At 41.6% G+C, this 58792-nt stretch overlaps 3 protein-coding genes and 1 long non-coding RNA gene across 9 annotated transcripts; 1 reads left to right on the top strand and 3 right to left on the bottom strand.

Moving 5' to 3' along the window:
• Positions 1-7519: 7519 nt before the first annotated feature.
• On the top strand, positions 7520-30032 carry rorb (RAR-related orphan receptor B). The gene is made up of 10 exons (XM_053420867.1): positions 7520-7786; positions 22444-22529; positions 22657-22798; positions 23020-23451; positions 23952-24073; positions 24341-24473; positions 24596-24703; positions 24906-25016; positions 25103-25215; positions 25408-30032. Exons 1-10 carry the CDS (start codon positions 7780-7782, stop codon positions 25570-25572), a joined length of 1419 nt encoding a protein of 472 aa, XP_053276842.1. The 5' UTR covers positions 7520-7779; the 3' UTR covers positions 25573-30032.
• trpm6 (transient receptor potential cation channel, subfamily M, member 6) lies at positions 29401-47937 on the bottom strand. Of its 6 annotated transcripts, none has more exons than XM_053420860.1 (40): positions 47679-47937; positions 46120-46199; positions 45849-45887; positions 45212-45401; positions 44831-45044; positions 44379-44503; positions 43662-43833; positions 43404-43578; positions 42706-42829; positions 42547-42619; positions 42336-42436; positions 42099-42236; positions 41401-41454; positions 40533-40667; positions 40268-40393; positions 39221-39492; positions 38721-38949; positions 38334-38486; positions 38071-38226; positions 37803-37931; positions 37380-37631; positions 37118-37292; positions 36796-36910; positions 36465-36661; positions 36113-36245; positions 35176-35611; positions 34355-34988; positions 33945-34042; positions 33685-33787; positions 33362-33408; positions 33182-33246; positions 33058-33083; positions 32901-32951; positions 32677-32742; positions 32251-32549; positions 32056-32138; positions 31778-31983; positions 31629-31680; positions 31383-31495; positions 29401-30652 (listed from the first exon to the last, which is right to left on the bottom strand). In XM_053420860.1, the coding sequence occupies exons 1-40, from the start codon at positions 47679-47681 to the stop codon at positions 30558-30560; spliced, it is 5934 nt and encodes a 1977-aa protein (XP_053276835.1). In that variant the 5' UTR covers positions 47682-47937; the 3' UTR covers positions 29401-30557. The 6 variants fall into 6 exon arrangements, with proteins under 6 accessions (XP_053276835.1, XP_053276836.1, XP_053276837.1 ...); XM_053420861.1 differs by lacking the exon at positions 47679-47937 and adding an exon at positions 46307-46587; XM_053420862.1 differs by lacking the exons at positions 45212-45401; positions 45849-45887; positions 46120-46199; positions 47679-47937 and adding an exon at positions 45470-45797.
• A 1295-nt stretch (positions 47938-49232) lies between these two features.
• On the bottom strand, positions 49233-51308 carry LOC128438420 (uncharacterized). The gene is made up of 2 exons (XR_008338331.1): positions 51111-51308; positions 49233-50169 (listed from the first exon to the last, which is right to left on the bottom strand). It is a non-coding gene; the product is annotated as an uncharacterized LOC128438420 (long non-coding RNA).
• A 1671-nt stretch (positions 51309-52979) lies between these two features.
• On the bottom strand, positions 52980-58014 carry carnmt1 (carnosine N-methyltransferase 1). Its single transcript, XM_053420782.1, has 8 exons — positions 57878-58014; positions 57224-57419; positions 56708-56874; positions 56334-56474; positions 56030-56208; positions 55676-55789; positions 53274-53377; positions 52980-53177 (listed from the first exon to the last, which is right to left on the bottom strand). Exons 1-8 carry the CDS (start codon positions 58012-58014, stop codon positions 52983-52985), a joined length of 1233 nt encoding a protein of 410 aa, XP_053276757.1. The 3' UTR covers positions 52980-52982.
• Positions 58015-58792: the final 778 nt, after the last annotated feature.

The raw sequence follows: 58792 nt of genomic DNA, 5'->3' as shown, positions 1-58792 counted from the left end.
GAGCAAACCATAAGAAATCTATTGAAGGATGGTAATAATACTGTGCTAATCTTTGCCTGTTGTATTTGCTTTCTGCAGTGTGCGTTATTATGTAAAAAATGCATTGGTGCTGGAATCAGTGCGGATTGTGAACTTGTTTTTTTAAGTTTTAGTGTCTCCAATGATCCGTGATACTGTAAATACACATCCTATTATTTGAGTGGCAGCAGCCATCATGTTGAGGGTCGTACACTTCCAAACTCAGCAAAACCACTCCGAAGTAACTTAGTGTTTACCATCTCAACCATAAACTTCAATGGACAAGTAATCATCTGTTTCCTTCCAATTTTTTCTTTCTCTCTTCCCCATTACTCTTCCTCCCATGTATGGGAGAATGAATAGGCCCAGACAGAAGAGGACAAAGACTTAACATGTTTTTCTCTCTTTTCTTCTATGCATTGAGAGGATGAGCTGGACTGTACTAATAGTCTTTGTGTGTGTGAATGGGACAGAGGGCTTTTTGTGTGTGTGTTCCAGACAGCAGCGCATAAGGCAGGACTTAAGTAGATGTTCGTCAAAGCGTACGTAATGCCAGGGAAATATCAACTAATCCCTACACTCTTCTACCCTTATACCCCTCCCTCAACATCCATTCTTCTCCTCCTCCTCCTCCTACTCATCATCACCATCATCATGCTACCCTGTTGTTACATTAAAACCATTAAAGTCATATTTTTCCCTTCATTTCTAAATCTGATTTCATTGTAGGGAACAGGGGTATCGAAATTGAAATTCAGACAAGCAACCACGCACATCTCCTGCACACTCTCTCTCTTTCTCTCTCTCTCTCTCTCTCTCTCTCTCTCTCTCTCTCTCTCTCTCTCTCTCTCTCTCTCTCACACACACATAAACACACATATGCACTTGTACACTCAATGGGGATTGTTGTTGTTTCTTAATCCTGGTGGATTAACAGACTAACAGACTCATTTTACCTCAGCCCAAACAAAGAGAGATGTCAAATCATCCACCCAACGCTAAAGGTGATGATCGTATTAACATGATGAAGCTGTGTGTAGGCTATATGTGTGTGTGTGTGGCCAAATGTGTGTCTATCTTTGAAGGGGGGGGGGGGGGGGGGGGGGTGTCTGGTGATGGGGTATTATCTGGCATCCCATCAAGGAGAAAAAAGCTAAACTCTGTAACACCTGTTGGGAACATTTGCAATTTTACTCACTCTCTCTTCCCCATTAAAACACACAAAAATCACTTTGTGTACATACATCAAGCCATAGAATCAAAGCATGCACCAGCACTTTGCATAGGATGTCATTAGCCGATGTGCTAACTCCAATATTCTCACAGAGCTGTGAGTGTAAACTGCTTAAAGACGTAATCTTATATGCTCTGTAGGAAACGCGGTGTTCTGTCAAACAGTGGTGCTGCAGAGTGTCCACTAATCCACATGCTAGACTCCAGATTAACGAGAGGGGATGGGGATGTGGGCGAGGGAGGGGTTAAAAACATGCCGCCCAGAACCACCCCCACCCTCCCACCATCATCACACACACATACACACACACATGATTGCTCCCCCTCCCTTCAGATTATAGTGCTTAGTGTTGCCCCTGTGCGACAGACAGTAAGAGGATCTCTGGGTGGCGTCCCCAGGGCTCCGTTATTGGTCTTCTAGAAAAGACCCCCTAGCCTGGACACCTATAGATATGGCAGGGGTCAGAGGTCAAGGGTTAGTGGTAGGAAGGGTATGAGATGAGGTGTTTATAAAAGATACATCTGTTTGTTTTGACGCGAGGGATTTAAGTTCATCAACTCACCCAGGCCAGTGATGAAGGCAGAAACACAGCTTAGAATCGATAAAGCTTGGCATTGCAGGAAAGAGGCTTTAAAATCTGATTATGATTTGAAACTATACAAATCAATAGTGCATGATTAGACATAAAATTATTTATAACTATTCTAAAAAAGGATAGATATGCATGCACACACACACTCACATAGGAATTATTTCCCGCCCTGTCTTTTTTAAATTGCCATGGATATTCACACAGGAAAATGAATGAAGCTGCATAATATGCAAAGATACGCTGTATCCTGCGTTGCTTGATATCATTACAGGCCACTTCAGAAAATCAACATAACTACCCTGAACATGAAAGCCTTTCTCAGTCCAAGTTTGAAATTCCCTCCCCATTTGAAAATCAGCATTTATTAAGCTCTCCCACAGAAATTAACGACGACTAAATTATTTTAAGAGAGCCTCAGGCTACAGTAGCATTTTTGATATGGCTTGCATATATATATATATATATATATAGAGAGAGAGAGAGAGAGAGAGAGAGAGAGAGAGAGAGAGAGAGAGAGAGAGAGAGAGAAGGGGGAAATGGCAGAATGAAGTAAAACTAGATTTAATGTCTTAATGGCTTTGTGTGAAAAAAAAACTGATAATAGAGAAATCCAATTAAAATCTGATGATTGGCACTGTGAGGTAGAGACATGAAACTGTTTGTCTGAACCACTACCTCTATATAAAGCTTTGATTAGATGATGCTAGTAATAGTAGCAGCCAGACTAATAGGTTGTATATTTTTAACTCCGATATACCACAGGCTCTGAGCACTTAACACAGATGTGTGTAACTCTGTAGTTTGAAAAAAGGCCCCGACAAAGTGGCTGAATACAAACAATGGATTGATTTATTATGGGAAGACATAAATATAATTTTCCAGAATTAGCATAATGCTTAAAATGTATAAAACCATATTCAGGGTGTGTGTGTGTGTGTGTGTGTGTGTGCATGTGATGGGTGAGCATATCCTCTAATGCCACTCAAGGTGACTCGGCCTCCCTCCTTCAGGGCTTTCCTTTCAATTCTATTTGGGATTGAAATTATGATGAAGTAATTTTTCTACAGAAATTGCCTGTGTCACTTGTGGTATCTCTTGGCAAATTTCTCAAGTGTATTTTCAATCTCTCCCTCTCTCTTCTCTCTCATCTCCCCACCCCTCGCCTGTGCCTCTTTGGCTCTCTCTCTCTTCTTTCTCTGAGCTCTCATTTGACATGTCAATGTGTCAATGTCACATTACACGGAGGCAATGTGCGTGAACCAATTTGGAACATAATAAAAAAACAAGCAACCTCTTTGTTATGCAGCAGCAAAACTTCCTGTTCTTGAGATACACGGTCAGGCTATATATATTATTTTTTTATTTAAAAAAATTGATAAAAAGGAGCATACGCAGAGACACACTCACATAGTCGCTGAGACATGAGCTACCCCCCCCCCCCCCACACACACACACACGCACTTCATGTAGTTTCACAGTGAAAAATCACCTGCTTGTTTCAGGGGAAAATAAGAGGCAGTGTGGAACATGTCGTCAAATTGGAGAGAGGGATTCCTCCGGGACCTGTGGCCTAATTTCTTATTTTCAAGAGGAAACTTATCTAATTATATGTAAGTTAACTTCCTAGTGGTCGATTCAAGGGCAGCACTGACTGGTATGAACGAACAGCCTTAAAAGAAACAAGGCTATCACATCTAGTTATCTTACGACTTTCTGTTGTCTCCCTTTACGTTTACCAAACAATCATATCTCTGCACCGGTATCTTATACTCTTAATTCTTTGATCCAATGTCAAGGAAAAGTCATGTAGAGCTTAATGTTCAATTTAATTGTAAAAACTTATAAAACTGAAGTTTTTCCTTGATACATCAGCATCAGCAATTGCAATGCACATATTGACAGTTTCTGTTTCCTCCTATTTCAAAGCAACCTCCCTGCTGTGCAACAAGAAGCAAGTTAAAAAATATGCATATGCAGTGAATCACTGTTGTAATGATAACGTTGAATGAAATGGTCCCATTAACAGAGACAGAGAGTATATAACAAGACTAGAGACACTTTCAGACATGAACTCTGTTAAATTGGGTCTTGACATTTTTGGGAGTTTGCCTTTCACATATGAAGAAACTACCAGGAGATTGTCCAGGCCTGACAATTTTTGTTTACAGCACATCGACGTCGGCCCAAAAGTGTAACCGGTGGGGCTTTTCCAAGTTGACATCTCGAAAGTTAAAAGTTGAGATGCCTCTCAGAACGTTTTGTCTTTGCACTGTAAAACAACAAACTGACTTATACCAGAGGACCTTAGGAGCCATACTGTTTCATACAAGACATTTACAGTATGCTTGTGCAAGACCTACATGGCATGCTGTAAAAACGTACGTGCTTTATTGTCCAAGAAGAAAAGCACATTCAGCAAACAACAATGTGAAGAAAACCTCGGAGATATAGGAGTGGAAGAATGTTCACAAAATAAACTAATAGTACCCCCTTGGATTATATGTCCAAACTTATATACTGTATGTGGTGAGCACTGAAAGAATAATTAGCATTCAAATTATCGAGTTAATGCCAGAAAAACGGTTTTACCAGTTTTTCTGGTCAAGGTCAGAAAAACTAAGTTCAAGGTCACTGACCTTTATTGTGGTCAAATGTCAGTGACCTTGACCTTTGACCACAACATTTTAATGAGTTAATATTTGATACCAAGTGAAGTTTGTGCTAAATTTGATGAAGTTCCTTCGGGCCGTTCCTGGGATCTGGTTCTCAGTAGAATGGGGTGAACGGTTGTTATAAGACCCAACAGCTCCTGCCACTCGCTAGTGTGACAAATGTAACAAATGTGGAAAAATGTATTGAAAGATTATATCAACATGGATGGAGAGGAAAGTGCCTTGATGGAGAATTTTAGATTTGTATGCTTTTAACTAGAGAATCCTTGCCACAGTCCTATACTGAAATTGAACTCTGCTCTCTGTATTTTGTAGATGCACAGAGATCATTTTGTGTATCTTTTGAGAAGGACGATTTCGGGCTTTATGCTGACAGGGTATGAATTTCTGTAATTCCATGGATATCCTTCCAGTAGAAGCTGATTAGGTTGAGTAATGACTGACTGTGACAGACTGACATTGCCATTTCTGGTATGGAATTAAAAACGGATGGAAGGGAAAGACAAACTGTGATAAAAAAGGATGTGTTTAAATCAGATAAAAACTAGATTATAAAATAGCAGATTCACAGACAATCAGCCAAGCAATTAGTGTAGAGTAGACGGACAGCAGGTGATCAGGCAGCCAACAGAAACAGACAGTGAAACATAAAGACAGAAGGACCTGAGATCCCATCTCGGCACAGAGTGCGGTTTTCTCCCTCTCCAAGTTCAGCCCTAAGGCATGGCCCGGTCTGCTTCTCCTGCTCCCTTCCTCCCTCTTAACCACCATATGGACGGAGCAGCCTACACTCCAGTGTATCTCATCAAACACAACCTCCATGTTCTGCGTTTGTTCATCCTTGTTCAACAGACGACGCACATATAGTTGCTCATGTTTAAAGTCGTTTCCCTGCTATCTCTTTGGCTTTGGACGAACACTGAATAGTTGGCAGAGAGAGGTAATCCTTCTTAATGGAGTCCCCAGCTCTCCGATGGATTGAAGTCCACGCAGCTCACAGATCACATAAGGACACATTTTATTGCTTTGACAAAAAGGGATGAAACCTTTATTGTATTTTGAAGCGCTAACTACCCCCCCGCTCTTTCATTTCGACCCCCTCCCTGTCTGCCTTCTACTGTCTCTTCTTTTCTATATCTCTTTCTTCTGTCTGCCTGTCTTCAGGAGTGTTTCATCCTGACCAGTCTGGGATTTTATCACGCTTGCTTTGGTCATTACATCACAATTATGGAGCTGTTGGTACAGGAGCAATGAGAGATGGAAATAAAAGGGGAAGAGTGGAAAAAAGCGACAGATGAAATGTAGGTCAGTGGAGATGTGCTCGGGGCAGTTTCTCTCTCCATTTCTCTCTGTCGCTCTCTCCCTGGGCCAACAGCTAAAGAGGCTAAAAGAGACTGGGGGTGAAAGTGCCTCTTCATCCACACCTGCCCCTCTCCTACCTCGTGCAGGCCGACAGAAGCTCTGACGGTGTGTTATCTCTTCTCTAATGACACAGGCTGAATGCGTCGGGATGCTAACCCCGCGTGACAGGAATGGCTCTTCTCGGTGCTGAGATGACCGACACCGACTTCTGCACGTTCATGTCAAGATTGGGTTTTACATGGATTTCACTGAACCAGGCACCAAAGGTCAGGGGTTGTTCTGGGGTCAAACACGAACTGGTGGGGTTTCCTTCAGACTCAGTCAGTGTAGGTTTACCACTTTGATGGTTACTGTGGTTGTAAATCTCTTGGTGTAGAGCAGAGATAAGAACAAGAACACCATATAAAGTCTGCAGGATCAGTCGTCCCTGTTTGGTCCTAAAAAATGAGGATAAATAAGGAGAGCACGTTGTTGCCTCGTCGAGTTCAGACATGTACGGTAAATAACTTATCTATATGTCATATGAGGTGAAGGGATTTATGGCACTGACACAGTAAATGTGAGAAGTGCACTGCAGCCCACACTGGGTCAGTCATTGTTCAGTACAGTGGTCTAACATTCGTCTTTCCTTTTCCAGGTCAGTATTCCAGTGTTTCTCAGAGGAAGGAGAGGACCCCACCCTGAAAGTCATCCTGAGGACACCTGAGACAAGTCATGTCACCTGAGCTGCTCTGAAATAAACATAAAGCCCTCATCCAAAACATGGTGCTCAATAATCACTTTACACCTGCAATTTACTGTATGTATATTATAATATATATCAAGATAACGATTCTAGGAGGATCGGGTTATTTATTAGTTGGGTTATATTGTTATATAATGTATGTGTCAATTTAAAGTATATGATAAGCCATTTTATCAGGGGGTTTTTCATCATTTCTGTCAATTATTATTTCAAACATAACCATTTTCTCTGTGCTTGCTTAAAAGTAACCTTATCTAATATAATCCAGTAACGGCTCATACCTGATGTAAAGCTTGTTTCTCATTGGCACAATTGTACTTCTGATCACTGTAAATTCATCGTTTTGTCCACTTTCTTAAACAAATCTCACATGATTCAATGCAAAGTAAACTGAAGTGGAACCGAGAGGAATAAATCATCTCTTCCAAAGGCTTAATGTGAGATTTCATTCGCCACATTGGACCAGTTTAAAGATTTCGTTTTCCGTGCATGAAAATAATCTTTAGCGCACATGGTTTGACTAAATGTGTAATATGACATTGAAACTTTCCTGTGGGTGTGTGCGAAGCGCAGCGGTGGAGAGCGCTCAGGTTGTCTGTGCAGCGTGTGCAGTGTGTGCAGTGTGTGTGTGTGTGCGTGCAGTGTGTGTGTGTGTATGTGCGTGTGTGTGTGTGTGCAGGCTCCGGGCTGTGGAGGCTGAGCAGGAGAGAGTGGGAGGAGCGGGGAGTGCTCCAGTCCAATCCGGGCCGACGGGTAAAGCCTCTCCTCTGCGCTCTTCCCTCCCTCAGCCCGCAGAAAACAGTGAAACCCTCCCATAGAGGTGAGAGCGCAGATGTCATGAGAGAAGCGACCACACGACCAGAGCGCAGCGACCGACGCACCGAGCCACCTCAACCCGCCTCCCCGCGCCCCGGTCTGGGATGCTTTTAGCGCAAGAGACGCCTCCACTCAGGGCAGCCTAGTGGACCTCGACGCTGATCGTCTTCACTCTTTTCGTTCGTTGTTGTCATTTTTGAAACACGAGGACAGCCCCCCCCCACGACCACCACCACCACGCAACTCCCTCCCCACATATCTCCGAGCATTTATGTTTCTTTCTTCATGAGTGCTGCTTTGAGGAGCGAGCCTCAGCACCAGCTCCATCACGGCCAACACTATGAGAGGTAAGACCGTCTCACCGCTCCATGCCGAGCCGCACTTTCCCCAGGCTTCATCCCGCTTAACACAACACACACACACATGCACACAACACACTCACACACACACATAACACGGCAACCTTTATCCCAGATTTGGCCTTGAAAGTTTATTCTGGGAGTTTTCGCCGCATATCTGTTTTGTCCCTTTTCCTCCGCAGAGAAACTTGAAGTGTATGTGGTTGGATTTCTCTCCATCCTCAGCAGCCAGCTCTCTCCTAAAACGCATACAAAGTTCATCTGGATCTCTGTGCATGTGTGTGTGTGTGTGTGTCCTGAGCCTGAGTGTGTGTTCGTGTATAAATAGGCCTAACAAACGTTGCAAATTCGTGCGTAAAGCCGTCGGAGGCTTTGGCTGAAAATTAAAAGTGGCGCAAGATATTTGATTAAAGCTTTTAATCAGTTGAGCCCCAGTCCTCTCCACCTGCGGAAACCAGGGATCAGATCAGATGATGTGAAGTGGGGAAAAACTTGTTTTGTCTCTTTATAGGTATAAACTTTCTTGACTGTTTCAGGGATACTAAACACGCGCTCCACTAACCCATATTTCTATAACGCGCTGCATGCGCACCCCGCTGGGGATGTGCAGACACACAAACATACTCACACACAAACACACACAGGTTTATACATGTCGTTCAACTCTCAATAAGACTTTTGCTTTCTCTCCTTTGATTTCCTTGAAAATCAGAAAAGCATTTTTTTAAATATCAATCAGTACTATTTGCAGTTTATCAGTTAATAGCAGTCAATCATTATACTTCATTATTTTACCCGTTATTACTATTATAGCTCAGTGTCTGTAGGTTTCTTTTTATTATGACTTCAATTCTCTCAAAAACGTGCGCTGACGCAAAGTTGCAACACGAGTTCGACTGGATGGTCTTGAAGTCTAATGTAAAGACTGCGTCGACTCGTCTTAAACTGACACGTTTCCATATATCACTTAAACTGAGTAAACCACGTCCCGATGTCAAGCAGGAATGAGACAGGAAGTGTTGGAGGGTTTCCATTCACATGCACAAAGTCTAAACTTCAGGGAAATACGAAAACGCTCAGCATGATAACGTGGGAAAAAGTCAAACCTTGTTGACAAAAACGGAGCTTAAATATGTTTAAAAATAATAAACACACTTTGACTTACTATCTACATTGGCCCCGAGGCATTATTGTAATCAGATGTATAGTTTTGTATTTAATTTATAGTTTTCCTGTTAAAATGTATATCTTCATGATTATGAACTTAAATTTAATGTAGTTTTCATCTATCTATCTATCTATCTATCTGTAATGTTTTTATGTTTGAACGTTAAATTAAGCTTTTTCCTACCTCAGGCCATCAAACCTTGGGCAAGAAAAACATGAGAAGGCCAAACCCCCCCAACCTTCTCTCTCTATCTCTCTTACTCTCTCTCTCTCATCCCATGGCAAACTCCTCTGTCATGCACCTTGTATTTTATCCACATTTTAATGGGCCTCGCGACCACTCTCGTGCATGGGAGGCTTTGGGGGGGGGTATACCGAAAGTTCCTGCTTTCATTTTATTGCCGTGGTCGGCAGAAGAGGCCCCTGAAGCGTCTCTCTCACCTCTCTTTCTCCATGTCTCTCTCTCTCTTTCTCCCTCTCTCACTCTCTCTCTCCATCTTCCTCTCTCCCTCTGCACGCCCCAAAGGGTTTTGTCAGATAGAATTAAATCAGTGTGGGCCGTGCGGCCCCCACTCTCAACCTGTGTGTGTGTGTGTGTGTGTGTGTAAAAACTCAGCTGCCCTTACACAGAAATGTGCTCACAACCACAAGGTTATAAAAAATAGAGGCCCCTCATGAGCCGTGGTAATTATCACATAACAATAGCCACGACTCCTGAAGCCCTCACCGAAGATGATGTCATCCCAGCGCCAGGCCAGGAATCGCCAGAGAAATATAAAATAATATCATCAGGGCCTTTTCTTCCTGACAGAAAACGGAGCATTGAAGAGTTTTTTTTCTAACGTGACTCAATGTTGTGTAGGACGCTGTAAACAGGATAATCATTTCTGTATTTTCAATGGCAACATGATGATGCTGTGTGTGAGTGGTGCTCCTCTTCAACCCAACAAAGAAGTTGAGTAATAAAATAGCATGGGTAACAGTGATGTCATATATTGTTGAAAATTTTTGGTGATGGCAAAGTTTAGAACTATATAATAAAAACTGAAAAATTGACAAAAAATAGCTTCACAAATACAAAACAAATTGTCATTGTTGTCCACTTTGAATTTATAGTTTTAATTACTGCAATCAAAAGTTATATTTTGGTAAAATTAATATGGGTTTGTAAAGCTCATCAGATCCAATCATCATCATCAACATCCTCCTACCAAAAGTAAAGTCTGAGCGGAGTTAAGACAAACACACTCTTATACACACTTAGAACCAAGTGAATATTTACATAAACTCACAAAACCTCATCAGCATAAACTGACATGTATTCTACATATCAATTTCCTCCTTTCACTCTATGATCTTTACATTAGTTCCCATCATCCTGTGTCCGATTGTGTTTTGTATCGCAGAAAAAAACCCACAAGAGCCTCTAAACCGCATCTATGCTCCTGGGTCAGCAAGGTCAGCGAGTTCATCTATGGAGGGAGCTAAAGGGGAGGAGGGGTTTACAGCGCCATCTGATCCCACTGTTAGCGATATGTGTCAATCACATTCTCCCACACTCCTTCGCCATGGGAAAAGATAGGATGACAGAAACTCGGGAAGTGTGAGAGAGCAATAAACAAGAAAGGTGATGATGAGTGGTGTGAAGAGAAGAGGACAGGAACCACTAAAAGGCTCAAATCCACAGCGACATACTTATTCACATTTCTAACATGATTTGTATTAGCTCGCAAAAGGCATTGATGTGCTCACACACAAACACAGACAGCACCGAAAACAATATGCACACGCGCAGCTGCAATACTATGCATGACGGCCTCATCATGTCCAACATTGATTTGGCCGATTCTAAAGCATCCCGCGATCAATTTTTTGTGGAAGCCAACGGAAGCAGTCTGTTTAGATAATTCGAAAACTGGAATGATGTTAAAGAATCGTTTTAATCCACAATTCACTATGTGTATTACTTAATTTATTTGTTTGTTCTGCTGCTGTAAAGTTTATTCCTATTATAGGTTATAAAAAAAAAGTTTAAATGGATCATTGTGTTTATAAGATATTGGTAACACTTAACTTTAGGTTTCTTTATTTAGCTTTAATCAGAAAAAAGTCAATAAAGGGGTTATAACACTAAAATGTAGTTGTTGGCAGATCTAAGTGTTTATCACTGTATTTGTAAACAACTATGATTGCTCCTGTGGGCACCATTGTTGTATACACGGATAATAAACACAGTTGCAGTAATATAAAATATGTCTTTAAATAAAAATAGGAAAAATACATGATCAAATACTACCTAATCTCTGCCTTCAACTGCATTACAATGTATTGTAAACCTTTCAATACATGTTTATATAATGCTAATAAAATAAACTAATGGAGGGTTATTACTCACTGCACACAATATTGGGCACCTGGCCTGAGTGAATCTGAGGTTTGCACTGTTATCAGGTCATGTGTGGTCTGTTGCAGAGCTCTGCGTTGTTGATTGTGTTGTTTATTGTGTGCTTGTGCTGACTAATGGCCCAGTGTTATGTAAGAAGAGAGGAGAGATTACCCCAAGCCCATGCAGGCCACATTGTTAATCCCTCAACATAGCCCTACTGACTGACTGAGGTACCACCTGAGTGCTGTTGCAACACGGACACATGCTCTCTCTCTTACACACACTCACACTTATGTTCAGGACTCCATTCCCACTGGCTGCCCCTGCCTTCGGATACCCCCACTCAACTACTCCTCACTTAGTGTGTCTGCCCTCCACAAAAAATATCCCACACAGTGTGTGTGGCCTGAATGGATCTGCTGTGGTCCCACTGAGCCACTATCATAGCCTGTGTTTGTTTAGCATGTGCTCAACGCGCACTCCATGTTGGTTTTATCCCTCTGCCGCTGTCTGGGAGAGGCGAACAGTTTTACCCCCACTCTCTCTCTCGCTCTTCCCTTTCTTAATCTTTATACACACAAAGCGTGGGCTACACGGCACGCTCCGGTTTGTGTCTCCACTTTAACTTAGCCGGGAGGGATTTCAGCTCGAACCACTCCTAAACTCTAATTCTGCCTTGAAGTCATGGAGTCTTCTGACAGCTTCTTCGGTTTTGTCAGTTTTACTCATCCATGAAGGCAGCATATCTCAATGGAGACACAATGATATTCAATATTCACATTTTCCTCCGATTTACATTGAAGTAAAAACCGGGGGAAGAGGGTGACTGCGCTTGTTAAACGCAGGAACCAAGTAATGTATGAACAGAGAGACCAGAGCTACCAGTGGAGGGCTATACTTTCATGAAGAATCTGCTCATATCAAGAGCAGGAATTCATTTTGCTTTCTCATAATCAATCTTGTTTTGTGGACAGCCTGCAGCATGTTCACCTGCACAGTCCCGTTTTATTCAATGTCCTGTAGAACTGAGAGTCCCTGAAGGGAATACATGGTCCAATAAAGTTAAATCTGGAGATAAACAATAAAAGTGAATGATAGAGTGAGATAAGAAAAGAGAGCAAGCACGGGAGAGTCTTAGGAGTTATATAATAGTGCGTTTGTGTGTGTGTTTGTGCGTATGTGTTTGCTTCAGCAAGATAGAGTGAGAGGGATAACAGAGTGGAGGGTGGGGAAAACTCTGAAGTTTTAGTTGCAGAAACATTGACACACACACACACACACACATACTCACTAATACATACACACATACACACACACACGCTCACTGACACACGCACGTGCACACACACACAAACTCCCCTGTCCTCACTTTACTCTTCGTCAGCACCTGTAATAGTCGTATCCAAAGTCCACGCTTGCAAACCACCCATTTGGACTCTGGCTAACACTAAAAGCTGATTGACTCAAAGCCTCTGCTACACACATAAACATATTTATATAGATGAAAAGCTTCTTTATTGTTTAATAATGCTGATGTCTCTGAGACAGGAATTATGACATAAAAGTAGCATGTTTTTGTTGATGTCACGACTTTACCTCTCCATAGTTGCGAGATAGATTTATTATGGATATCATGTGTGTGCATCAGCTATCTGAAATCTTAGAGGATGTCGCTAAATGCCTCCACTCTGTGAAGGTGTTCAGTGCTGGCAGGTGCACAGCACGCACTAGCAACATTAAGCCTATAATATGACTTAGCCTACTGCGGCATCTTTTCTTAATGACAAAGATTAGTCTGTTTTAGTGCTTGTAATCTCATTGAAGAGACTCTTATTAGGTCTATCTTTCTTTCTTCCCCCATCGCTCTCTCCCTTTCTCTCCCTCACTTTGTCCAAATCTTGAGTTACCTCCTTTAACCTGTGTATGTTTGTGTGTGTGTGTGTATGCATGTGCATGTGCATGTGCGTGTGTCAGTGAGCGTCTGTGCGTCCTAAGCCTTGTCTGTTGACGAGAGTTCTCCTGTCATTCACAAAGAGAATGCAATTATGAAACGAAAACTGATGCCGCTTTTGTTCTCTCTACTCAAATTGAATGTTCATAACACATTCTGTTGAATCATGCCACAGGAGAGAGAGAGAGAGAGAGAGAGAGAGAGAGAGACAGAGAGAGAGAGAGCGAGAGAGAGAGAGAGAGAGAGCAGGTGAAGAGCAGAGCAACCGGGTCGAGCTGAGCTGTGTGATAGTCTTTGTGATCAATTTGCCTCTGTGAGAGATGCCCCTGGGGCCACTTTGGGGAGAACCTTGTTAGGCTGAGTTAAATTGTTGCCTGGGGCGAGCTATTAGTGGCCATCCCTGGGAGAGGACACACACACACACACATACATACACTCGCTCTACACTTACTTAAAACGACCACGTACGTTCAATCCTTTTGAGAACACATAGAATCAAATGGAAACTCATTCATTTATATGCTCGTGTTTCACTCAGAGAGACACATAAACACGCAGCCGGTGGAGCAAGAATCTTTACTTAAGTAGCAGTAACACTGTGTTGTCCTGCGCTTGAGAGGTGTTGAATAAATACATCTATTTACTTACTTACCAGTAATACCACAGTGTAAAATAACTGCATTACAAGTATGAGTTGTATCACTGTAAAGGCTAGTTTTGAAAATTAAGGGAATTCAACAAAGTACTGAAAAAACTGGCGGGAATGTAATAAGTAGTTATTATATAATAAAAAAATGTACTGAAAATATTAAAAGTAAAAGTAGTTAAAATGCAGAATGGTCTTTTTTAGAGACACAGTATATTGCATAGAGTATATTATATTATTGTTCTTTTGTAGGAGCTAATCCCAAATTCTTCTGTCACTGGGTAGTTAAATCTCTTGCACCTATTCATGGTCATATGCTTAGAAAGAAATCTGTTAATCTGCAAAGTAACTCTCTAAACTTAAGTACAAAACATATGTAAATGTGCAGTATTTGTTGTTTTGCCCTTCTACTCACATCTGAACTTATCCGCGATATAATTTAATTTGATAGCAAAGTGACAAATTGTATATATCGATATAATAGTATGATCGCACAAGACTGATGAGAGGTATGACACATGTAATCGTTTTAAATGTTCAACCTCAGATTTGTTTGTCTTGAGAGTATTTGCCATTTTCCATCTGTTCATAGAGTTTAAGACCGCAGTAAACTGATTGACATTTTAATTTTGAATAATCAATATCAACTGATGGGGGGAAATGTATAAAGATTTTGTAGCAATATTGTCCAGACATAGACGCGTACATTTACATACATATAACATTTCATCAGGTTTAAAGAGGAAGTGAGTCTGTGTGAACAACATTCAGAGTTTCCATCCTTCTCTCAGTTATTCAATTCAGTCAGTTATTCACACTAAGTGCCGCTCTCGTCATTATTGCTTTAAGGTCCATTCAGCCTCACTAATGTTGATGCTCCTGTTTGCCGATTTTATAAAGGATGTGACTCGAGCCAAACTGAGGGGAAATTTGTCTACACCTTATGTAAGAACCCAAAGCAATTTTCTGTCTGTGTTTCTGTGGATGTCCCTCTCTTTGCATTTCTCCCTCCATACTGGCTGGGGTAGCCACCTTGTCCTCTCCCTTCCCCCCTCAAACACACACACACACACACACTGTCATCTGCAATTAGGCTCAAGAGAAACACCATAGAAGGAGGAGCGAGAGGTTAAGGGAGGATGAGGACATGGCCAACGCCAACAAAACGTTATTTCCTCACCTCACAGAATGAAATGGCAGGATCTCAGTCAGTATGTGTGTTTGGGGGGGAGGGGGGGTTCCCCTCACCCGAAAAAAAACAGAACACCACGACCCACTCAGTGTTTTAACAACTCGGTGTGCACACATGCATGTCTGCTAACGTGACAGTGAAGGCGTGTGAGGAGAAGAAAATAAACACATAAGAGGTTAAAGCACTGTGTTTGTGTGAGTTCATCTGTGTGTGTGTGTGTGTGTGTGTGTGTGTGTGTGTGTGTGTGAGAGTGCGCATGTTTGCTCCAGCGAGTGCGCCTCAGTGTGTGCACATTCTCATGGCCGCTTTCAGGACGGTAATGACCAGATGCAGACCTCTCACACTTGGACTCGTTCCTTCCCCTCTGATGCACTCGCTCAGTCCTTAAGGAAAGGTCAAAGGCCATGTGGTTCCTACAGGTCACCCAGGGGGCTGGAGTGTGAGCGTACGCCTGTGAGTGTGTGTACAGTGACCATGAGAGGCAGATCTGAGGAGGCAGATGGGCAGACTGTGTGTCTGTTGAGGCAGGGGTTGGCTTTACCCTGTGGATTTTTTCCCACGCCTCCTCCTCTTATCCATCTGAGGACACATGCTGCACTGGGTGGGAGACCGTGTGAGTGTGTGTTGGGTGGGGGGCAAGCACAAAATCATACAGTAAAGTCTGTTTTTTTCAAAAGCAGTTTGCTGTAATTTATGCATTCAAGCATGCTGAATGTGTGTCTGTGTCTGTCTGAACCAACGTGTCTGTGTGTGTGTGTGTGTGTGTGTGTGTGTGTGTGTGTGTGTGTGTGTGTGCATGTGAATCGATGCACTGGATGACAGCCAGTGGCCCCCTTCTGTTCCCTCTCTGTGGCATCCAATCGCGCCCGAGCACAATATTCTCTGAGCAAACCGCAGCTGATCCCAGACCTGCTATCTGAGCAATTACCCAGAGTGCTTTGGAGCCGCATGGCAAGCTGGACAAACTCATGCCCTCTGACATACACCGTGGGGGAGGGCGAGCGCGACTGTTTTTCTGACTGTTTGTACGTATGTGTGTGTGTGTGTGTGTGTGTTGGCAAAGCATGGAAGCGGGGTCGATGACGTTACTCTGATGGGAAAAGCAGAGGTTGGGGGTAGGCACATGTATGCTCATGCAGCAACAGTGTGACTGTATATTACACAGTGGACAAAGACGTGCTTAGCAGCGAGGGATGGAGGTGGGGGAGGGGAGACGGGCCCGCTGCATGGCGTTACGATTATGACTGTAGCACAGACAGAACCCGTGCACAACGGTGTCACCTTGCGTTAATGAGGATGCTTTGTGTTGAGTCGGGGAGGATCATCACGGGCAGAAGTTCACTGCTGCTCTTCAAGGCTGCAACTAAAGATTTCCCCCCAATTTACTGATAAACCGTCGCTCGGTTGAATTTCAGAAAACAGTAGCAAATGTCCATCACATTTTCCGTGTCATGAAAGACAGTTGGATTGAGATTGGACACATGTAGATAGGATTTTCTTCTGCTTAAATGAAACACAGACAAATATCCATTCGATATACTTGAAAGGAATATTTGTATTTTCATATTTGTTACCTGAAAATACTTGTTTTCGTATCGTTATCCATATCTGCACTAAATTCTAGCTTTTCATCGATATTACCACTCAGATTTCTTCATGAAGATCTCTGCATTAATTCTTGCCAAATTCACAAAACGTTGAAAAACACTTTATCTCCCAATGTTAAAGAAAGTAAAGAAAAAAAATCCTGCATCCAACCCAGAACAGATCTGCATTAAAATATGATAAGTTCTTCCATGATTCATACCGCATCCTTCCACTAATGTACGTCGTAATACAGACCCAGTAGTTTCTGCATAATCCAGTTAATGCAGATGAAAACATAACTTCCTTGGTGGAGGTTCTAACATGAAGCAGAGAAAAGCAGGGTAGCAGAGAGAGAGAGGCTCATATCAAAGAATGAATGGCAGGTTTGATTTAAAATAGTTGCCATTTCATTTTCTGCTGATCCTGCTAATCAATTTATTCACTTAAGCACTGGTGCAGTTTAAATGATGAATTGGAGCAATTGAGCGGGCTGCAGTGAACTGCACGCTTTAAACATTGTGAAAATGAAGAGCAAATGAATATAAAAAAGCACAGATGGATTAATATCTTACCTCAATTTTTTTGTACCGATCACAAATGTGCCGAACAGTTCAAATCAGAGCCCTGGTCAGATTTGAGAACAGATTTAATATTGTCCTTTTGCCTGTATGCCATGGCTGAAGAATCTTAATACTCCACACTTCATCATTTTACTAAGAATAAATTTGAGGCATCGAATACCGTTGAACAGACAGAGAAACAGGAAAAAAGGAAAGAGAGAGATGATGAATTTCTAGCTGGACTCAATCTGCGATTGTCAAAGTTACATCGTTACCATCTTAAAACCTAAGCCTGTCAGGGCTCCCAAAACAATGGCATTTATGATAAATACTGTACGCTTTAGCTTTTTAGAATGTATTTTATTTTAAGGAGAGCAGATAGTCCAATATATTTTTTTAGCTGTTTCAAGCAGTAAAAAGAGACAGGCAAGAGAGAAGTATGACAGCACGCAGCACATCGCCCGTTTGAAACCATATGCAGTGGCAGGGTTTCATTGATTTTAATGGGACAGTATGATGTGAAAACATGACAGGAGACACAGGGGAGGTAACCCAAGCAGCTCTGCTATACGCTATTCCCAGCTGTGTGTTCATCCACTCAGCGATCATGCCACCAAAAGTTTTCCCAGTGTTTTTCATCATCGGCAGAGGAGAAGAAAACGCTTGTTCCTCTCTAAGCTCTGTGAGACGCGAAAGACGGAAAAACGCTGAGAGATGGAAATAGATCATGAAATACAGAAACTGGAATGATTTCCCAGTCACACAGCCACTTACAGCGAGCAGGAGCATTCAGAGGGAAAAGAAAAAGTCAAACAGACTGAAGTGGATCGGATGGCGAACAGTGATAGCATAATTCACAGTATATAGACATCTAAGAGCTGCGTTCGAGTTCAGCTTTAACAAGGAGGGGTGGGGGGTATAGTGCTGATCTCCTTCATTTCCCCACAAGATATCTAGTTAGATGGGAAGAAGCTATGCATATTCTTAATGAAGTGGAGATACCACCCACATTCATCCCCAACAAATCAACCCCTGGGACTACAGTAGGAGTTGTGTTTGCATTTTCGCAGTTTCACATTTGGGCAAAAGTTACTGTTCCAAAAGCTTTGATTCCACAGCACTGATCTCTAGTGTATAACAGTGTTATTGTTACTGCATGTCACTGTGCATGTGTGTGTGTGTGTCTGTGTGTGTATGTTGCCTTGGATATGTTTCTGTTGAAGACTCACCCCCCGCAGGCTGAATGAATGAAACATGCATGTCCAGTCTGCCCTTTTTGAAACACACAAACACAAAAACACACACAGACACACACACAGTCGTGTCTTCATGACTTCAGGGAACATTACAGCAACTTGTGTTTATTTCCTGGAATCTTACTCTAACCATAACAATAGTTACAACTTGCATAACCATGACCTTTACCTTAAACTAACCTTCAAACATGATTTAGGGTCCCCACAGCATGTGTGTTACCTGGACCTGGAAATAAATACATATGTAAACTACACATGTATAGCAGCACCTAGTGGCCTTGATTTGCTGTTACATTATCAGTATAAAATAAGAGAGCTGCCTTTTTAAATAGCCATGTAATGTCATAGTCATGTGTGAGCCTGTGTGTGAGCTACTTATGAGCTCCAGATGAAGTATCGCTACTCTATCTACTATGTGCAGCTCTGGGCTTTTTTCTCCTGCAGAGCAATGTAGATAATTAGGACTCTATTTAGAGAGAGAGGGCCAGCCCAGGAAATACACAGGAGATCCTCACTTCATTAAAAATCAATTATCATAACACACGTGCCAGCGCAATACAACCCTCATGGCCACAATCAGCCACACACACATGCACGTGTGCAAGCTCGCAGTAGTGTAGCCCACAATACAACGACTGCCTTTGCCTTGCTCTTTGTAAAAGCCACCTTCAGTTAGTTCTCTAGATTGTGCGGGCCTGATCCTCCTCTTAGCTTAGGAATCGCCAGCGCTGCAGTCCCGCTCTTACATAATAACCTCAGTATAACGTGTGCACGCCAGCTGGCTGAGGCGGCTGTCACTCACTCAGCTCGGACTGGATCAACTCGGGTTGGGAAGAAGTCCCACCCATCTCTGTAAAAGAGCTAAAAGCAAATAAATAATAATAAAAAAAACAAAAAAAACAGACACACACAAGTGACTTTTTAGCACCGAGGTTTTTTTGGGGAAATAGAAGCCTGTCAGAATAAGGAGAGGGGAATAGCTGCATTAAACTTCATTCTCGGATGCACTACTCTATTTCAGGAATTCTTCTACTAGAACTTTGAAGCTAAAAGTAAAAACCTGAAATCAAACAACTACAATGCTTTATTGTACATCCTAACTGTGAAAACAATAGGAGAACAGTCTCTTCTAAACATCCAACAGATAACACTTTATTCTGCTCCATGTATAATCCACCACTGCAGCTACAGTGTAACAAGGCGGCAAGCGTCTATTGTCGACAGGATGTGGAAGTGGGAGTCCTTTGGTAAACAATTCACAAAGCCTCCGCTGCTGAGAGGGCGACAGGACGAACAGTTGAGTTGGCTGCACACACTGATGACATCACTTCCTTTCAGAGTGTGACAGCTTAGCACATCATCGCAGTGACAGCCAGACGAGTGCAGTGAGTGGGTGGTCACCCTGGCAACAGCAATGCTGTCATGACCATCTCCCTATATCCTACCTGACAGTCCCCGCTGGCAGTGAGCACAACAACACTCTCGACAATGCACACACCCACACTCGAACGCACGGAGACATGTACACATACTTTATATTTCTCGAATGTCTTTCTTACAAGTGAAATGCTCGCTCAAACCATCTCAGATACAACCACTGAAACAATGCAATGCCCACACGCACACACACATGCTCCTTTGGGCATAATTATGTGATACATAGAGGAGTACAATCCCATGGGGAAGAAACAGGAAACACACACTCCTCTGAGGTAGGAAAATGCAAAGAGGGTGTTCTAACAATCGGCAGAGATAATAACTATGTATATCCACCTGGCAGCAGCAGCCGCTGAGGGCCAAGCACATTCCGTTAGCCAGAACCCACAGATACTTTCATAATCAAAAACTGAATAAGAGTTTGAATTATAGTTTGTTTAAACTTTCACAAAAGCGAAACATAAGAGAGTTGTGTAGAACTAAGAATGAAGGTGATATCGAGTAATGGCGTATGGCAGATGGACTGTTGTCCCGACGTCTGTTTGCTGCTTTTATGAGGCCTGATGATAGCACCCCATGTCCCGGGCTCAACTGACCTGTTTTACGGTCTATAAATAGTGAGTTATAGGCCATGTTCGTTGACAGCTCTGTGTATGTGTAGTCTGTACGTGGTCCCAGACCAGTGCTCTGCTCTGACCCAGTTTGGAGCCGGTTGGCCGGGAATTGGGGAAACTGGGTCACGTCTTGAGCCGCACCAGAACTCTCAACATGAGCTATGCTACCACAGGCACAAAGTCAAACCGTGTGTGGTTTCGTCCACATCATTCATTCACCGACCGTCTACAACGTGAGCCTGGGACAAGACACACAGATGCATTGTTGTGTTTGAGGTACTGTACGACATGTCAGTTAGAAAATGACAAGAGATCAATAAGGACACTAGAGGCCAACCACAACAACACAGGTGTGAAGAACAGTGAACGATGTTGACATTTTTATGCCTCCTAATGACCACTAGGGGGGCAGGTGAGCAAGTGAGTGAATGACCGAATAAGCAAAGAACTCTCACTTACTCCATATTCCCACTTCTCTTCACTTGTGCTGTTCTAACTAATTTGCATGAATCAGCTGACACTGACCCACCAGCTGGGGATCTCTGTTGTTTTTATTCATTCAGAGTGGAACAGTCAAACTCCCTGAGCTGCTGCTGTAGTTTATAGACGGTGTATGTAGACCGCAGTGACTGTCTCCACCTGCTTAGTCACTTGGACAGACAGAACTGTTTCCATTGAGCTGCATTGGGGATGATCCAATTATATATACTGCACAGTCATTCCTACACAGACATACACACACCGTCATACTTACATGTAAATCTACACACCTAGAACGATAGAGATAGACAGACAGACAGACAAACAGGCTCAACTAAGCACAACGTCTGCAAATATAAACTGTCGAACTGTAAAAGCTGTACGTTGCTCTGCTTGTTGACTCTGTCCATTCTGGGGAAAGTTTATCAATTTTGCACAATTTCCTACAAGTGGGACTTTTCAAGGAGATTACATGTGAATGGCTATTTCAGCCTTGGCTAAGCCAGTGCTGAGCAGAGGAGGGAACCATGCTCGTCGGGTAATAATTTAGGATTAGATGGGCTGTCTAATCTCTTTATAGACAGTGTGCCATCTCAGCAGACATACCTGCCTACCTCCACATCCATCTCATATCTCTAAACAGGAACTGCGGCTTTCACTTTCCATATGTTATGGATTATCACTCCAAAGACACTGCTTGCAGATTCCTCTGTGCGTTACACTGAAATACTCTCAGTAGTTCATATTCTGTGCCTTCGGTTGATCTGTACATGGAGCTACCTATACACAGTGAGTAGAAATTAAAACCAATAAAAGGGAGTACAGTTAGAACTTGTAGTTGATTAAACTCTAAAACTCAGTGTGTGCGTGTCTGTGTGTGTGTGTATATGTGTGTGTGTATGTCTGTGCATGTGTAACATGTGGAAGAACAAGTGAAGTCCTTCAGTGATATATCCATTTTTCTCATTATGGGTAACCTTTCTAACCTGCAGGGGTCTCTCCTTTTTTTTTTTTTTTTTTTCTTCTGCAGGGGTCTCTCCTTTAAGTGTAACACCCACACACAAACACACATAATTATTCTTTTCCTTAATGTGTGAATGTCTTTTGCCTGCGGGTGTGTGTGCACGTATGGAGTCCATGATGTCACAGTCATTAAAAAAACATCTACAAAAACATACAAAATGTCACTGTGCCCTGGTCAAGCTGCACACAGATACAAACACTGTCTGACCTGTCGTGGGTCCTACAGACCCGGTTATATGCTGTTCTTTAACTTGAAATTAGATCTCCGACTGAGACCTAAAACTCTTTGAGTTGACTGAATCAGGTTAGCTTTGTAACGCCTGTCCTCTCTCTCTTTCCCTTACAGCCCAGATCGAAGTTATACCCTGCAAAATCTGTGGAGACAAGTCATCAGGTATCCACTATGGAGTAATTACATGTGAAGGATGTAAGGTGAGTTCACGCGTCGTTTCATCAGAGCCTGTTTTGTTTTGCTTTGACTCAGAAATGTGCATGCTCAGGCACATTCTGCGTTCTAGGGCAACGTCTGAATTCATGCATTTTGTCTTGGTGTAACCAGGGTTTCTTCAGAAGGAGTCAGCAGAACAATGCAGCGTACTCCTGTCCCCGCCAGAGGAACTGCCTCATCGACAGAACAAACCGCAACCGCTGCCAACACTGCCGCCTGCAGAAATGTCTCGCCCTAGGAATGTCAAGAGATGGTGAGGCCCAATGTGTTTCTATCTATAAAAACAGAAGCAATTCTCACTGAATATCACTTCAATATGCTGTTTTTACACTAAAGCTTTCTTAAGTATGTGTTCTCCAAAGATAAAGGTTTAAATCCTTTGTTTCTTACAGACTCATGCTACCTAGTGGAGCTGAAACGTTGTGGCAGCTTTTTAAAATTCTTGTCTCTATGTTGTATTTTCTCTCCATATAGCGGTAAAGTTTGGCCGCATGTCCAAGAAGCAACGTGACAGCCTGTATGCAGAGGTCCAGAAGCACCAGGCGCGGCTGCAGGAACAGCGGCAGCAGCAGACAGGCGAAGCAGAAGCTCTGGCGCGTGTTTACTCATCCAGCCTAACCAACGGACTCTCCACCCTTAACCATGAGATCGGGGGCACCTACGCCAATGGTCACGTCATTGAGCTGCCCAAAGGCGGCCATGGTAATGGAGGCGGAGTCCCAGGAGGCTACTATGGGATGGATTCCACCCAGCCGTCTCCAGACCAGTCGGGTTTGGACATGTCGGGCATGAAGCACATTAAGCAGGAGCCCGTGTACGACTTGACGCCAGTGCCCAACCTGCTATGCTACGGAGGCTACCAGGACAGTCAGTTGGGGCCCAACAACGTCAGCATGGGAGAGCTGGGTAAAGACTGCATGCTATTTTGTGAGACAGACACAGTCGCATGGTTCATCATTATAAATCTGCATAAATTATCCAGATAGAAAATGAACAGTTACCCACAAAGTAGTCCTGGTAGAGGCCGTGAGTCAGAGTGCTAATCTGAGTGCAGAACAGCAGATCAGACAGGCTTACACAGCGATCTGACAACGTGTCATATTACTGTATGTACAGCTCTGGCAGTTGCACATGTTAAGAATAGGTTCAAATTAAGCACTTAACACAAATCCGAGGGAATGTTAAATTAACTGCTAAATGGGCAGAATGGGGAAAAAAATTCAGAAAATCTCTTCCTCTATATTTTCAACACGCAGATCACAGCACCTACTGGAATATGTGCAGATAACATGCTCGCCTACTCACACACATACCATATTCTACTGTATAAAAAGTATGAATTATTAAATAAAGGAATGGACACAGTGTTTGGAATGGAATAAATGAATATAAATCCTCTCTTCCAGACCGTATCGCTCAGAATATCATCAAGTCCCACTTGGAGACATGTCAGTACACAGCAGAGGAGCTGCAGCAGCTAGCCTGGCAGACACACTCCTACGAAGAGGTCAAGATGTACCAGAGCAAGGTGAGGCTTTATCTCTGCTCGTCTTATGTTTTTACTGATATACTTATTTTAATTACCGTTACTTCTTTGCACTAGAGCTAAAAGGTACCTCATGGCTCCTTATTCATTAATTTCAGCATGGAAATTAAACACAACTGTATTTTTTCAAGCTACTGGGGTCATAGCAATCACAAATGAGAAATGAAAGTGTGAAATAGGCATGATTTCTTTAAAAAGATAGAGTATATATAGCATGTATAACTCTAAACTCTGTTTGTTTGGTTCTAGCCCCAGGACGTGCTGTGGCAGCAGTGTGCCATTCAGATCACCCATGCAATCCAGTACGTGGTGGAGTTTGCCAAGCGCATCTCAGGGTTCATGGAACTGTGCCAGAATGACCAGATCCTCCTGCTCAAGTCAGGTTAGACAACTGGACTGACAATGACGGGCCAGGCACATCTCTTTCTCATGAAGAAAAAGTTTTGTGCTTCCTTTCCTTTTGGTCAGTGAGGTTCAAACATCTCTCTCCTCTGTTTCTTCCAGGTTGTTTGGAGGTGGTCTTGGTGCGGATGTGCAGGGCGTTCAACCCTCTCAACAACACTGTGCTGTTCGAAGGGAAGTACGGAGGCATGCAGATGTTCAAAGCTCTAGGTAAGGGATCACCACCTTTACATCACATCTTGGTATAAATGATGGAAAAGGCCAGACAACATTGAAAGAAAAAATGACTGGGTACAAAAAATTCAATTAAGAAAATTCTTCCACACTGTAGGGTATTTTTACTCATCAGCACATACAGTATATAACCATGCTAACAAATCTCTTTTGTCTTTCTCCTGTGTTTCCCTCCAAGGTTGTGACGACTTGGTGAGCGCGGTGTTTGACTTTGCCAAGAGCTTGTGCTCACTGCAGCTGACGGAGGAGGAGATAGCTCTGTTCTCAGCAGCTGTACTAATTTCAACAGGTCAGTTAATGTTTCCTGATGATATAATAATTATAAAAGACGCAGTGTGCATGGACTTAAGATAACCAACCCTTTTTTCTACTTAGATCGGCCATGGCTGATGGAACCGAGGAAGGTCCAGAAGCTCCAGGAGAAGATCTACTTTGCTCTGCAGCACATTATGCAGAAGAACCACATGGACGAAGACGCTCTGGCTAAGGTAGGCCACGCCTCTTTGGTGAGATTAATCTTTACAGACTTAAATCTCCAAACCTCTGGCTTCAAGAAGAAGTGAAGCAATTAAAAAAAAAGAAAAAAGAAGTTCAACTCTCGACCTCTAATCTTGTAATTTTCTGAAGTTTTTCAGTCTTAATGTCCTGATCCTTGACTTTCTCTCTCTCGTGTCTGGCAGCTGATCAGCCGAATCCCAACGTTGTCGGCCCTGTGCACTCTCCACACCGAGGAGCTCCAGGCCTTCCAGCAGCTCCACCCGGAAACAGTCAACGTCCTCTTCCCTCCACTCTACAAAGAACTCTTCAATCCCGACCCCAACTCTGCCATGGCCATGCCCAAGTGACTGCCTGTGGCTCAAATGCAACAAACGGAGCCAGCGCCGGACCAAGAAAATAAGACCACAGCCACATCTGACGACACGGCAGTGTCTGCTATGTCATCATCGTGTCAGCCGTATATTCCTGAGCTTTGCCAACCCCATGTCAGGCCGGGGGGTGAGGAGTCATCTGCCAGAAACTTACAGTTACCGCCAACAACAATAGGAATGTCCAGCACTTATCCCATCCTGTTCACCGATACAGGCTGAAGAATGTATATATAAATGAAACACGCCCCAAGCCACAGACCTGAGCGGGGCTTCCTCCTGTCTACTGAACTGACTGACCTGAAATGTACAGACTTAAAAAGATCTTGGAACAATTTTAAGCTGTCAATCTTTAAGAAAAAAAAATGGGTAAGTTAATTTGATTTAACTTAGAAAAAAACTCTCTTTTGTTTATTGATTTTTTTTCACATGACAACATTGTGAAGTTGAAGAAGCTGGATGGGGAAGGGAACGGTCGATTTAGAGAAGCTATTGTAGATATTATTCTAGTGCAGAGCGGATTCCAGTATTACTTCTTGTTCTGTTAAGTTAGTCCTAATTTAAATATACAGTAGCCGACTGTGGCTGACTATACCTTGTCTATGTGTTTTATTTTATTTGATAGTTTCTTGTGTACAGAATTTGTAAAGTTGAGACCTGTAAAAGAATATTGGTTAAAAACTGGGAGCCAATTTTGGGTTTGTTGATATGCAGAAGCCTTGTCTGGATTTTGTTCAAATGTAAAGAAGGTACTACATCCTTCTGACGAGAACCTATAGAAATGTAAAAAGAGCATATGAAGGATTTAAAAAGAAAATAATGGCTACTACTTTTCATGGTGGACATATATACGTAAATATTCTATTTTGCAAGAAAAAAGAATCTGGCAGATTTGCCGTCCTATCAATCATCTTTTCCTCGCTGCAATAATTATGTCCAATAAAAGATGGACTGCTTTCGAACAATCAACCAGAGCAACCAATCAGAAACAAGGACCTCACACAACTCTTACCAAGGTCTCCTCCCCCCGCCCCTTATTTCTTATGTATCAGGGCCTTGATAAAACATTTCAGATAGAAGTGGACAGAAACTCCAACAAAAATGTTTCAATTATATAATAAAAGACAAACTTGATTTTAACTCACAACTTTCCAATATTCAACGTGTGTATGAGCGCTTTAATGACCTCATCCCTCAAAACACTATTTGCACAATCCAGTCCATGGATGTCAGTCACTCCGGGCTGTAAATATATGAAGGACCCTTCTCTTTCTAAAGAGCAATAACTTTCACACTGCCTTTCTGATCTTACTGCTCTTCTTTCCTCCTCTTCCTCCTCTCAGCGGTTTAGAACAGGGTAGCAGTTTTAACTAGAATGCACTATATTTGACTCTTCATCATTAAGTATGTTGAACAATCATCTCTGTGGATGGATTTGACTCCACCACAGGAGTGGCACGATATGATCTGGGGTTCACGATACAAAGCACTGACTGAAAAAAATGCCAATTAGCCTCCAATGATCTTAAGTGGCATTTAAAGCTGCAATATTGCATTAAGGATTCATACAGGAGGAGCTGTGATAGACAATCACTTTCTGCTTTTTTTTGTTGCAAACTCCATAATTATTAGCACCAACAGACAGACTAATCGTTTTTGTCGCTTTTTCTACATTTAAGTTATGTTGATTGGCATTTGGCTGCTGTGTAAAATAACACTGGTTTTTACTGGGTTATTAATCCATCTGATCATCTCATCATCATTATCCTTTGTTGTGAAGGAACCATTTCACATTTTATAAGTTTGTGCAGTTCTCCATTCCGCCACTAGATGTGATCATATTGCATTTGTGACAGTGAAGAAGCTGCCTTTTAAAATAAACTATTTACAAAAATTTATAAAAACTATACAATATTAGCACAAATTTATTCTGCTGGTGTTACATTTACAGATTTCTACCAAAACAACCCCAATTTAGTTTTTCTTCTGTGGAACAACAAACATCTAGAGCTATTAAAGCACTACAAGTGTAGATCTTTGTTCAGTTGTATGATGTTTGCAAATGTTCATTGCACAGTGGCCAAAGCTCTAAATTTCTACTGGCACAGACACAGCCACTCCAGTTATGCATTCATTAAAAAAGTGTCTTCTCCATGTGGAGGGCAAAACGATGTTGACGGCATGGGAAACGAGCATCAATATTAAACACGAGGGATCAGCTCGCATGCATCTGTTCCCGGCCGTGTCAGTGATCCCTTCATAGGTTCCTTCACTCAACCCCTAACACAAACCCCAGATCAGAGGCCAGTGTCTCTTTAAGACAATCACTTGCTCATTAAGGCTCGATGCACTACACAGCATCTCTCAGGGAGCAGCTCTTTTTCTGACTTTGCATTAAAAGAGGGTTTAATATTTTTGCAAATTAAATACAAATTTAATTATACAAGAATAACTTTTTAGAAGAAACTTGGCATACTGTGTGCCGCCGACGTATGCCTGCGATGGAATCTGCCCAGACAAGGCTTTGATCAGTGTGTGTCTGTGTGTATGTGTGTATAGAGCATGAATTCACTGTCCGAATCTCTTAAGAGCCCAGACTATATGACAAGCACTGTTGCGTAGCACAAGAAAAAAAAACTATATAAATATATAAATACACTGTATGTCAGTGTGCTCTTGTCACCACGGTACACTCATGTTTACTGCTTATTTTGCTGCTTTCGGGACAGTGAGGGACGTCCAATAGTAAGCTGTGAATCAAGCGCCATCACGACACCCCTGGGACAGTGAATTCCAACTCTGAATATGAAGTTCTTGTGTGTGATGTGTTTATTTTCCCTTGTTAGACTGTGAATCAGAGGGGTGGGATGGGGTTGTGAGAAGGGATGTGCTGGCAAGAACGAGTGGCAACGCAACACTGTAAGTAAGATACTGTAGCAATAAGAACTGGAGGCATTTACTACTGTCATGTTTGCATTGTAAGATTATTTTTTATTTTATTACTATTTACTATTATTATTGTTCTTATTATGACTACTATTCTTCTATTACTATTAGCCTATTGTTGTTCTGTTCTATTTGCATGACGTTTCAGTACAATGAAACATTTGGGGCTTATTTGTGTTTTCTCTTCTCATGATATTGTGGGTTTGGTGGGAGGGGATGTTGGCAGGGTGGGCGATGGGTTTCAGGGCAAATTCTACAACAGTTCAAAGGAACCTTTTTTCACTAGCTGAAAGAATTTTTAAATAAAATGCTCTTATTTATGCACAAACAATTTAAAAACGTGTTGTTGGATTTGAAATGTTTTATTTCTCAACCTGTGAATGTGAGAGTTGGTTTAACCAGTCAATGAACAGCCCCTTTTTTTTTGAACTGGCCTTATTAAACCGGATCAGAGACCCTTAACCTGCAGCGGGAGGGGACAATGTGGGGAGGGTAACCTATTCTGAATGTTATGGAGTAGCCTGTTCAGTGTGAGGGGCTGAACACATCATGCGCCTTTACCACTCCATCGACACAGACTGACATCAGAGCGCAAAGTAAAACGAGACGTCATTTTATGTGACGGCCCAGGCAAATTGCGCAAGACATTTTTAATACACTTGGTTTTAAATGCATTTCTTACACTTAAGTCAAATACACTTCACCCTAACCACCTACTCCCTCTTCTGAGAAAACCGGTGTGAATGTGTGCGTGTGTGTGTGTGTGTGAGAGACAAAGAAACAGAGAGAGAGTGAGATGATGTTTGCTCTAACAATGCTTTGTAAACTTTCTTGATGCATTACACATGCGTGCAATTGGAGTAGTGTTGAAAACTGTTAATTTATTGTTTAGAATGTCTTTGCATCCCAGCAAGAGCAAATAAAACAAAATGTAGCAATCTGTGACCGGAACCTGAAAGGTGCTTGGGCTACAGAACCTCTTTTACACAGGACTAACGAAACAAAACAAAAACAATAAACACAAAAAATGACTTTCTTTTTGTTTTCAAAGTGCCATAGCTAGTGAGGAGACAAGGGATTGGCAGACTGGGGCGTAGATGCTTTACTGTGCGAGTTTACTTAAGAAACCAATCAAAAAAAAGGGGAACTCCATGGAAAATGTGTATTTGATTACACTGATAAAACGTTTTTTACATTTTATGCTTTTTTCATTTGTTGAGAGGGGGACTCTGCTTGACTCTGAACTCTGACTTTTACTACATCTCCATGAGCTCTGCTGTAGAGTTTTCATTTTCACAGAGACTGAAAGAACACCCACATATGATGGATCTAGCAGTAAGAGGTTCAGAGCTATGCAGGGCCCTTTGCTGAGTCCTCCTTTGAGATGTATATACAATGTGAAGGTCTGAAGTGATTTTTGTTAAATTCTATATTTTATCGCTTTTGTAGACATTTTGTTGTGGGAAGAAAAAAATAAAAGAATTTTATGGGTGCATTTCTGCCTCTTTTTCTGTGTCACACATTCACTTCTTTTAATTATAATATTTTTCAATTGTGCCATACATGGAACTATTTTAGCCTGGTGCGGAAGGGGTACATGTATAATAATTACACCCATAACTTTCACTGTCTTTATATTATATTATTTACAGAGCAAGGTACAAACAAATAAAAAATTAGCCTTTTCTCAAATCTTATAAAATAAATCTCTATTTCCATAGACGATTCATTGCAAAGCATAAACATCAATTTTTATAAGAATACAACACAACATTTACATTTACTTTATGTATTGAAGAATATATTAGCATCCTTAGTGCAAATAACAAATTATTGTCCAATCACAGACTGCTAATGAGATCTCACTCTTCAATCACACTGTTTCCACTGGAAAGGAATAACATGTGATGCACTACATCATCGCAGTGTTTTCTGAGACCATACGTGACCATATATGTTTTGATATCTGTGTTGATAAAAGTTTCTGTTTTTTCCCCCCCTACTTCCTGGGTCAAAGGTTACATACTGCTTTCATCGTCCTCTTGTTCTTCTTTCCCCAACGTTGACTCTGCCTCGTTGCTTTTCTCGCAGCTGTCCAGACGCTTCCTTAAATCTGAACAACAGAAACATCAGTTAGCGACATGTCGCTCCAATAACATAGTCATTACCACAAGAAAGAGAATACTGACAGGCCTGGGAGGAAGTCCATGCATCGAGCATGAATAATTTGGTTTGATTTGTTGGAGAAATCTTGGAGAGGACACAAGAAGAGGAAGAGGAAACACAACGCACCTTTGAAATATCAAAACAACTGTGTCTGAATGTTTGTGCTTGTGTGTTTGTTTGCTGGGCTTGTTTGTTTTTGAGCACAGTTTCTTTCCGAGCAGTTATCCTCTAGATGCCGGTATCATGTCTACCAAGAGACGTTAATTAATAGCTAATCAAAGCTAATGTCTCAGCAGCACATTGCCAGCACAAAGAAATGATTAATATGTAATCAAAGGCCGTGCAGCACAACGCACAAAGCAGGGCCCACCCCCATGCCTCAAACACAACCGTTGTTATGGAAATAAATGAACATTCGTGGCTTAATGAGCTGGCGTTGGTATACGCTGCCTTCATTTCAAGTTGTTGGGGATTCATCTCAGAGCCAACGTTGGCCTCCTGAGTGACGACACCAAGGTGACACGAGAATAAATCCATATACACAAGAGCACAAGAGGAAAAAAATGAGAAAAGAACATCCTATGCTAACACCAATCAACATATCACAAACTCATTTAGACACATATGAAGTACTTGGTAGTCGCGTTTACTACGGACTGATTGTGTAAATTTCTAACCTTTTAGGCCCAGTCGGTGACAACTGATGCTGCAAGAATGTTTCTGCAGGAAAGCTTTTATGGCCGCATCTCCAAGGTTATCAGGTCCAAAAAGCATCTCACCCCTATTACCACTGCAGCAAGGTCAGAGAGACAGCACAGGAAAGAAAACATTTTCACCTCAATCTATATCTGAGATCATTTCAATCTGAGAAACAAATTCTCATCAATAAATCGTGATGCATTTCTAAGAAATGGTCACAGTACCTTTGGTTGTCTGACATAATGACAGTGGGATCAGTAAGCTCGTCTCCTACTCCTGTGAAGAAAATAAATTAATAAAAAAACAGCCCAAAACACAACCAACAGCTCACATGTTAGTAAATATAGTGTTCAACATGCCACAAAGGATCTACCTTGTATATCAAGCACCAGCAGCTCTCTGCTTGAGTATTCGTACGTCCAGTGTGAGAATGCCAGCAGCATTTCTTCCAGGGAACAGCAGGGGGTGATCTCTTCTCCTGTGTTATTGTTGTACTTCCTGAAGTCACCGGACATGTTTCTCTCAATGGTCAGCCACTGGCCATTCGAATGCCAGAGGACCAGTGATACATCAAGAAATCTAGAGTATAGAAAAGACAATTACTACTTGCACAGACACACACAGATTCATAAGCAAGGAAAACACACAAACCTCGGTGAGTAGTGCATATCATCGGGTTTGACCTGGTTGAACACTTGCATCATCTTCTGGGCTGCTCTTTGCTGCTGGATGTCCTGTAGGGATGTCAAAGAGAAAGCTATATGATGCTTAAGTTACAGGGAGCTCAAAAATCTTGAATAGTTATTCCTTGCCTAAACGTACTTTACAGAATTTAGCAGCACTTACTCTTAAACAAAGCTGCAGAGCTGTGCTGCCATGGAAATACTTCTGCCAGGCACGAACCACCTCTGGCCTGAAGGCTTTGACCACATATACCAGACCAGGTCTGAGCACGTCCCTTTCTGCCCAGGTACACAAAACCCTGCAGCCCTTCCGGAGTCCCCCATCCAGAGAGCCCTCCTCACTGAAGAGGGGCTGCAGCAACGCAGACAGTCCTCGGGAGGACCAAGAGGAGACCATGCTGGAATCAGGGTCAGAATCAGAGGGCACTTCCTCCAGAGAGTAGACGCTCACCTCTTCACCTCCTGTAAGCAATGTGATAACGATTTTAAAAAGTCCATGGAAATATTAAAAAAAACAAGAGAGAAATGTTTTCAAAGTAAAATAAAGATAATTAAACTAAAAATAAGGCGAATGTGACACAAAATTTACCTAAAATGGAAACAGTAGTGAAGGGGATGGTGTGAGCCAGTCTCATCAGATTGTTTCTTTCCATTGCTGTGAAAAAACAACACAGTCATTAAGAGTCAATAATACAAGTACAGAAATAAAAGTATAATTCTAATGAAATCAGAAAAACAAGTAATTCCAGGTAAGCAAAGATACATTCAAGTAATATTGTTAAAAGCCTAAACCAAGATTTTCATCCATTATACCTGAATAGTGTGGGAACAAATTATCAGTGGACTGGAATGATGAACTTTTGACTGCAACAAACAAAATGATGAAAATACATCAGCAGTTAGTCTCACAATAAACAAATTAACAATGTATATTATTTATCAATACATGTATTCAAAAGTTGCCAAATACCTTCAGGGGCAATGCCGCTCGGTAAACTGCAACAGAATCATAAATATGAAAGTTTTATCTCATTATTCTACAGTATTTAGAAATTCACAGATATAATGGCATGACAAAAGAAAGGCAGACTTACGAAGACATGTGGCTCATGGATCTGGCCCAGCTGTTCCATGCTGAATGAGTGGGGCTCCTCACATCCTGAGGGTCGGTGCACAGACAGATCAATCTCAATGGCATGTTCTGCTTAGGATATACATTTTTATTTCCTCCATATTTCTAGTGTGGCTGCAAATTTAGTAAACAATAGATGTACCTGATGGGGAAACACTTGTTTCTGCAACAAATCCATGGGTTCAAAATCTGGAACAAAATATCACCGATGGTTAAGTATTTAAAACAAAATATACACAGCATATATTATAGGGCAGATGTTTTTGCCACTTTATGTATGCTGGGTTGGTTGCATAATAAATCCAGAAAGGCCTTAGTAAGACAGAAAACTACTCCATGTAAGTATTTCTGCGATACTTTACACACACATTCAGTGGGATGAGACATGTTCACTGTTAATGGCTTAAACGCTCTATTTACTCATACAGTACAGTTTAGGTTTTAAGTCTAACTGTAGTTCCTTACTGAGCTGACTGAGGCTGGTTGAAGCCGACCAACATGTAGGTTCTCCTCTCATCCACCGTCGCCTTCTCCAGCAGGCCTCTGGCAAGTGGTGATGCACAGTCACCTGTTTTCCATTAGAAAAAGAGAGAGAGAGAGGACCAGGTGGAGGCACCGGATATAAAGCACAGTCGGCAGGCTTTCAGATTCTTCAGTCTTACTGAACCTTCAAATTTCAATAGTTAATAAAAAGGTCAACAGTAACTCAAATTGGGTCACATTACAGTATCTGGGCTGTTCTCTTGTATCTTCACTGTCTTCCTGTTCTGGGTTTTGCCTCTGCTGTCCAATATCTGAGTGAAGTCAGAGGACTTGGACCATTCTACAGAAACACAGACAAACGTCAGTTGATGTAAAGTTCAGATGCTCTGTAATGCAAAAGTAAATTCAATACACAAAAATTGACTCTTTATAAAATAGCATTAGGTTTGTTCTCTATTATAATGAGAGAACTAGATGCAGAGAAACTGATGCTACACATCTGAATAATCCATGTCCTTTTATATTATTTAGAAATTGACAATTTGAACATTGACTGGCCAAAAAAGATTTTAAGCCAATATCATTGTTTTAAACCATCAACTTGCAATGAAAGATTATTTTCTACTCCCTGCATTACAAACTCCATCAATACCTCTGCTTCTGCTGCAATGTACCGATGTGTCATCCCTTAGGCTCCTCCCAGCATACAAACTTTCTTTGTTCATTGCTTCATTGAGAGAGGGAAATGATCCCCTCACTGGACTCAGCGGTGTAGCAGAGAGAGTCACATTCTCCATGCTGGATGACAGTGACCTGCAGTTGGAGTTTTTCACATGTCTTCCCCAGAAGTTGGAGGATCTGGAATGACAACTCAGTTGACAATTGTCCTGAGAAAAGGCTGGATTGACCAAACCCTCAGAAATGTCTCGAGGGTCAGACAGAAGTACGGCATTGCTAGAGGCTCGGGATAGTGTCATGTTAAACAGCTGTTCCTGTGTCTTTTCCCTCTTCTGCTCTTCTTCTTCCTCATCTTCTTCTTCCTCTTCCTCCTCTTCCATGGAAGTCTCCTCTTGATTGGGATACAGGTATGGGTCACATGTCCATAATTTATGATATGGCGACTCCAAGCCTCTGGAAGAAAGAGAAGACCCACAGCGGGATTGTCCAGAGGTCTCACAAGGTGTCTGATCCCTGAGACCACCAAGATGAACTCCATAAATGTGAGAGAAGGCAGCTTGGGACAGCAAGCTCTCGCTGGGAAGGCCAACAATATCAGACTGTGAATCCTGGGGGGAAAATATATGTTAAATAAACTCTAGTTATTCTGTTGAGGTTTTATTGTTGTACTGCACAGAAGACAGTGTCTGGTAGCAAAATTAGCTCTCAACAAAGGTGACGGACAGGCAACATAATTTCTTTGACTTCACAGCTATTATTACAAAAGGAGGATATTGAAAAGAAAGCAGTAAGTACCTCCTTTTCTCCTCCCTCTCCGTCCTCAGCGTGCTCTCGTTTCCCCCCCCTGCTCACCCTGGCTTCGACATTGCACTCTTGTGATGTCCGTCTACTCTCCCCGAGAGTAAAGCCTTTCAACAAAGGAGGGGTACTTTCACATGACTTGGCCATCGGCCGTCGCATGTTAAGTACATCATAGTCTGCTCCGCTTCTGTGCCGGAGGGTGCAGCTGTGTGGAAGGATGTGCTGGGAAGCTGTAATGGATCCACACTGAGCCAGGCGTGCCTCCTCCTGATGAAGGCTGTCTGAAGCAGAGAGCAGGGTAAGGGTGTCCATGGCCAGGGCTGAAAGATCATGGAGTTGACCCAGCTGACTGTCCAACTCTGAGAGGCTGTCCTGAATGAAGTTCACCTTCTCCGAGACCTCTCCTATTATCAGGCACATCTCCCCTGCTCTAGTGGAACAAAACAAATAAATATAACGCCTAAGAATGTTTTTTTTTATTCTATATGTTTTCCATATACCAAATCCAACAGTTGAGCTCATAGTCAACAAAGTCAACTATGAGCTCATATTTTACAATGTGACTCATTTTAATCACAATAACAGGATGGTTTACAAGATGATGGATTTTTATATATAATACTGCATGGCGCAAATTAAATAAGAGATTGTGTCATAAAAAATTAATAAAAAATTAAGTGAGGATTGAGGCAATGTAGATCAAATTTTATATACAGACAGAAAAAAACTCTAGAAGCCTACAATACTGACATCATCCTTTGAAAGGACCCAATTGAACCAACTTAAGTATGTAAATAACAAGCAATTGTGATTTTGCAAGGTTAGGGAACAAGCCCCATCACTCCCTTAAAAAACCCAGATTGAGAAGCATCCTTTTAACTCACATGAAAAACGTCTGGTTTTCACACATCAATTCAAATATGAGACCTACCTCTCAGCTGTTGCTTTGATCCGATTAACTTGACTGCTGTTGAGACCTTCACTCTTCTCATGGAAGTAGGCCTGTACACATTTCTCCTCGAACTCATGGAGCTTCTTACGATCATCAGGGCCCAAGGATAGCTCTATTAAAGACGTGTTAGACAAGAGATTTGTTAAATGTGTTATATATTCCCACACAAAGGGTGTTTTCTCATTTGGTCCCTTTTAGCCCTCCAAACGAATGCAGAGCGATTGGTCAGCATATTTTGCACATATGTGAACACTCCAAAAGAACTCAGACCCCTCTGAAGCGTATATGGTTGAAAGGGACCAAGTGTTACAACACCCTGAGGTATACTCACTAAGTCCAGAGCCTCTCTCCTCCCGCTCTGCATCTCCACTCAATCTCTTGTAGATGGCCTTCAAACCCATAGTCATGTGACTGAGGATGATAAGGGGTGGAGGCAGCCATGGCCTATCCTGATAGGTCATTATGTAACGATAACGGTTGTATTTCCACAGTTTATTGGATGTCGATTCCATGTCGAAGTAAATGTTGCTGTTGGAAAGAGAACATCCAGTTAAACAACCTGCCTGCATAAATCATGTCTTCTCATTTTGAGATCAATGTTTTTGTGCATTGACCCTTTTTTAATAAAATTAGATAGAAAATTAAAGAAAATGTATGCTTACTTAAAAAAGGCGATTAGAATGTTGACCATGATGATATACTGGAAGAACATATAGACAGCTTGGAGGAATGGCGCAATAAAAGAAGCAGGAGCACATGGTTTACCATCGTCACAAGCTGTTGACACAGAAAGAAATATTAACAAAGACGTTAGACAAGTCACATTGACAATGGGGGTACACTATATAATGTCATTGTTGAGTTAGTCAGAAATATTAAATCTTACATATGTTTGAATAGTTTGAATCATTACATGCAGGACTAACACATAGCTCAAAGTGAGCCTCCAAAACAGTACAAGGATTAATTAATGAAAGCGCTAACGATCTATTTCTGTTGCGAAGACCTCTCCATAGATCATCCAGTATGGCTGGAAGACTATATCTCGAGCGAGATTCCAGGACGGCTCCTCATCTGGGGACAGGATGGCCTTTCTGGACACCCCGAAGCTCAGCAGCACTATTGCCATCATCACCACAATGAAGAACATGTTACTGGTCTGGGCAGACATAGAGAGAGAGCGGGGTAACTAAAATGATTCTGAAGTTTCTTACTCACCAATATGTGGTTTCCTGTCTCTACTCACCATCTTAGTGATCATGGTGAGGTAAGGACCAGCATGCTGATTGACAGCCAGCAGATCTGTCACCCTGATGAACCAGAAGATGATGTCCAGACAGTAAGCAATGCGTCCTGCAGTCAGGTAGGAACCAGCATGCCAGCGCAACGTCAGTCCAGCCAAGAAGAGCAGGATGGCAATGAAGTCTGACTTGTTCCAGTACTCTGAGAACCAAATCTTCAGCTTGTGGCTCAACTTCCTCGGCTCAGACATTAGTACCTAATTAAGAGGGATAGATATTTCTTATATAGCTGTAAACACTGTTGTACTCTATCAAATAAGAATATTATGTTTTGTTTTATGTACAACATACACGATGCACATAAATAGTTGAATACTTTTAAAGGAGAGAAGACGGATGAAAAGGAAAATAAGTTTGTCCTCTCTCACCTCTCGGATTTTCTCCACTGCAGTGGACAAGATGTACGCTATGACGAACCACTCCTGAACACTGGGCTTGTCCTCCATCTTCACCAGGACAACGAAGGAGAATAACATCAGGAAGGCCAAATAGAAAACCTTAAATGGTGAAGGACAAATAAAAAAATTGAGCCATGAGAAATATACAACAAATATCAAACATTAGTGACACTACTAGGCCCATCCATAAAAATAAAAATTATATTCTCGAGTATAAGAACACACACACTCCACCTACTGTGTGAAACCAGAACTTGACAACAGGGGCTGTATAGAATTCATAGAGTCTTGTGATCCAGGAAAGACAATGCATGGTCACAGAGGACACAGTTTCTGACACAGGGCTGAGACATTTGTCATGGAAAGACAGGCCTCGCTCTGCATCCCGACTGCCCTACGAGAGCAGAGTAGAGCAGAATAAGAGGAGAGACGACAAGAGAAGTATCAAAGTGAGGTCATTAAGATTCTGGTCGCTCGTTAAATGAGCTACTGGCACTTTACCATGTGATCAGTTCCCTCATGGGCTGGAACTGACTTCACAGAGTCAAATCCAAACAGCATTGCCTCATGGGACTGTGGTACATGGCACATCGCAGCCTTGCTTTTAAACTCCAGTAGGATAACAGCAGGGGGCAGAAGAAGGCTCAAAAGGATCTGAAAGAAAGAGATAACAAGATTGTTGTGAGAGATTCGAAAACTCATGATCGTGATCAGGAAGTATATAGGATAATTAGCTTTGAATCAAATAACTTATCTTAATGTGAAGAGGATGCTATGAGTGCTGTCTTCAGAAATATGCTAATTATTTTAAATATTCATATATCAATGCCAATAGAGAGACATCTTTACAGATGAAAACATAATAGGGTTCTTCTGACAAAGCTTTACCTTCAGAAAGGAGTTTTTCCTCATTTTGAGTGGACCAGTCCACAAATCTGTGAGGAGGGTCTGTGTGCAGGAGTGAGAGACGAATGATCTGTGACATGAGGAGACAGCCATCTGCAGACAGGTGAAGTGGCTCCATGCCTCCATCTCTGAAGTCAACAGCTTCATGGCCATCTGCTCGTTCTGACGAAATGCACAGTCCAACACATCCTCGGCTAGCTGACCAAACTCACTAAGACACAGAGGCATATGCACGTTTTCACCGAAGGATCTCAAACTACAAAACCCACTCATGCCACTGCAAAATTCAAACAACATGACCAAATCTGCTGTTACTTCTTAACTGATTTAAATATATGTTTTAATGTGCAGACTCATACTAAACAAAATAAGACTAGTCTGTATATATTAACATAATTACAAAAATCTTATGACCAAAAATCTTAATTATGTTGTCATTCTCCCCATATGTTGACAACTAACAACACACAATGCACACTCACATCGAATATGCCCTGAGTCGCTCTGTGATGTTGTCGTCCAAGCTACTCTGCCGTGCCTCGAAGGCCATGGAGCGGTAAAGCTTGCAGGCTACTGTGGCACGTGCCAGAGCTTCCTCGCCGTGTTGCCACAGGAACAGTGCCATCTGCTGCCGCTGTTGAAGCACAGCCCATACAAAGAGGTCGTTGAAGTTGAAGGGAACCAGCAGTGGAGCGTCTTCGAGGCCAGGAGTTAACGTGATTTCTCGACTGCTGCCGGACGACACCTCTGGGTCCTAGATTGAAAAGTAAGAAGTAAGGAGATAAAAAATATGGGGGGAAGAAAATAGATGACAGAAAATTCAGAAAACAGATTGACCGGATAACATAACACATGGTGTATTTTTAAGAGTCATTTTAAAGATATCTTAGAGATCCAAGAAGTGAATACTGGAAACCAAATTGCTATACAATGGTTCTGCTGTATGGGACAAGAGACCTGAGAGTGATATTATGTCGGTAACAGCTTATGGGAATCCAAATGAATAAATAAAGTCCCTTTAATAGAAAAACGCATTAAGAAAAATTTTGAATAGCATCAGAGCTTAAGTTTAGGCTTGAATGACTTGAGAAAACTTTCTTTGAAAGTACACATCCCAAACTGAAATGACGCACTGCAGGTACATGCCTCTGCTAAACAGTGCAGCTTCAGTCTACATTAAAAAAAATTCTCATGAGGTCACTATGACCATTACATTTAACCACTAAAATCGGCTCAATTAATGTTGTCTGCAGTAAAACTGGTCAAAATGTTAACAAATTCTCGAAAGGCATACTAGAGATATCATGTCCAAGAGGCCAAAGCATGCTTTGGGAAGCCACTGTGACCTTGACCTTTGACCACTCAAATGTAATCAGTTCATCTTTGAGTACGAGTGAGTGTCTGTACTAAATTGTATGAATTTCCCTCATGGTGTTTTGGGGATATCAGGTTCAATAGAGTGGGACCAAAAACCCCAAAACATATGACTCTGGCCAATATGGCCAGCGGAGAATAAAAAACCCACAAACCTTGCATTTGTAAGGCTGCGCGGTTCTAAAGAAATGCAGATCCTCGAGACTCCTGCCCCTTGAAGAGTTTGGCGTTAAACCCAGTCTCTGTTTAGACAAGGAGCTGGAACTGCTCCGTCTTCCTTCCTACAAACACCAATGAGGCAAGAGCATTCTTTTATGGAAAATCCAAGAATATTTAGATTCAATAAATACAGGAAAATAGTCAAACAATCAAACCTTTCATGGTAATTTATTAAGACACAGCGGAAAACTCAGTGCTCACTTTAGCCTGCAGGCGGCCGTAAGCAGCTCTGAAGTGCTTCCGTGTGTAAGTGCTGCGGTACGCTCCTCCTATGAGATACTCTATCACCAGGCCCATGTCAATGACAGAAAGACGGTAACCTATGGGAAGAGAACTCTGCTCACACACACACACACACACACACACACATAGTTATAAGCATATATCTATATTGCATATCAGCATATATAGCACATTGATGCACCTCAACTCGACGCCCTGTGTAAAGGCCGGCGCATGCTTCTGCAACTGCGACTGCAGCTTTTCACGCAGCTGTGTCGAAGGACTCGTTTTAATTTATGTTTCTCCAAGCGTTGCACGTGTTGCAAAGCAATTCACCGCCAGAACACTAGGCGGAGTAACGTTTTTGTCGAAGACGGCCTTAGAGACGCCTTCTTTGTGTGTGGCAGTCATCGTTGACTGTAAATTTACATCGCCACTCCGGCTCCTCAGAGCCTCTTTCTGGCGGACAAATCCGCCAGTCAGTGACGGGTTATACAAGTCGTGATACTTTCGGATCTCTTCTGCCAAACGCTCTTCCACTTGGTCCATATTCGTTCTAATAAATCTTACGTTGTTTCTGCTGGTATTATGGAGCATGAAACCGGAAATGCGACTCCGGAAAGCATGTAGTTAGCAGATCAATCACAGCCTTGCGGGCTGCTTGAGGCTTGCTGAGCTTTGCCTTATAGTTAGAAAAATTGGGCGACGCACACAAGCACGTAAGAAGGGATACGTAAGCACGTAAGGGGAGAAGCATGCACCGGCCTTAAGACCATTAAACGTCAAAGTAAACATGGTTTAATATTATATTGTATTTACTGTAGCCGGTATCATCCTCGCCATTTACCTGTTTTGCGTCCTCGACAAGGAGCTGCAGGAAACGATCAGTCGGCCCCTGTGGCTGTGGAGGGACATTTGTATTATCATTAATACAGAATGTACAAGTAAACAAAAAAACAGCTATGAAATCAAAGCCCCAAAAAATTGTTACTTTAAACACAGTTGCATACAGCATATGCAATCGCAGCTCTGGGATCCATGGCATGTTTTTTAGAGGGGCTTATTATCCCAGAGTTATGAATAAGTAAACCAAAGATAAAGGCAGTGAGGAGAAAGCCAAGTGTGAGTGTAATGATGACAAAGAGTTCTCTGATCTCAGAGGCATCCGAAAACAAACTGGGAAAATACCCAGGATGCAATTGACCACAAAACACAATATTGGTGCAAAACACTTTCAGTGCATTATTGTGATTTCAATCAAAGCCACAGTTTTGGAATTTGTGCTTCAAAAGCCACAAACAAATGAATTCCCCCTGTTTGTGAAGCAAAGTGAGAACCGAGGGAAAACAAAGGAAGAATAACGACAACAAGACAAACAAAATACTGTGGGATAGTGGTGTTTACTTAAATAGAAAATCTTTGAATAATAGCTTTTTCAATATTTTTTAATGCTGTCTTACAATTATTTATAATGGACAAATAGAAAAATGGATAACTTCCAATAAAAATATGATTAACATAAGAAGAAGAGAAATAGAAAATTACCCTCATGTTGTAGAGCTCCTCGAGGCGATCCACAGTGAGGAAGCGACTCATAGTCATCCCGTTGTCAATCAACAGTTTGACAAAACTGACACGGTCCATCACCAGAGCATCAAGCATGGCTTGTTCCAGAGAACCCACCTAAATACATCAGATGACATTATTACAATCAGTATGATCACTCAATGCCATGAAATTTGACCACAGTTTGCAGCAGTGATTCAATAAGGTCAGTCTCGCCTGCCAGTGCTGTCCATACACCAGGATGTCCTTCTGTGCTATGTCAGCCCGGTCCCAGGCAAGAGCCATACTCAGCTGCTCTGCAGGGCTGGCCTTGGTGCCTGTTCATTGCACACAGAAATAAACAACAGAACATATATCTATGCATCCCTATATGATAACAAACATTTAACAGGTCAATGAAAACAACTAAGTAAAGAAAAAAAAGTACCCTTCAGTGTTGCTGTCAAAATGGCTGCATCAGGTGGCACTTGGTCGTCTGACTCAGAGTCAAAGATGGTTATCTGTCGTTTAAAGACATACTCAGTGATTAGGCCGTGAGTCAAATCACATAGTTCCCTAGTTGTTGTTTGTTGGCGTTTTTACTTACAGACTGTCGGTTGTCCATACACTGCAGGAAGAGATTGTATAGGTGAAAGGCTTCTGCACTGTCCACCCTGAGCACATCTCCAATCCTGACAAGGAAATCCTCCTTAATATCTGCATCCAAGCGCCTAGAAAATAAATTATCTTTAAAAATTGTAAAGTTAGGACATAAGGTAGAACTAAAACAAACAAAAAAACTAGTTACATTTTAGACTGTATATAGTGATGGACAACATAACTGCTCCCCAAAAGTGAGGCCAAAGCATCTCTTGATCCCCACCTGGGGGCTGGAGGAGGTATAGGTAAAAAATTCCCATGAACCAAACCAAATAGTGAAAGCATACCTCAAATACACTTTTCTCAAAGACGGCTTCTGTCATTTTAGGTTGTTTTCCCACTGATGAATGTTTATGTTTCTGGTAAGTTTGGAGTTGATTAGTCATTTAATCCTATAACAACGGGTTGAAAATGCATGATTGACAGCTCTGAATGACTTGTGATTGGTCGAGCAAGTGTATATTGACAGGACCTCGCTACATTTCCCAATCGCTAATGTGCAGACAATCGCTATTTTAGCTTCCTTTCTGAATGGCGGGAGAAGGGGAGACTTTTCGTCCATGTTTATTTACAGTCGGTGTTTTACAAAGACTGAGGGATCCGCTACACCTAGTACTGTAGATAAGATAAGATAAGCCTGCATACCTGTCAGCAGCGGTCTGCTTGTATAAGAAGGCGAGCAGGTCAGCAGCCCTGCCCGAGCCCTCAAACACAAACACCGGCACAGGGGGTACACTGCTTACATAGTCCAACACTGTGGACACAATGGCAGGGCCTCCTTCCACTACCACACATACCACAGGCACGCCTTGTTTCAGTCCTACACAAAGAGGGATGGGTGGGTAAGTGGGTTTCTCACTTAATTGAATAACAACACACAAACACACACAAATACTGGCTTACGCGGGTGAATCTTCTGTAGCTGAATTTGTTTCTCTAGCTTCCTCCTGAGGCCTTGCTGGCAGCCATGTTTTCCCAGCGTTCCGTCATCAACCAACAGAAAGTGGGAGTGGAAACCGTTGAGACAGGCCCTCTTGCTCAAAGGGTTCCCCAGCGGCTGGTAGGGCCTAAAAACCTGAACCATGTTGAGAGGAAGTCAAATCATCTTCTAACGAGGAGCCAGTCATAGCAAGACTATAATTACTGCCCCACAGTTGTATGCCTCTACCAACCAGTCAAGTTGGTACAGGACATATCCGTTCATAATCTGAGTTATGGTGTAAAACATTTGCCAAATCTTTGCAGAACATGGAGTTGTTGTGAAGTTGACCTTTAACATTTTGGATGTCAAATGTCATCACTGAATCAATTTTCTAGTCATACATTTGTCTAAAATAGTAAGAATTAGCTAATTAGTTCTGGAGTTGCTTTGTGACATTGGAGAGTCCTAAAACTTGGACCACCAAAATCGAATTGGTTCATAGTTATGTCCAAGTGAAGGTTTAGAAATAAGACGTTCCTGAGTTATCATGTTTTGTTAATAAGGCCAAAACATGTTTTTTGAGATCTTTATTTTTATATTTGACCACAAAACATCACTACCATTTTAGTTTTGAGTCAAAATGTGCCAAATTCTAAATATTTGTGGTGTCAACAGTGTGTGGTGGTTTAATGTCTTACATCTCTGCCTATAAGGTCCATGTTGTTGTCAATGACGCCCCATGGTGTGATGCCGACTGTGTTTCTCTTCCTCAGATCATGGCCCCCGAATGTTTTCACTGCCTCACCCACATGCTTAGACACACCTATAGAGAATGTAAAGAGCAGTTGAATGCAAAGCAAATATACTATTCATCAGTATGATAAAGTATCTTGCTGACTTAAGGCACGAACAAAAGCACCATTTTGCTACATGACAATCAAATTCTTTCTTGTGAAACTGCAAACAAATGGACGTAGGACTCTGCTACAAGCCACAGATTAGACACAGAGACACACAGAGACACACCACCACCACTGCTTTTCTGCTGTACTGCTTGTAAAGTGATTACATTTTAGACAATGGCTAAGGATTCAGTGTCACCTGATAAGAAATACTAACCCAAACACAAGCAACTATTTGTAATACCAACCCGAATTAATGCCATCAGTGAGTATCCATGCCCCTGTGCTGAGGGCGGCAGTCATCAGCCCTTTGCTGAAGGCCTGCTTGACTTTAGGGGGCAGGGAGAAGTTTTCTGAGCCTCCTTGGACAGTCAGCAGCAGCTTGGGTCTCTCCATCTGCCACTCCCTCAGCATCAGCTGGAGCAACGCCTCTGCCTTTGAGTCCACAGCCACTCGTATGTACTGCACGAGAGAGCACATGGAACAGTTTGAGACTGACAGGCTCCTTGTGCTAGTGTGACTGTTTTGTCATTACTACATTAGATAGTGTCTTGCACTCATACAGCTCACTATTGTCTGCTTAAACCCTGGTCTTATTCATGCTAGAGTAAGTTAGTGGTCTCACAGACCTTCCCCCGACAGACACGTGTAGCAGTATCTTCAAAGTCTACAATCCCATAGGCATTGGTGGGACTGGCTTTGGTGTGGAGTTCTGTGGACCAGTTATCTTCTATGTCCTGTCCAGGACCAGGACAGAGGGATATGGGAGGAGGTGACTCTTGCCAAGAGTGCTCCCCTATTAGGCGGCCACAGCAACATCTTGCCAGCAAAAAGGTGGCATAGCAGGTGAAGAGAGAAACATAGAAAAAGAAGGATCAGTCACTTACATTTCATTGTTCTTCTTGACCTTTCTGAGCTTAACAAAGTTAGTGTATACTCGATAAAGGGAGGATTGCTGGTTATAAATCTCAGGCACCGAACAGCCCACCCCCACTTGTCTCTGTAAAACAGGCTGCAGCAATTCCTCCTCTTTTCCTGTCTCCCTCCCTTTCCCTTCACCTCTATTTGCCCTTGGTTCTACTGAGTTTATTCATTCATAAGTCTACAAGTTTGACACCATGAAGTTTAAAGAAATCTAAAAGTTCAAGTTTAAAATTAAGGGTGTGGAGGGGAAAGTGTCACAGAAAAATCCAAACAACAACAAAAGAACAGCTCCAATAGAGGTTGGTATGAAGAAACATGAAAGAATCATTCAGAAAATTGTACCTGATCAAGTTTTGGCATACTTGACATACTGGAATACATCTGTAGAAAAAAACAGGAAATTACACATTATCAAAGAATCCACATGGTCCCTATTCCTGGAAGGAAGGGATGAATGCCAAATAGCTCTGCTCTCAGAATAATATTGTTTTCAGCAACTGCGGTTAAAATTATGGTAAGTATTAAGTAATTACATAGCGAGTGTCTTTATCTGAGAATCATAAAATCTTTAACTCTTTAACTTGGTGCATTGTGTTATCAGGTTCCAGTTTACCTGTGAAGGTCCCGTGAGGAAGGGATAAACTTTATACACTCTCTCTTGAAGAAGTTTTCCTCAATCCAAGACTTTCGAGACTGAAATAACAAAGGAAGAGTTCATTTACAGCACACAGATCCTGGAGAAGATAAACAGCACAATCTGAATTTATTGGTCAGAACCATCCTTCAGCAAGAAAACACACCATTCCTGAAAAAGTGTGGGACCTTCTGAAAGCTCACTGAGGTGTCGGCCGGAGTCTGTAAACATGCTGGCCCTACAGGGAACTAACATTAGTTAATCCCCCCCACCCCCTTTCCCTAACTTCTCTAGAAACCTGCTCTCTTAAAAACACTGACAGATGAGCTATGTAACAGTCACCCTCTCATTCAGCTTCATACACTCTTTTCTTTATGCTCTTTCAAGGTCTGTCCTACTCCCATGTTCCGTTCCCATCCAGATTTAACAATGGACTCACTGAGACCAGCATTGTTAGTAGGAAACATGCACACATCCCCTTCCTGAGATAGAACACATGGTGGAGGAGCTGGAGCTCAGCCTCCCCACTCAGACTGTGTAAACTCAAAATAGGGATCTGTGGTGAAACTTATGTAGCAGAATTTTACAGTATTAATAAACAGCCCTCAAAAAAGTTTGCCTATCATTGCCACATTGTCAGTTCCTCTTGTGGAACTACTGACAACATTTTTCCCACATTCCAAATCCACACTGGAATGAAATGGCTGCCACACACATGTGTGCAGATTTAGGACAAATCTAGAGTGGTCTCTGGAGATGTGTTTCATCACAAACAATAAATGTTGCAGCCAAACAAACAATGACGGAGCTTACAGTAAATCAGATCAACACTTAAATGAGCGTATACACTATGGTAATTTCCCATACATGGTGAGTAATGCAGAGTTATGGGAATATAAACAGGAGGATGCTAATATTATTCCTTCATTTTACAAAATTATTTGGACAAAATGTTGCATTGTATATGACACCATTTTCTGTTCTGCAACTTGTGATATACGTCACAGGTTTTTGTGATATTTATATACATGATAATAATCTCCTAATTAAATATGTGTTATTCATTTTCTCATTTTTTTTTTTTAGATTATCCTCTGAACTAAACAGGTAAATGTGTAAAACATCTGATGTTTTCTTCTGAAATGTTGTTTTTCCACAAAGTGTGAATGCAGAGTAAAAGTTTCAATGTATGTAACTTTCCCCTCAGCTAGCAATGTTACATTATTTTAATTAGTCACCTTAAATAAATTCAAATACAGCTAAATTACCTCTTTAAACCGACTCCTGTTCTGTTGAACTATGGAAGGCTGTATAAACAGTCAATCATTTGTCTCAAGTTTCTGCCAGAGACAAATTAAACTCACAGTGCAGTAAACCTGTTGTGGCGACATGTTTTAGCTACCACTGAAAGTTTGCTAACATGAGCTATTAGCTAACGACAGCTAATAAGTGCCCTAATAGCTTGACCTTTCACTAATAGCTGAGCTTCATTACACACTCTGCCTGTTCCCTACATATACATGTCGTAAAGAACTTACCATGGCTGCACACTGGAGTTTAACACGTTTACCATGAGTTGAGTTTACTGAGATCTTGAGTCGGATCCCACCTCCTCATCTTTACTCCTCTGACGAGCTGTGCTCCTTTATCAGCCTCTGGTCCAAAGTGCAGGGAGAGGGTTTCCAACCAGACGCCTGGAGGAGTTCACCAGCGCCTCCTCACAACTCATGCAACAATCTGCTGTCTGAACACTTTACATTCACTCATCCAACCTTTAGTTCAACAGCTACACCCACAAGACCAGTGGTGGAGGAGGTACTCAAGTATTTTAATAAAAGTAAAGTACCGTGTCACCTTTTCTACTTCATTTAATAAGTATTTCTAAAGTAATTCAGTGTCACCTATTCTCCTACTACGGAATTACCTATAGCTTCTGTGTGTTTTTATTTTATACAATGCTACAGACTGGGTCATATTATTTAAGAATGAAGATGATGCTACGGAAGCGTATTGCATTCACTCGAAAAAAAAATTTCTGAGATAATTATCTCGGAATTTCCGGAGATGATTATCTCAGAAAACTTTTTTTTTAAAACGAAAACGGATCCATGAGTTCCCGAGATAGTCTTCTCAGAAGAGTTTTTTTTTTTTTCGAGAGAGAGAGAGAATGCAATACGCTTCCGTGTGATGCTACTGAACGAACTTTCTATTAGGGTATTAATTAATGATCATCTTTGCGCTGGCCTCTTTCCAATCCAATCTAGGTGTATGCGTTGTAAAAATGTAGTTGAGTAGAAAGTAGATATTTGCTGACACGAGTAGAAAAATAAAAGTAAAAAGTACCTGGAAATAAATCCACTTAATAAACAGATCTTTGAAAATGCTTCTTAAGTACAGAAACGAAGTAACTTCTATGTATATATATATATATATACACACACACCTATATTCAACCACAGCTATAGGCTTGTTAAGGCATTGAGTCCTCTGTATGAACAGCTGGACCGCATCAGGGGCACAAGCTCTGTCAAGCTAGTGGAGCCATCTTTTTCTTTTACAGAACACAATTACACTTGCGATGCAAACTAACATGAATGCTAATCAATATTTTCTGCTTGTCTGTTAACTCAAGCCGGTTGCTATTCAATACTGTTCAATGGCTTACCTGTGCATGCTTTGTTAAAATGGCTTTGGTGGTCAGGGCCCCTCAGCTCTGCCAGACGAGCTGAGAGTTACAGAATCTTCATATCACTTCTCTGGACATCTTTATGTAAAAGCCTTTTATTAACAGTAGCACTGTTTAATTGCAAGCATGTCCTATTTGTTTATTATTTAGCATTTGTCTTCATTGTCATTTCATGTATTGCTATATTTACTTGACTCCTCATGTTCTTATGTTAAAATCTTTAATAACTTCTGTATCTGTGTAACATGTTTTATTTTCTACCAAATTAACTTCAGATTTGGTTCATTCTTATAAAAAGGATATATTTCGATCAGAGACGCCTGACTCTGTTTATCCACAGCTTTTGGCCCCTGGTGGACAAACTGATTAAAGTAACATTTCAAGTAAACAAACATGAAGCCATACATGGATAGAAAACTGCATTTATTGCCAAAAACACAACTGACAGTGACAATCAGGACTGATAGCCAATAATGTGTACGAGTAACATCCCAAAGAAAACTGCTAATAGAGCACACATTAAAGCCCTCTGTGAGGCAAATTCAAAATGAAGATTTCCCACAACATCTACAACAGTCTACACTTACACTACAGTCACAATGTGGGCAGGGTTACAACAAACTGGTTTAAGAACTACTAAGAATACTGCTGCACGTTTGTCGTGTCAGGACTCAGCATAGAACGAAAAGGTCACTGCTCATACATATAATTGAATGAGGGATGAGAATAAATCACTGCTGCATCCACCAAAGAATTTATGTTTTAATTTAAACTAATTAATCCGTTTTATTGAAACTTGGAAAGGGTAGAGTATGGGCCGAAGAAAATCATACATTTTTGGAGCGGACTTTATTAAGGTAGTGGAAGCAGGATTTATTTTTTACTTTCTCAACATTTTCTGAATTTCTCAAGGAATAATGTAGAGATCTTTATAAAAAAGAATCAGGCATTTGTAGAGAGCGAATATATATGATCAGTTGGTAAAGTGGCCAATCAGCTTGGGGGGAGGTTTGCGCTCTCTGGTTTCACTCACTTTCTAAAGCCCACGTGTCAGTCAGACAGGGCTCATTGGACAGTCAGGTTGTCGCATCTCACCTGGATGCAATCCGGGCAACCTAATTGAGCACATCATGTTTTTCAATCATCATGTTGGCCTACTGATGTTAGCCACCTCACGTCTCCATGGCAACAGAGGAACGACCTCTGACCTCTGACCTCTGCTCTGTTTGGGGATGGCTGTGGTCATCTTCCAGCAGTGAGAGGTCGAGTTTAGGTAGGGGGGGCCTCCAGAACCAGAAGGTGTTGAAAGCACAGTCTTCAGTGTCTGAGTCTCCAGCTCCAACCTAAGAGCGAATAGGAAGCGAGAAGGATTGAGACATGTTCATAGGAGATAAGAAAACATTTAAGACTAACACGGGACATGTGAGATAAACTAAGTCCAGACAACATAGATGCCACTGATTGAGCTTTTTCAAGGAGAGCTGGGGCTAGGGATGGACAATATGACCAGAAATGATATCAAGATAGAAATGGTCATATCAGTCCACATCTATACCTATATCCCTCTGTGTTTTTTTAAGTCTTTGTGCTCTATTATGCCCTTGCTTTGTATGTGCATGTTTGAGAAGTGAGTTTGACAGAGAGATAGGTGAGAATGTGATTTGAACATTTTAAATCTATATTTCAATAGAGCCAATAATTTGACCTACTTATTTGCATTGATCATCAGTGTTTCCCCAAAAAATGTAAATTAGATATTTCAGCTTTTCTAAGGATAAGCTGTTTTAAAGTTGGAGTTGATTTCCATTGCGAGGTGAATTACACAAATATGAATCTGCATTGCTTTACTGTGCCACATATGATAGCATCTTTAACACAACACACAATTCATTTAAGATACTTTTTTTCCTCAGTTGCTGTTTTTATTTACTTCTTAGTTCTATCAAGACCTTGCTTTGTATGTGTGTTTAGGGGGGAAGGTTGTTTGTATATAAATTGCTAAATAAATAAAGTCTGACTGGTTGATTATACCTCTTGTACAATACATCAGCAATATATTGGTGTCAATTTAACCTTAATTATATTGCTATTGATTATTTTGTGATAATTATTGATTTCAAAACCCAGTCCTAACCTACAGTCTACAGCTCGAACGAGGACAATAACTAGTTATACTCTGGGTAAAGGGTGACGCCTGGTGGACAGTTAGTGCCACCACACCACATCACTTTCTCTGGGCTGCACACAGAAATGTGCAGATTCTTCGACATTGTTGTAAACTCACTTTATCAAGAGCTCCAGGAGGAGAAGTCTCGCTGTCTCCTCGAGGTCGTTTCTTGTGGTTTGCGGGTGAACCGCTGCCGTGATGCTCCCTGACGCTTCCAGGAGTCTGCAGCGTCACAACATCAGCCGCACGCTCCCTGATGCAAACCACTGGTTCTTGTGGTTTCTGCTCCGGGTCCTCGGATGAGGAGTGCGGCCTCTTCCTGCAGCGGCCGCCCGCCACGGCCGGCAGGGCCGGGGGGCTGCGGCTCACAGGCCGGGCTGCCGGGGGGTCTGCCCCCAGCTGCAGGTCAACACTGGGGAGGGAGCGGGCAAGTGTTTTGGAGGGAAATTCGTGCAGCAGCAGCAGCGACTCCTCCGCGAGTCTCTTCGCCATGATTTACAGTTCTGTCTGTGCACCGGTGTACAGCTTCAACCCTACAGCACGTGTTACCGAGCCGCCTTCACTACCTGCTCCTCACTGCGTAGTGTTCACGGTTCGGCCGCAAAACACTGGGAACCGGTAGTACAATTATTGCCAGACAGCCCTGATAACCAATCAGAGGAGAGCACCGGTGTCTGTCGCCGCCCACAGCCTCCAACGCTTCCGGTGGCGGGTGAATTCACATTATCCTCCAGAAGTGTTGATGTCTTCCCGTTACGAAGAACATGGCCCAGTGGAGGTGGTGGGTCAGAGGAGGAGGATGGCGGTGCTGTTTTCTCTCATGGTCAACCAGTCCCACCCGCTGCAGGACACCATCACAGCACTGGGCAGAGACAGACTGGTCCAGTCTGTCTGAAGGAGAGGTGTCTAAGGTCCTTCCTTCCTGCAGCTGTTAGACCGAACTACCTGCTCTGCTCGCAGCACAACTACACGCATTTCATGTGGACTGCACTTAACTCTGCTCTAACTCTCCTTACTGTGCTGAATTCATTCTGACTGTACAGCACAATGGTTCATATGCAATCCATTCACTGTGCATATTCTCATACTGCACATATTTAGCTGAATCTTTTATCCAAAAAGACTTACATTACACTCTATATATTAGTGGTTATTCGATTTGTATTGTTCTGTATCTTTCTTTTTTTCTTTAACTTAGGTACTGCATGTCACTTATTACTTACTGATGCCTATTTTGGACTGCAGCTGCTGAAAAATGTCCCCATTGTGGGTCTAATAAAGGATTATCTTATCCTATGTTTAATGGTCACAAAGAAATAGCTTTGTTTACTTTTTTCGATATGGTGATTTTTTTCGGTAAATGTATTACAAGAACTTTTTGTATTTCTCCTTGACTTGACCTAACAAAGGACACATTCAGTGTGCAAAGACTTGAGTTTTGGGGTTATGTTCATGTTCAAATTATATTAAATGTGATACAGTTAACATACTCATATTTTTGAAAATGTTTGGCTTTATTCCAAAGTTTGATAAGAAACGTCAATGAAAATCACCTCCAACTTTAAAACAGCTTATTTCTGAAAAAACGGAAACATCTGATGATCAATGCAAATGAGTCGATGAAGTTATTGGCACCATATTTGAAAAGTAAATAGATTTTCAAATGTTCAGATCATATTCTCCATCATCTCTCTCTCTCAAACACACATGAACCAGCGCCCACACACACACATGCACAGACAAACGCATACACACACGCAGCAAAAAACAATGAAGGCTGCAGGCCATAATGGTTAAAAGAAACACACTCATCATGACTGAATGCCTCCTCTCAAAGCAATGTACATTATTGAGACTATAAAACAAAAAGAACATTTATGTCCTCGATTTCCCCCCCCCCCCGTTTCAATTGTGTTTTTCAGGCCGTCAGTCTAATCTCTTCTCAGTCGATGGTTGTGCTCCCCTATGTTCAATGTTTTTGATTTCTTGTCACGTCAGGCTGTCGGTTCCCTCTCGCCGAGGTGACTTAGCCGCCGGTGGGGAAATTGACTGTTCGTCGTCCTCTTCACAGTCAAAATACACGTCTGCAGGTTTTCGTGCCACAAAGAAGACACAGTCGTAAACGTATCTCAACATAGAGCGGTCGTTTTCTGTGTAGGTGGTCTGCATTGACTCTTTCTCCACCTATCAGGAGAAAAATGAATACTTCTTTATTACTGGAACAACATAACTGAAGGGAAATATAATGTTATGCTATGAAAAGTAATTTGTCTGGTTTACCTCAATGTGGAAGCCAAATTTAACCATGGCTGTCCTAATGTCTTCATAGCTAAGTTCAACTGAGAGCTCGTCGGCCATGTTCTCAAAGTGATACAGCAGTGGACCTGGAGAAACATTAAAAACATTTAAACAACTTAATAAATGTTAGCTCACACATTTTCGTGAGTAATGAGTGGCTGATCAAATTCAGCCACTATGAGACTTTCACAGATGTATCAGGATTTCTGTTTATGTTTTTGTCAAAAGGTTTTAATGACAACATCTAGGGAATAATTATCAGTTTTGTTAAATGTATATTTCAGCTGATACAGTGCCTTGCATAAGTATTCACCCCCCTTGGACTTTTCCCCATTATGTACTGTTACTAACTGGAATTCAAATAGACTTAAATAAACTTTTTCCCGTTTGATCAACAAAACATGCATAGTACTTTGGAGGTGCAAAATAAATGTTATTGTGACACAAACAATAATGAGAACAAAAAAGTTGACATCTGTTGGGTGCATAAGTATTCACCGCCCCTGTGTCAATACTTGGTAGAACCCCTTTTCGCTGCAATTACAGCTGCAAGTCTTTTGGGGTATGTCTCTACCAGCTTTGCACATCTAGAGATGGAAAGGTTTGTCCATTCTTCTTGGCAAAAAAGATGAAGCTCAGTCAGATTGGATGGAGACCGTCTGTGAACCGCAATCTTCAAGTCTTGCCATAGATTCTCTATTGGATTGAGGTCTGGGCTTTGACTGGGCCATTTTAAGACATTAACATTCTTTAATCCAAACCATTCCTTTGTAGCTCTGGCTGTATGTTTAGGGTCATTGTCCTGCTGGAAGATGAACCTCCGCCCCAGTCTCAAGTCTTTTGCAGACTGCATCAGATTTTCTTCAAGGATTTCCCTGTATTTGGCTCCATCCATCTTTCCCTCTATTCTGACCAGTTTCCCTGTACCTGCTGAAGAGAAGCATCCCCACAGCATGATGCTACCACCACCATGTTTCACTGTTGGGATGGTGTGCTCAGGGTGATGGGCAGTGTTGGGTTTTCGCCACACATAGCGTTTTGCATTGAGGCCAAAAAGTTCAATTTTGGTCTCATCTGACCAGAGCACCTTCTTCCACATGTTTGCTGTGTCTCCCACATGGCTTCTGGCAAACTCCAAACGGGATTTTTTATGGATCCCTTTCAACAATGGCTTTCTTCTTGCCACTCTTCCATAAAGGCCAGATTTGTGGAGTAGACGACTAATAGTTGTCCTGTGGACAGATTCTCCCACCTCAGCTGTGGATCTCTGCAACTCCTCCATAGTAACCATGGGCCTCCTGGTTGCTTCTCTGATTAATTTTCTCCTTGTCCGACTCTTCAGTTTGGGTGGACGGCCTCCTCTTGGTAGGTTTGCGGTTGTGCCATATTCTTTCCATTTTCTTATGATGGATTTTATGGTGCTCAGAGAGATGTTCAAAGCTCTGGATATTTTTTTATAACCTAACCCTGCTTCATATTTCTCCACAACTTTATCCCTGACCTGTTTGGTGAGCTCCTTGGTCTTCATGATGCTGTTTGTTCAGTAATGATCTCCAACAAACTCTGAGTCCGTCACAGAACAGGTGTATTTATACTGAGATTAAATTGCAGACAGGTGGACCCTATTTACTAATTATGTGACTTGCAAATGTGACTTGTGAATGCAATTGGTCGCACCAGATCTTTGTTTGGGGTTTCACAGTAAAGGGGGTGAATACATATGCACTCAACACTTTTCAGATTTTTATTTGTAAATAATTGTGAAATCCATGTAATATTTCCCCCCACTTCCAAATGATGCACTATTTTGTGTTGGTCCATTACATAAACTCACGATGAAATAAATTTTAATCTGTGGTTATACCATGACAAAATGTAGAAAAGTCCAAAGGGGGTGAATACTTATGCAAGGCACTGTATATCAGTATCAGACATTTTATAATTGTTAATATCATTTTGGCATTGCCCCCCAAAAATCCATATTAGTCAGGCTCTTCTCATGAGCCTGATTCATACAGCATTCCTTTCTTTGACAGTAACAGTCCTATTTTCGCATTTCAATATTTTTCCTCTCATCTATCTACACCAAAAACCTCACAATGATTTTGTGCAAACATGAACAATAATAATGCTATTAAAATGGAAAAAGTTAGAAGACCCTTTGCTATGAAAAGTAATTATATTTGAGAGACATTAGATTGATTAGAAATGATTAGGACATGCACACACCTCTAAATAAAGTCTTACAGCAGACGATGCATATCAGAGCAAATGGCTGTACAAGTTGATGATGTATTTTTCTTTCGTCACCAGGTTATTGACTTGGAAAGCATTTTGTTCCCCAGTAGAGTTCACATGCAACTGTCTTACACCGAGGGACTCACCCAGGTTGATCCAGACTCCACCAGGCTTCAGAATCTTCCAGATGGTCTCAACATACTCAATGACATTATGAGCTGTGTCAATAAAGAAACAGGTAGCCACACAGTCCCAGGAATCTGACAGAAATGGACAATAAAACATGATTACCGTTATCTAATATTACTGGGGTGATTCATTGACCAATGACTACTTCATCAAATTATGTGCTTTTTAGAAAATAAAATTCAAACAGACTATTGTATAATGTAATTAATAAAAGTATCCAAACATCGACCATTATGTTTAATATTATTAAAGCCCAAACACCTTACTCACTTTTTTTATTTTGTAATGTTTAAAGACGTCAAGGTATATACCTGTGTCAGTGTAGACCTCCACAAAGTCCCCAGCTACCATGGAGAACTCTGCAGTTAGTGGTAAACTCTGAGGGTTGACATCAGGGAATCTGATTGGTCGTGTTTGGTCTGAGGATTTCTTGTTGTTGCTGAACTGGTGGATCCAAGGGTACAGGGTCAGAGTGTTCACCTGCTCACACCTGAATGGAATAGTCCAAATGTATGAGGATAGATGGATATAAGTAGTATTCTACAGAGTAGCACCAAACAACTTTATATGAAATAAGATTTTTGTTGTGACTTATAAAAAATGTGTCTGTGTTACCTATTGAGAACAAAGTTTGAGGAGAAGAGCATGAAGAGGCTCCATTCGTTGCCCTGGCATATATAACCCAGGCTAGCAATCTCCCAGGCAAGACGGCCGAGCCCAGCTCCCGGAATCAGAACGCTCACCTTAGACACATCACTGACATAATAAAATGTACAAAATGCACATATCACATGGAAAACGCTGAGGAAGTCACATGATCAGAATTACTACAAGCTGCTTTGAAAACATAGCACATAGAAAAGCTGTGTGTTTGTATCATAATGAAAACATTTATATCCGTTTGTTCTATTCTGTGTTTACTTGGCAAAATAAAGCATCTCTATTTTTGGCATGCATATGTCTGTCTAGGGGTGCATGTCAATTCTTACTATTGGTCACATGGGAAGAGTCTTTGTATCTCTTGGATGATGGGTCGGTAGCAGGAGTCTCTCTCAGCCTGGCCTTCATCACTCCAGTCTCTGACAAACTGCTTTATGGTGGACTTAAGCTTGTCCATGTCAAAAGTAGTAGATGGACGAATCTTCCTCGGATCCTCCTGCAGGGACAAAAAAAAAATAACTAAAAACAATATCACAGAGGTCTTGCTACACCACAACAATCAAGGAAAAGAGAACCGTGACATAATATTATTGAATAATATTATCAATTTATTCCTTGGGCATTTCAATCTCATCAGTTAATAATCAGTTCATAAGCATCTTTTTGGATAAAAGAATATTAAAAATGTATATCCCTTGTCCCTGCCTCGCCAAAGAACATCTATCAGATGCCACAAAGCACTTCCTTCTTCCTTTGACGATGAGTGACTGACTACAAGAAGAATCTGTGTATTGTAACTATTTGAGGTTCTTCACAGTATATAGCCTGGTTTTGTCAAGCCTTACCCTCTCGCCATATCCAATGTTCTCGAACATGTCGAGGCTGTTGTGAACGATGTCCTGCATCACCTCCTGGTTGTGGTCCACACACCGGTTGATGCGGGCCAGGTTGGACAAAACACATGGCAGCAAATTCTGGTGGTGCTGTGGTAGGCTCAGAAACTGACGCTCAGCACGCTTGACCCGCTCCTGGACATGGGCCCTGGTGGGAAGAAACACAGGGGACAGCAGAATATGTTCACAGGTGTTTTCAAGTCAGGTTGACCCAGAGAGAGGGAACACATCCATGTACACCGAGTGAAAAATAAGTGTTAGACCTGATTTTAGCTATGTATTGATATAGTGTGGGTCCGGCCCTTTGGTCTTTACATTTCACTCAGTTTTATTGTCTTTCAGTGAAATTTCTAATTCATATATCCTTCTCTTCCGTTTGCTGGATTAGAATGGGAGACACGACTGCAGATTCAGTCAGACAACTGTCACATAAATGCCATAAACCTGGTTAAATAAAAGCTGGGAAACACCGACTAGCGCTTGAATAAACCTTAACTGACACAGTTAGCTGCTTCCCTTCAAACCTAGTAACATCCTTTGTTGCTAACGACATCGCTTGTCGCTATCGCCTGTCTCTTTTATTTTGAAACATCGTTTATATTTTACCTGTAAAATTTAAAAGCGTCGATTATTCTCCAGAAATGCTGACTCTCCAGCTCGGCCTCGCCTTCGGGGCTGTAATTATTTTTTTCTTTGTGGAAATATGCTCCACCCTGCGTCCCGTCTTCTCCGGTGTCGGCCATGTCTGAAACCGAGCAGCACACCGTCCAATCACAACGCGACGAACTCTTCTTCGTGACATTTATTGATTCGAGGAGACCAGGCTCCAAGAGGCGTACTTCTGCCACTTAGGCTTAAGTGATTGAACTGCAGTTAATCTCAATGAAAAAACCATAAACTTCATCGATAAAACAAAAAAAACTATTCATCCATTGTCAGAGCAGAGTTTAAGAATTGTGACATTCTCACATTTACACCGAGATGTTATATAATAATAGTATTATAAACTAAATCTAAAAAATACTTTACAGGAACAAAACAAATTTTATGATTTATTTTTGAGAGAGAGAGAGAGAAAGAGCGAGAGAGAGAGAGAGAGAGAGAGAGAGAGAGAGAGAGAGAGAGAGAGAGAGAGAGAGAAAGGACCTTTGACTTTGATGTTTGGCTTTATATTCATAAAAATGTGCGACTTTGACAATTTCTCTACTGGACCTCATAGAGAAAGACATGTAGAGAGAAATATACATTTTCAGTCTAGTATATTGACTTTCTTTAACGTCAATTATTGATATTATTAGTTATAAGCCAACTGAATCATCAGAGAACACAACAGGTAATATTCACATCTACATTTTTGTTAAAACTAAGTTTGAATGTGTTGTTTTCTAATTTACCAATTTTTTTTTTTTCTGTATTTATGATTGAGATCCACATATCTGTAAACACACGCCCCTGTGCACTGATTGTTGCCAATAAAACAAAATATCTCTATAATTTTCTCAGTAAATGATAATATTTGAT

This window comes from Pleuronectes platessa, chromosome 4 (assembly GCF_947347685.1).
Source record: "Pleuronectes platessa chromosome 4, fPlePla1.1, whole genome shotgun sequence".
In the NCBI taxonomy this organism is placed as follows: domain Eukaryota; kingdom Metazoa; phylum Chordata; class Actinopteri; order Pleuronectiformes; family Pleuronectidae; genus Pleuronectes; species Pleuronectes platessa.
The sequence above is the reverse complement of the archived record's forward strand: the minus strand, read 5'-3'. Positions and strand labels throughout refer to the sequence as shown.

Excerpts from the sequence above, each read along its gene's own strand:
- rorb (XM_053420867.1), top strand. Across the intron at positions 22,530-22,656 it reads TTACATGTGAAGGATGTAAG|GGTTTCTTCAGAAGGAGTCA; the intron begins GTGAGTTCACGC and ends TGGTGTAACCAG. Across the intron at positions 25,216-25,407 it reads ACGAAGACGCTCTGGCTAAG|CTGATCAGCCGAATCCCAAC; the intron begins GTAGGCCACGCC and ends CGTGTCTGGCAG.
- trpm6 (XM_053420860.1), bottom strand. Across the intron at positions 45,402-45,848 it reads GTATGCCAAAACTTGATCAG|ATGTTGCTGTGGCCGCCTAA; the intron begins GTACAATTTTCT and ends TTTGCTGGCAAG. Across the intron at positions 35,612-36,112 it reads ATCAAAGCAACAGCTGAGAG|AGCAGGGGAGATGTGCCTGA; the intron begins GTAGGTCTCATA and ends TTGTTCCACTAG.
- carnmt1 (XM_053420782.1), bottom strand. The coding sequence starts at position 58,014 with ATGGCCGACACCGGAGAAGACGGGACGCAGGGTGGAGCATATTTCCAC. Across the intron at positions 56,209-56,333 it reads TCAAACTTTGTTCTCAATAG|GTGTGAGCAGGTGAACACTC; the intron begins GTAACACAGACA and ends TATTCCATTCAG. Across the intron at positions 53,178-53,273 it reads AATTTGGCTTCCACATTGAG|GTGGAGAAAGAGTCAATGCA; the intron begins GTAAACCAGACA and ends TTCTCCTGATAG.